The sequence below is a fragment of the Trachemys scripta genome, chromosome 7 (genome assembly GCF_013100865.1).
Source record: "Trachemys scripta elegans isolate TJP31775 chromosome 7, CAS_Tse_1.0, whole genome shotgun sequence".
Taxonomy (NCBI): domain Eukaryota; kingdom Metazoa; phylum Chordata; order Testudines; family Emydidae; genus Trachemys; species Trachemys scripta.
The window spans coordinates 107963826-108024773 of NC_048304.1; the positions used below are offsets into that span (position 1 = coordinate 107963826).

Genomic DNA, 60948 nt, shown 5'->3' on the forward strand with positions numbered 1-60948 from the left:
GAGAGGCTTAGCCTCCCCAAGCCTCTTATACCCACCGCCCCTGAAGGTCGACTAAGGTATCCAGGCTGGATGGGGATTCTACCCGTGCAAGTTCGTCATTGGGACTGAGCTGGAAACAATCACACTGGGTAGCCTCATTCCACTCGGCATCCACTACCAAGCATCAGAACGCCGCTGCATATTTAGCAGCTGGCTGGTGTCCCTGCTGCAAAACTGACTGCTGACAGCTCCTGCATTTCCCATCAGAGGTGGCTGCATTTCAGTAGTCGGTGAACTTTATATCTAGTTTGAAGTAAGCATTTATAATTTAGAGAATACTTCTGGATGAAAGGCGCTATATCAGTGTAACATCAGCATCAACAACCCTTACGTCACCTCCTCCCAATCCAATTTTATTTTTCTTTCACCTGAACATGTGAGTGAGCAAGTTTCACTGGCACAAGGAAAGCAAGCACGAGGAGAGCAAGGAGCACAAGAAAAATCCAAAGATTCACGCAGTATCCAAGCCACTCTTAGCAATAGTCAAAGATATTTGCTGGGCAGAGATTGGTCTGGATTTCAGCTGAGGGGCTGTGACTTGCAGTGATGGGCAGTTGATGGTTAGTCTGGCATGATCATGGACACAGCAAGGCTCTGTGACAGTTTTTAAATCCTGTAGAACTGTGCTCCTTAGAAAAGACCATTGTAAATCAACCAACAGTGATGTGTGACACTGTAGAATTTCAAAGTTGCTTGACTAACTATTCAGAGATTAGCCTTGGAATTTTAATTCTCACCTCAGCGCAAGCCCTCTCATGGGAATATTCCCTCATTCACTCAGGGAACAGATACACTAACACATGAGTTAGCTGACCAATCAGAACTAAGCAACAAGTATAAAGTACACTCAATTCCAATATTAAGCATTAAATATTGACAAAAAAGTGTTCACAATGGAGCAAAATAATTCCTGGGCTTTAACTGCTACTTTGCATAGCTTGCAGACAGAATAAACATGCGTAACAGTACAGTTGCAGTAACTAGCATACATACTGGAGAACAAGTAGACATGATTTTATTCCTGACCAGCTGTTTGCCAGTGGTTGTCACTCATACTAAGATGGTGGCGAGTGTGAATCTCTGGATCCCATTCTCTCTTGTCCACCCGACAGGAGCCACATACCGTCCTTTCCATGATAGATGCTGGCTCAGAGAGATAAGGCCCAAGTACATTTCCATGACATTAGGAACAACGTGGACACTGTCACTCAACAACTCCTGCTTTTACTATATTACTTTTCCAGTTTCCTCTCGCACTTGCCTTTTAGCTCATTTGTCAATAGTCCCTATGCCAACACTATTGACAGCTGTTAGACTGTCTAGATGAATAAATATCATAACTCTCTTCTACACACTGGGAGTGAATCTACCATTGCATTGGATGATCTCAGCTCACCCCCTAGTGACCAGTAGGAGTTCATTATAAATAGCTATGCTCAATGCAGTACTGCAGACACGGAGCCAATCCAGAGGGCTATTGAGATCACCCAACTTTCACTGGACTTTAGAAACAGAGGGCACTAAGCCACTGACAGGATGGGACCCACAGCTAGTACTTAGATGGAGAATAAATCACAGTAGTACCAAAAAGCTGATGTAATTAGATCTGTAAACTGTTGCTTCTTATTATAGCAATAGTACCTAGCTCTCATATAGCACTTTTCTTCCCTAGATTGCAAAGTACTTCACAAAGGAGGTAAGCATGATTAACTCCATTTTAAGGAGGGGAAAACGGAGGTATTGGGAGGTGAAGTGACTTGCACAAAGTCACCCAGTGGCAAACTGGGAATAGAATTCCCAAGTCCCAGTCTAGTGCTCTATCCATTCAGCCACACTGCCTTCCATTAAAGGTAACCATAACCTGCCAATTTGTTTTTTAAAATACAGAAGCTTTAGACTGATGGGCTAAGTGCTCCACTGTCAGGATAAGAAAGGGGCATGTAAACACATTGTTAAACTTCTTCTCCTTTATTAGCACTGTGTTGTGCAGACTCCAGTTCAGTCTGACACAAAAGCACATGCTGTGTGACTAGTTCACACCCAGTTTATTTGAGGATGGGAAGCTTCTTGAGGATACAAAAGAAGAAGAGAATGAATTTGGAACTGGATTTGGATCAGAACGCCTCCACACTTTTCAAGGCTTTGATTGATTTTAGAAAATCCAAGCAATAATGTTAAAAAAACCCATAGAAAAAGGATTTAATACACCTATCAGAAAAAAATACAAGCCCAGACTCACTACTACACTAGTCCTACATTATGTTCGATTACAGTGGAATTACACGAGCATAAAACTAAAGTAACACAGTGTTGAATCTGAATCACAGCATTCAAAGAGTGGGACGAGGGTGAGGAATGTTGTGTGCATCCCAGGGAAAAAACAGGGAGTTTTGAATAAACACGAATGGCGAGATAAGGATCTAGCTTATCTTACCAATAGTAAGTTTTCTAGCAAATTCAGAACAATCGGCTGATTGCAACTGGTCTGATAAGCCATAGATATTGTTTCTAATACCAATTTGGACAAGCATGCAAACTCTTCCAGTGCAAGTACATGTATGCTTATATGCAACAACTGGTTTATGTGAATACTCACAGGACTGAAATTTTCTGAGAACAATTGTGCTATTAAAACTCAATTGCATAAATTTTGGGAAAGCAAACTAGAGAATTGTGAACTGATTTAAATATTTGAGCAATTATTCTCAGAAATTTTTTGAAACTCAACTCCTCATCAAATTCAATCATTTTAGCTTCTCGCTCTTTAATACCATCCCTAACCCTTTCATAAGAATTGCCCATCTCCTCAGAGTCTTCATTCTATACAATATTCCACTGTCTTTGTACATGCCTTGCACAATGGGGCCCACACCCATAACAGAGTCTTCTATGTGTACTTCTCCAAAAGGTATTCTGAAGCTATCCATAAACGTCACCTCAAAAACTTTTCCTAATATGTGAAGACAGACTTATGAGCTTCTTTCCTAACATGTCTCTTTTCAATTACTGGAATGATATATTTGTTGATTTTAAACAGCCACTGGATGTCACAAGGGGAGCTAAGAGAATGAGAAATGATTGCTTATTTGTACCACAGTAACACACAAACATAGGCAGAAACTGAACTGTGGCTATTCTGACTCTAACTTCGTGGCCTCTTTAACAAGAGCACTAAATTTATTTTCAGGGACATATGTTTCTATAATGGAAAAGGATAAAGGCAAGAAAAGGGCCAACAAACCCAGTTTGGAAGAATGCAGAGCATAAACATGACAATACATCAGCATCTGTGGACAGAGGGGGTTTCTCCAGACATTGAAAATCATCACATTTTGAAATTTCTGCTCAAAAATTATACTTTTCAGAGCTGTGTATACTGGCAGATGGTGTGCAACTTTCAAAACACTACTATGTCCTCACATAGGGTAGGACAAATATGGCCCTGCACGCTTGCATGCCAAAGGCTCCCACAATAAACTTACCACCTCCAAAATGATTGCTCACTGACTGGTAGCAATCTGGCATTGCAAGTTTCCACAGTGCAATAGGCTTGAAATCAAAGACGGTCAGACACCAAAATGAGAGCCGCACTGACAATGGAGAAGCGAGTGGTGATCCTGAGTCCCTTTCTTCTCCTTATCTGACTCATGTGTTCCGCAGCTGTGGAGGGGAATCCCCTCAAGGGCACAATGGCTGCAGCTGCAGATGAAACACACAGAGATGCCACTGTCAATATAGTCACAATGGAAAGTGAAAGAGAAGATTCAGCACTCCCTTCCCTTACTTCACTGAAGTTTTAAACACAACATGCTTATTGACACTTCACAGTGCTTGTGCACCGTGCCACTCTCAGCTAGGGTGACCAGACAGCAAGTATGAAAAATCAGGACAGGGGGTGGGAGGGTAATAGGAGCCTATATAAGAAAAAGACCCAAAAGTCGGGACTGTCCCTATAAAATCAGGACATCTGATCACCCTACTCTCAGCACTAGCCACAATGGGTGTGGCCTGCCAGGGGTGAGGGAAACGAGGAGGGAATTGCTCAGTTAATGAAACTATGAGTATAAGTAGGGCTCTACCAAATTCACGGCCATGAAAAATGCATCATGGCCCGTGAAATCTGGTCTCCCCACATGAAATCTGTTTTTTTGTGCGCTGTTAACCTATACTATATAGATTTCACCAGGGAGACTAGCATTTCTCAAATTGGAGTTGCGGGGGGGGTCACAACGTTATCTTAGGAGGGTTGCGGTATTGCCACCCTTACTTCTGCCCTGCCTTCAGAGCTGGGCGGCTGGAGAGTGGTGGCTGCTGACTGAGGGCCCAGCTCTTCAGGCAGCGCAGAAGTAAGGGTGGCCATACCATACCATGCCATCTTTACTTCTGCGCTGGTGCTGGCAGTGGTTCTGCTTTCAGAGCTGGACTCCCGGCCAGCAGCCGCCACTCTCCAGCTGCCCAGCTCTAAAGGCAGTGCCGCTGCCAGCAGCAATGCAGAAGGGTAGCAGTACTGCAAACCCTCGTTTCCCCCCCCCCCCCAATTTCTTTTTGGGTCAGGACCCCTACAATTACAACACTGTGAAATTTCAGATTTAAATAGTTGAAATCATGAAATTTATGATTTTTTTTTTTAAATCCTGTGACCATGAAATTGACCAAAATGGACTGAATTTGATAGGGCCCAAGTATAGGGCAATCGCACTGAATACTGGTCACATTTTCCCCAGGCAGTGGTGATTTTACTGGATATAAGAAGAAAGTCAAGGAAAGTGTGGACCCCTTACTGAATGAGGGAGGCAACCTAGTGACAGAGGATGTGGAAAAAGCTAATCTACTCAATGCTTTTTTTGCCTCTGTCTTCACGAACAAGGTCAGCTCCCAGACTACTGCACTGGGCAGCACAGCATGGGGAGGAGGTGACCAGCCCTCTGTGGAGAAAGAAGTGGTTCAGGACTATTTAGAAAAGCTGGACGAGCACAAGTCCATGGGGCCGGATGCACTGCATCCAAGGGTGCTAAAGGAGTTGGCAGATGTGATTGAAGAGCCATTGGCCATTATCTTTGAAAACTCATAGCAATCTGGGGAGGTCCCAGATGACTGGGAAAAGGCTAATGTAGTGCCCATCTTTAAAAAAAGGAAGGAGGAGGATTGGGGGAACTACAGGCCAGTCAGCCTCACCTCAGTCCCTGGAAAAATCATGGAGCAGGTCCTCAAGGAATCAATTCTGAAGCACTTAGAGGAGAGGAAAGTGATCAGGAACAGTCAGCAAGGATTCACCAAGGGCAAGTCACGCCTGACTAACCTAATTGCCGTCTATGATGAGATAACGGGCTCTGTGGATGAGGGGAAAGCAGGGGACGTATTATTCCTTGACTTTAGCAAAGCTTTTGATACGGTCTCCCACAGTATTCTTGCCGCCAAGTTAAAGAAGTATGGGCTGGATGAATGGACTATAAGGTGGATAGAAAGCTGGCTAGATTGTCGGGTTCAACGGATAGCGATCAATAGCTCCATGTCCAGTTGGCAGCCGGTATCAAGCGGAGTGCCCCAAGGGTCGGTCCTGGGTCCGGTTTTGTTCAATGTCTTCATTAATGATCTGGAGGACGGCGTGGACTGCACCCTCATCAAGTTTGCAGATGACACTAACTGGGAGGAGTGGTAGATGCGCTGGAGGGTAGGGACAGGATACAGAAGGACCTAGACAAATTAGAGGATTGGGCCAAAAGAAATCTGATGAGGTTCAACAAGGACAAGTGCAGAGTCCTGCACTTAGGACGGAAGAATCCCATGCACTGCTACAGACTAGGGACCAAGTGGCTAGGCAACAGTGCTGCAGAAAAGGACCTAGGGGTTACAGTGGATGAGAAGCTGGATATGAGTCAACAGTGTGCCCTTGTTGCCAAGAAGGCTAATGGCATTTTGGGCTGTATAATTAGGGGCATTGCCAGCAGATCGAGGGACGTGATCGTTCTCCTCTATTCAACATTGGTGAGGCCTCATCTGGAGTACTGTGTTCAGTTTTGGGCCCCACACTACAAGGAGGATGTGGAAAAATTGGAAAGAGTCCAGTGGAGGGCAACAAAAATGATTAGGGGTCTGGAGCATATGACTTATGAGGAGAGGCTGAGGGAACTGGGATTATTTAGTCTGTAGAAGAGAAGAACGAGGGGGGAATTGATAGCTGTTTTCAACAACCTGAAAGGGGGTTCCAAAGAGGATGGATCTAGACTGTTCTCAGTGGTACCATATGGTCTCAAGTTGCAGTTGGGGAGGTTTAGGTTGGATATTAGGAAAAACTTTTTCACTAGGAGGGTGGTGAAGCACTGGAATGGGTTACCTAGGGAGGTGGTGGAATCTCCTTCCTTGGAGGTTTTTAAGGTCAGGCTTGACAAAGCCCTGGCTGGGATGATTTAGTTGGTGATTGGTCCTGCTTTGAGCAGGGGGTTGGACTAGAGGATCTCCTGAGGTCCCTTCCAACCTGATATCCTATGATTCTATGATATCACTCCTGAGGGCAACAAAGGCAGACAGCACAGCTGCTGCTGGAATCCCGAAGCTGCCTGAGCCCCTATGCTGCTGGGCTAATTATTGCAATTGTGGCTGCTGAAGTTATCACCGATGGCATGGGAAAGAGTCTTACCGCAGAGGAAGAAATAAGGCTGTCCTCCCTAGAAACCTTCGGGAGAGGATGGCAGAGTAGCTCCATAGAAGTTTCATTGAGATCTCTCAGGAGGATTCAAGGGACATCCCCGTGTACATAAACAAACTGCTCTGTATGCACCTGCCCACCCTTTGCCACCACCCCTGCCTAATTCTACAGGGGAAAGCAGATAACTCCGCCTCTCTTTGTTGTACTGCCACCTCTTCTAGTACACCTCTACCTCGATATAACGCTGTCCTCGGGAGCCAAAAAATCTTACCGCGTTGTAGGTGAAACCGTGTTATATCGAACTTGCTTTGATCCACCGGAGTGCGCAGCCCCACCCCCCTGGAGCACTGCTTTACTGCGTTATATCCGAATTCGTGTTATAGCAGGTCGCGTTATATCGGGGTAAAGGTGTACAATTAAATTAATGAAAAGTCAATAGCTGTGTCCTGTGAAGTTGGGGGCACCATCAGTACACCATTGTAATGGGAAATATAATTATACACTTACCTGAGGTCCCTTCCCCTATATCCAGCTTGCCTACCATGACTGACTGGACTATGGAGAAGTCTCAAACAGGTCCTAGATCATGGCATAGCTCAATCCCCCAGTCACCTGTCTCCCATCCTCCTCCTCTTCCTTCTCCACCTCCTTGCTCTTCATGCCAGGGGCCTGTGACTCAGGTTCCTCTGAGGTATCCATGGTGATCTGAAGCATGGTACTGGGGTCTCTGACAAGTATGGCATGCAGCTTTTTGTAAAAGCAGCAGGTCTGCAGCTCAGCACAAGATTGACCATTGGCGTCCCTGCCCTTTTGCTATACCTGAGGCAGTTCCTCCACTTCCACCTGGCACTGCTACTAGTCCCACTCGTACCCCTTCTCCTGCATCCCCTGTGCAATCTGGTCGTAGGTGCCATGCTTTTATGGCTGGTCCACAGCTATGCCTGCACAGCTTCTTCTCCCCATGGGTCCAGGAGATCCTATATCTCCTGCCTACTCCAAGCTGGAGTGTGTCTGGAGCATGTAGCCGGTGTGGTCAGATGGGCAGTGAGACACAGCAATGGAATGCTAGGTTTGCTCGCCAAGCTGGACTTTTAGGAATTTTTGAAATCAGGCATTTAAAAATTTGCTAGGCTTTAAAGGGGGCCTGGGCACCTTCCAGTCTCCATGACCCCCAGGCAGTAGACTTCACAATGATCACTAAAGCGGTCAGCGTTGAACATTGTGTGACAGCTGCTGCAGGACTGTTAAATTCGACATAAGGGCTTGGCTACACTTGCAAGTTAGAGCACATTAAAGCAACCCCAGGCGCCCTAACTCCTGACCCGTCCACACTGGCAAGTCACTTAGAGCGCCTAGACTCTGCAGCTGGAGTGCTCCTGGTAATTCACCTCCACGAGAAGCATAACGCTTGTTGCACCTCGGCTGAAAGGCCCCAGCGTCAGTGTGAATGAGGGGTTGCATTACTGCGCTTTGATCGGCCTCCGGAAACGTCCCATAATCCCTTTAAGTCAAGTGGCCACTCTTGTCCTTGTTTTGGAATTGGCTGTAGAAGTGCAGATATGCCTTTTCAAAGCTCCGTTTCTGACAGCTGACATGCTTATCTGTTCCAGGACAAAGCAAGCCATTAGTGTGGAATGTTGCTTGCTGTGAGTGTGTGAGAGGGAGGCAGGGGTGAGGGGGGTCTGAACTTACAAGACAGCATGCTGACACACTCTCAGCACCCCAAAAATCCACTTTCTCTCCCTCCACATACACACAACACACTCCCTGTCACACTCCACCCCACCCCCCTCATTTGAAAAGCACGTTGCAGCCACTTGCATGCTGGGATAGCTACCACAATGCACTGCTCTCTGTGGCATTGCAAGAGCTGCTAATGTGGCCATGCTAGTGCGCTTCCAACTGAGAGTGTAAACACATGGCAGTGTTTTCCCTGTTGCGGTCTCCGAAGGCTGGTTTAACTCCCAGCGCTCTATATCTGCAAGTGTAGCCAGGCCCTAAGTAACAGTGTCTACACATGCACAACATCACCCTCAGTACATCAACCATGGCTCAACGCTGCTTGGGGAGGTGGTGTTATGAAGTCACTGAAACAGGGAGTTTACATCAGTGGGAGGCAAATTTAAGTGTAGACAGCTGCACAACTAGTCTGCCGCAAGGCAGCTTACATAGACCTAACTTTGTAGCATAGGCCAGGCCTCAGGTACTTTATTTAAGTACATTCAACAGCATTTCTAGCTGACTTGTTATTTAAACGATTATATGAAATGTAGCAAGCTATCATCACCCCATCATCACCAAATATAATCAAATACAGTAAACCACAATCATGATTAATTTATGGAGGAATCCCGCCCTTCCCCCCAAGAACTATGCAAACATATCTTCAAGCCAAACATTTTATAAAATAGCCATAATTGAGTCAAAAAGTTTGATTGCAATAACACTTTCTCCTTTTGGACTTCTTAAACAAAGAACCATTCAGCTATCACAATCATGAACAGGATTAAATGAATAAAATGTGCTTTTGAAGATGAAAAAGGATTTCTAGATGATAGATAGACCAACCAACTTGCCACTAGGTGGAGCTATAGGATGAAGCTACATTTTATACAGTATAGAGATCTGGTCAGAATCCATTAATTTCTATGGTGTGGGATGAAGGCCTATTGAAATGAGGTGCATTTTCCCCTTCTAGGAGCCGTGTGCAAAGGGGACCTCCCTTCCCATGCACAGATACCCCTCATCTCATAGCAATAACTGAAAATGGGAGACAAAGATGTGTTGAACATCAGGAGGGAGAATTATCTAGCAAGAAACCAAAACATCCCATGTCAAGTGATCTGCATATTAAAAGAGTTACATGGGAAAGTTGCCACCAGTAACATAATGGGGTTAACTTTGAAGTTTTGAAAAATCCCTACCAGCTCTGTAAATTATTCAGTGATGTGTGTGGTATCAATTGTTACATATGGAGTCCCCTGACTCTGAGACCTACAGTTGCCAACTCTTTTGGCATTATTCAGTTTCACCATTTTAGGGTGTTTTTTAAAAATATATTTACTAATGCCATAACAATAATCCCCTCTGCTCCTCAGAAATGACTACCATCTTACTATTTTTTTCCTCAGTGAGACTGAAGCCACAGGCTGCCCTCACAGTCAAGATGGCTACATTTACAGATGGAAGTGAGGTTGTTTCCAGTAAAAATGGCCACCATCTCCCATTGTTCTTAGGAGGATAGAAACAAGTCTGCCCTCACTTAAGATACTTACCTCTTCACCATACGTGGCTCCAGTCAAGAGTGTGTGGAGGGCCAGAAAACAAGTCGGAAAAGGGGAGGCATAATAGGTATACTTGGAGACATAGGGAGAAATATTGCAGGGACAGGAGCTCTACATATTTTGGGGAGTTGGGAGAGAGAGAAGACTGGGGGATAAAAGAACATCTAGAGACTATATGGAAACCGGGAAGGAGATAGGGCAGAATACTAAGGGGTGGGGCTGGAAGAGGGGAAGGGAGGCAAGAAAGTGATCTGATAGATGAGAATGGATTTAAGGTTCCCCACCCTAAATGCTAGGAGATGGTAAGTGGAGTCCTTCTCTGAGAAACCAGAGGTTTGGGGGCAGCCTGCCTTCTTGATTATAATTTTTCAGCCTGAAATGATCACACAAACTGGGATAGGCTGCTTCTCCTCAAAGGAAAAAATACATATCAGGAGACCGACCAAAACCCATTATTTTTAATCTCCTGATTTGTAATCCACAAAATCATGATTTTGTGGTTCTGAATCAGGATTTTTGAATTTGTATTAGGGTTGGCAATACAAAGCCCATTAAAACCAATGTATACACAAGTGAGGAAGTGACAGTGGTTGGGGCAATTACACTCCACAAACTACAATGCTTAGTAGTTTCACGGTACACATGTAAATCTCAGCGATTGTATGGAGGATTCAAGCTTTGCTTTGGAGAAAAGGGCATGGTTGGGGTGGGGGAGGAAGGCAGGCAGGCCGCCCCAAAAAAACAAAAAACAAAAAAAAAACCCACGACAGCCAGAACAGTAAAGCAAAAAAAAAAACAAAACAAAAAAAAAAAAAAAAACAACCTGGGGCGTGGCCGGGGCGGGGGGGCGGGGGGGAAGGGGGGGGTATGGGGGGGAGAGAGTGAAGGGGGGCGGCCAGGGCTTCAGCGGGGCGCTGCCACGTGGCCCCTTCCGCCGTGCCCCCTGCCGGGAGGGAAGGACACAGGCTGCCCTGCCAGGCTTGCTGCAGGGTGCTCCCATCCTCCCCACCGCTGCCCCCTACAGGGCGGCCGGAGCGGAACAACAACAAAAAAGCAGCCGTGCCGCCCTAGGATTGGGCGGAATGCCGCCTCCTACAAGCTGCCGCCCAAAGCACCAGCTTGCTCCACTGGTGCCTGGAGCCGGCCCTGAAGGCAGGATAAGCTAAATAGCTTTAATCGTTGCTGGCCCCCTATGATCTCACTCCACTTTTCATAGGATATATACTGCCTGCAAATCTCTCAGCTATTATTTTAATGGAAATTCAGCGCATGGAGCAATGTCAATATAATTATCCAGTATCCGTGGAAATAGAGTAAAATGCAAACCAGCAGGAGTTACTGCCATCTGAAATTCCTTCCACCTTTGAGCTCCAGGGTGCTGCAAAGCTACAGCATGTGCTTGGCATAGTTAATGATTAAGGCAGATGCCTACCAAATTATTCATTTGTGATCCACCCGAGTGACTGACAAGTTGGAGAGAGATCTAATTGGGTGTTGGGTCATGTTAAGGAGCAGGCTTGACACAGACACAAAAATGAGCTCTGCCCCTGTGTTATCATTCTATCATGTAAGAAGATCCAATGTAATAAGTGCTGATGCAGTTTTGGGATATAAGGATTCATGCAGCAACAGGATATTCCTTACAGTTGTTTTGTCAGGTGCTGGCTGAAACGGAAAAGAAATACACCCACTCAGAGAAGGAACATATGTCAGAGTTGCAGGTTTCAGAGTTTCTCTTGTTATAGTTGCAAAGACTGGCATTTTTCGATTTGTTTGAATATCATAAATTGCCAGACTATATAGATAATTCACTTTTTGAACATCATTGCCTCTCAATACAGCTCTTTGAGTTCACTAAGGCAGAATATGTTTAGGAACACTGGTCATTGGATAACTATATGGTTAGACCACGAATTTAATGTTCTTCATACATAACTTGACCACAAAAATCACAATCCACTGTTTGAATCCATTGTTTGCCGGTGAATAGCACATGGTCATCTGTGGTTGGACCAAGTAATACTTTGATGGTCAACCAATTCCTAACCAATGTCCAAATTTGAACTATAAGTGTACAAATATGTAATTATTTGCAGTGTGGTAGAGCCCAGCTGCCCCACAACTGGGGCCCCCATTGTGCTAGGCATTGTACACATACAGTGAAAAGATGGTTGGTGCCTACCATAAAGAGCTTATAAACCATTTATATGATGAGAGACAAGAGATGGGTACAGGAACGGATGGAGGGAACACCAGGTTAGAAATAATGATATAGCTATTATACAACAGTTTAAGTATCTACATGGGGACCAACTATTTGATAATGGGCTCTTCAATCTATAGAGATAGGCATAACCCAATCCAATGGCTGGAAGTTGAAGTTAGACAAATTCAGACTGGAAATAAGTAAAACTTTTAACAGCAACCGTAATTAACCATGGAACAACTTTTCAAGAGTCATGGGGAATTCTCCATCACTGACCATTTTTAAAATCGAGACTGGATGTTTTTCTAAAAGATATTATTCCTGGGGGAATTCTGCACCACTGAGCATGCACAGAATTTATGTTCCCAGCAGATTTCTTTGCTTTCATGCAGAAAAATGATTTTCTGATCTGGAAGTTGAGGGAAGCCACAACGGTGATCATGTGACCCTCCCCAGCAGTATGTTTTGGGTGCCTAGGGCAGCCGGCAGAGAGGTAAATCTCTGTGAGGTAGGGAGCAGGACTGGGGAAGACCTGGCTGGTGGCTTCTACCCTGTGCCAGGATCAGCTGCTAGTCCCGGCTGGGCTGGGGAGGACGGGACTTCCTCTTCCCCTGTGCAGCATCCAGGGCCATGTCAGACCCACCCCCAGATTTCTCCTCTGGCTGTAGGAAGCTCTGCAAACACCCACCTCCCCGTGCTTCCTGCACCTGTCGCTCCTCAGCTGCAGGGGGAGGGATCACTGTACAGGGAGCTGCTCCCCCATCCGCCCAACCCCCGTGCATCCAGACCCTCATGCCAAGCTCCACCTCTCCCTGCACCCAGAACCCCCCCGCCCTTGGTGAGCCCCACTTTTCCTGCTGCTGTACCTCCCTGACGAGCCACCCCACCCAGATCCCCATCCTACCAAGCCCCAACTAGCTGCCCCTGGAATCCCACCCCACTCCTCCAGCATCTGGACCCCCCCCAGCCCCCCCTCACCGAGCTCTATCCCCCCACACCCAGACCTCCCCATGCTGAGCCTCCACTACTTCACTTGGACCCTCCCTGCAGAGTCCCATTACTGTTGCACCCAGAACCCCCCAACAAGCCTGTGTGCATCCACATTCCTCCCGCACCCAGATCCCACAGTGAACTGCCTGCACCCAGAATGCCCCGCACAGAACCCTCTCAACCCACACCTGGATCCCCCCACACTAAGCCCCTCCACAGATGGATCCTGCGTTGCTGAGCCTGTCTGCTCACACCTAGTGCTCCTGGCATGGAGGCGCAGGGCCCTTGGGTGTTTCTGGGGTAGGCCCGGTCCTTGGCTGTGTCAGGCTTGGGCACAGCCTCACCACTGAGTCCATGTCCGGGGTAGGGGGTGAAGGGGGAGAAATGGACGGTGATCTTTCATATATCTGTGCAGCCAGTGGCCTGTGCTCCCCAATGTCATGCCGGAGCCTCCACATTTATTTGACAAATACACTTGCAGAATTTTAAAATATTGTGCGCAGAATTTTTATTTTTTGGTGCAGAATACCCTCAGGAGTAAGATATGGTGTAGGGATTAGTTTAGAAAAATTCTACAGCCTGTGTCCACACATGGAACATTATGATCAACAAGGATGGATGATTCAAGGTCAAAACCTATTGCCTAAATAGGGGTGAACCCAGTTTAAATCATGTTTTGCATCTAGTCATGTGTCAGGGGCTACAGAGAAACTTCTTTAAAGTGAGGATGGCAAACTACTGCAGGGGCAAAATGATCACTTTATTGACTGTCAAAGAAAGAACAGTCTTCTACAGTTCTTGCAGGTCCGTGGTTCATTTTCCTAGCTTTCTCAAGATCCATCCACAGACTGTAATGAACTCCCTCAAGTACTATGGACCATTGCAAACCTTGCCACCTTTCACTCCACACCTCTTATTCACAACCACAAGCAGCAGAAATTGCATACTTGAAAAAGCAATATTATGAAAATTTTCCGTGCATTATAGCAGTCTTTTATTCAAATTTAGCATCTGGAACAATAAGAGATAGCAAAATGAGAACACATAGCTATACTTGGACCATCACTGGTCCATGACTCACAGTTTAGGAACCTCTGCTGAAGGAGAAGTGTTTCAGACACTGTTTATATTATAATTTAATTTCAAGAGGAGAAAAATATGGTAAAAAAAGAATTATACATGGAAGCCTGCCCTCCTAGGATAGCTGAAATGCTATAGCTAAAGACTAAGCTAAGAAACTAGAGTGCAAACGCTAGGCTTTCTTTCCTTCAGATGTTTACCTTAGACTTCGGTGACAGTTTATAGGAAACTAAGAATACGTTGAAAAGTAAAAGGGTTTTGGCTCAATGACAGAGGAAATAAGTCCATCGAGAAATAGTTTCAGGTAGCTATTTGGTACATTTCAAAAGTAAAACATCCAACAACTTACATGAGGCAAAATGAACGACACCAGAAAAAAATACTGTAGAATTATTTTAATAACACTAGGAAAAGACTGAAGTAGTAAAAATTCTGCATGGATTCTGAAAAGGTGTTTTTTGTTTTGTTTTTTGTTTACAAGCCAACATTTTTCCAGCTGTGTTTTTTATCCCCAAATTCTATCACAATGGCATTTTCCAGTTAAAGGAACAGCTATCCTATTTATACCTGAATACCACAACACACATTGTGTGCATGAATTTTGTTTTGTTGGAGTCTTAGTTGAAAGAGTGACACAGAGAAAAAAATGTTGACTGTTTAAGCAGTAACAGTTGTGTTAGCCAGTAAAGAATACATTGCATACATAAAATACAGAAGGAAAAAAATTATCATCTGGAATATCTGTGGCATTACATTGATGTTGTTGGCCAATACTATTCTTTTGAACAAGCAGAATGTTGGTCAAAAGTCTAATGTTTCCTGTACCAGCACAGTCATAATGTAAGCAGTCCACTGTTGCTAAAAGAAAACATGAAATCCAGCTCATGTTTCTGATTAAGGGTCGATTTCTTCAGGAACCACGGTTATCATAATATCTTCATTGCCCCTGCGTACAACCATATTCAGAGTATTGTCCTTTTTAATAATGTCACTGACATCACTGGCTGAGATTATTCCCTGTCCATTGATGCTTATAATCACATCGTTTTCTTTCAGGCCACCACTAAAATACAAAAAAGGGATACGTTATCGCAACTGCTATTTTATCCTCCTCATAATGCTATTGAAAAAGAGAACTGAATGCTCACAATTCACCAGGACTGACATTCAAAGGACTGGATTCTAATCTGAGATGCATAGAAACAACAACCGGTTTGATGAGTTATGTGGTGACGTGTATCAGATAGTTAAGACAAAGGAGTTTTATTTCAGCACGGAAATCTTCAAACCTTTCACTCAATTATACAATTTAAGAGCAATTCCATCGGAGCAACACTGTGTACAGTGGCAGGTACACATGGCAGATATTTCAATCCGCATCTCAGCCCACTCCAGTAGGGGACCTGTACCATTTAATAGAACTGTATATTTAGTATCCCACACTGTTCTCTATACATAGCTTTGTTGGTTCAATTACAGCCCCACTATGATTCAAAACTAAAATGGAAAATAATGTAGATCTATTACACATGGCCTCAGTAGGATGCAGTTTTATTCCACCCATTATTTTTGTTGCAATAGCACCAATTATGGACTAGGACCTCTTCATCCCAGGTACTATACAAACACAAAACAAAAAAAATGGTCCTTGCCCCAAGAGCTTACAATGTAAAAAGACAACGGGTAGATACAGATAGACGGGGACTAGATAAGTCAGACTGAGGCTCTTTCTACTTCAGATCCTCCACAGTCTGGGCTGAGTCCCTTTCGTATTTTATTCACAAGAGCTGGCTAAGACTGCAGCTGGGACTGAGGAACAGGAGTGGGGAAGGGAAATATTGTACATACCATATTGGCTTGCCCTGTCATGCACAAAACTCTGGCTCCAAGTGATGGAAATACTAACCCAAGGAACCAGATCAGACATGATTCAACCTCTGAGCATAATCTTTACACAACCACAAAATAATAATACGCCTCTTCCAGTCACAGAGAAATGTCTTACCCCAGTGCTTCTCTCAAGCTACATGCCTTGGCTAAGATTTCTGGTGCCCTACTCAGAACACCTTAAATGGGCTTTATTTTCAGAGGCCAGGTGGCTCAGCACTTTCTGAAAACAGACTCCTTTATGGTTCTCAAGTTGGGCAACCAAAAAAATCACGAGTCAGATTGGAATATTTTGGTCCTTGTGTGTAGGTGCAACAGGACCCTTCTCTCAATTAAAAAGACTGATAGAATTTTGTGGCAGCAAGAGCTGTTTTGAGATGATATCACACACAATACAAAATGTCGGTGAAAAACCCAGCCCAAATCAAAGTATGTACAAATTTCATCAATAAAGTTGTCTGTAGGGGGTTAGGGTGGGCAATACCCATCAATAATGATCAACACGTTAATATCAATGTGATTCTGAACTCCTAAGTGCTATACTACATTACTTGTCTTCTACCTCTCTTCTTTCCCTTCTGTCTCTTTGCTAACTGTTCTCACTCCCACACTAAAGAACATCTTTTTTTGCATGCTCTCAAGATGCAGGCTCACTTTCTCATCCCAAATACAGCCAAGTGTCATCCACTCAGGTCAAGAAGACAAGTGCAAACCCCACACTACAGTACAATGAACTAGATTATTCCTGCAATAGTTTAAGGGAGACTCAGGTTGCAGGCACATATCAGTGCTTTGCCTGAGCGTTATCTTTCAAAAATGTTAGTTACAAAACAAAAAGCACCTGTAACAGATGTTAGAAACCTAGCTATGATTGGTTAAGGCTAAGGCACCCAAACTCCGCTCCAGAGAGATGCCAGCCAGCCCTTTTCCCTTCTTTGAACACAGATTATTAAAAATGTGTGCCATGAAATGTTAATTTTCTAATGTGTTTTGCACATACATGCCTCTTACCCTAAATGTGCTGCACATTTAACCTTTGCTCTTTTCCTATAAGATCGCTAATTTCATGTTCCTGATAAACTCTCTCCTCACCCACCTGAATTAAATAGTTTATTTATTTATGTATTTTAAGTTAACCAAGTGAATCATGAGAATTAAATGCCCATGTAAAGTGCTAGATGGACACAGCCTCTGACCATGAAACACAATCACACAGGCAGCAGAAGCACAAGTTTCCCCAAACTGCCCTACCAATGTGTATCCCAATCGTGACCTGGAGAGATCATCTCTAGAAGTGAAAGGATGATTTAGCCAGCACGTCCACTCCATGCTTAACCTCTCTGCTGAGATCTGTGACAAGGGCTCCCCTGTGATAGTCTTTTTTGTGATATAGAGGGCTGCCCACAAGGGACTGGACTCAAACCACCAACTCCTTTCATGTAAATAGCCATATTGTCAGATGGCAATAGTTTGGTTGATTTTAGCATAGTCAAACTTGTCGTAGGGGGTAAAAGCATCTCATTACCAATTTGTTACACTGATGGTTGCTGTTAGAAAAAAAAAAAAAAGACAAGACAAGAAAAAAAGAATAAAAAAGTCCTTTCACTTACGCTTCAGCTGGCGTATCTGGAATTACTTCAATAATGTAGGCCCCAGAAACAACATCAGGAAAGTCTTTATGGTGTTCCTTCAGCTCTTTAGCTTTGCTGAAAAAAGTGACTCCAATTTAAAATTATTTTGACAGAAAGTCATTTCACTTATAAAGGAAGTTAAAGTACAAGGATTGAAAAACCTCAATCACTTAACCTTTATTTGCTATGGTATTTTATACATACTGAGGTCACATGGTACAATTCAGTTCAGATTCTTAAAGACTTGAAAAGATTTTAAAACTTTACACTTACTTTACAGGATGCAGATTTCTAAATACTAATAAGTATCTTCTACTGGCAATAAATAGACGAAAACAGAAGAAACAAAAAAAAGCAGGCCATTATTTGTAGATCTTCGGTGCTCCTTGTGAAGCGTATTACATTACAATAACCCATTTCAATGTGACAGAAGCAAAATTTGTGGGAATGGACACATTTAAATAAAATTATAGGCGGAGGAAAGAATTTATCTTTACTCACCTAGGAGACAGTGACATCATTCGAATGCCAATATATTTCTTTTTAGTTACTGCTTTTCCTGTTAGAAAGAGAAAAGAAAATCTTGACTTATTGTTCTTATGAGAAGTCCTGGTGGTCTTAAACACAGAGATAACCAAATATTTTGATGTTGGTTCTCTATTGTGTGACATGTGCCCATTTTTTAAATAGTACAGTACAATACCTTTAGCTTGTCTGTCATGTGATTCAGTTAAGAACTTTTTAATTTTATCGGATGGAATTGCAAATGAGATTCCAGCTGTAACTTTTAAAGTGTTAATTCCAATCACTTCACCATCCTGGAAAAATAAAAAAAAATATGTTAGTAAACATGAAACACCATGACGAAGAAACAATGCATGGGAAGATTTTCTGCAAGCAGTCACAAAGAAAATTAATAAGGTATATGCAAAATATTTTGAAGCTAATTTATTAGCCACTAAACTTGGCTTAAAAATATAAAGTTAAAAAACCTTGAAAAAAGGAGTCTAAGTTTAAAACTCAAAGATTTTGCCATAATTAGAAAAGTCTGTGGACAACATTCTGATATAACTTTCACTGCTGTAAATTTAGAGTAACTACATTAACATTCAATAGAACTATTCCAGATTTACACCAGCATAGTCAAGATCAGAATCTGGGAATGCTCTTACTCGCAATAAATAACACCTTATTACACAATTGGTCCCATTATTTTCAATTTGCTTATTTCAGTGACACCCTATATTCAGCATGAGTAACTTTAATCAGATACTGGGCCTTTAAATGGAAATACTAAAATGTCACACTCTCGTTGCTGAACTTGTACAGTGTGGTAGACCAAAAGTAACTTTGATATTCTGTCAGTCTTGTTGTATATTTTGCAAGGCAAAATTGTCCTTTCTGACACAGACTAAGTAGCTTCTCCATAGTGAGGACCTCCAATCACACATTGTCTGACTATGCTGGAAGGATGACAGAATTAGGCCACAACTTTATTCTTAAATGTTTGGAAATACCCAGAAGACAAAATTGTACTTGAGTTTGCTGGCAGTTGTTGGGCTGGGTCAAGTCAGGATCTAACTGTAAAAAAGACCATTGACCCCTTCCTGCCCTGATCCAGAGTGGCGATTTTCTTCTCTATCACAGTGATGAACACACCATGAAGGGAGAAAACATACGGATACCACTGAACTTAACTTCGATTTGCAAAGAGCTTACATACTTTATGAAAAGTGCAATTACTTCTTAAACATAAAATGTATGTTTAATATTAGCTTTTGCATAGCATCAGCAAACATACTGGGCATTACACTCATTTTAAACTATGCAAATGGCAAACACTTGGAATACTGAACTCCAAGTATATCATGTGACTGGCCAATAAAAACACAGATGAGCGATTAGTAAGCACCCTGCCACGTTTGTACAGCCAGCCAATTATCATCAGAACTGAATCACTTTCTTTGGCAAATTTCTTTCAGAACAATGAATTTTGTTATTTATACTCTTTTTCCATCTTGTGCACATATTTATATGTGTTTTATTTCATTATGTGTTTATGTTCTATATAAAAAACAATAAAAAGAAAGTTAAAACATTTCTTTTAAAAAAAATGGTCAGGTTAATAAAAACACACAAACTTAAAGAATTTTGTTTTAAAAGAAACCCTTACCAGGTTTACTAAAGGTCCTCCAGAGTTTCCATACTGAAAATAAAATGGACAGATTATATTTTAGTAACTGTTTCCATAAAGTTACTACAAGCACAAATTTAAGTATTTTAAAAGAAATATTGAAATATTTCTAGTTATTTTCCACTTTCTATAAAATAGTTGCACAATGGCACCCTTTCAGAATCGCAAAAAATATCCCCCTTAACTGTAACCCTTTATAGTTCAACTTTTTCAAAACTGGGTTTTTAATTCTTTTGCCAATGAAGTTTAAGAAGAAAACAGCAACACAGAAGACTAACAGTTTACGTAGTATTGTTAACTATCAAACCTAACTCCCAGGGCCATGACAACAGCTCTTGAGGCCAAGCGCAAGAACATAGACGTCAACATATTGCTTTGCCATGGTCCCACAAACACAAGCTTGGATATTTTTTTTAAAATGTCTCGGTGACAGCGTGATGAATTTATAAATGCTATTTAGCATCCAGGGAACACTCTACAAGTTCAAACAATTCCAAGTTAGGTCAGATATTTTATGATTAATTACTTGATATTGTCTTTTAAAAAATAAACAATACTGTAGCCATGGCAGTTGTCCATGTTCATACTGATAAAAATCCTTTTAAACAATAAAATCCAGCAAAACCCACTTTTCTTTGGGAAAATGGTTGACAAACTTGTAGCTGCAGCTAGAGTCAGAAGTCTACATTGAATGGAACAAGGGCTATTCAGCTGTGTAGAAGTGACCTACATTGATAATTGCATCCGTCTGAATGTAGTCCATATCAGAGTTCCGAAGCCCTAATTCCTTTCCTCCACGCTGGGTAGTACTAACAATCCCCGTAGTCACTGTGTTTTGGAGTGAAAATGGACTTCCAATTGCAACCACGAATTCTCCAGGCCTCAAGTCTGCAGATCGACCAAGCAGCAGAACTGGCAATTTACCCTATGCATAAATTATGGTCAGAATCACCGTAAGATATTCTTTTGCAAATAAAATCTATACCACTGAAACACACACAAACTGATTTAACAGAAAAAATGAAGAAACATGCTCTGCTATCACCAGGGATTCTGTGTGACTATGTAAATGATACCTCCATGAGCTTTTAAATCTAAGGGGTGTGCTCTTCAGATAACATTTCTTTTTTCCACATAGTATAGCCATTAAATCAAAAGCAATTACAAAATAAATGAATATTTATGCACTGCTCTTCAAGGCAAAAATCTGAACACACCAGGTTTGGACTTGTGTCTGACAGCTTCTTGAAATAAATTAGCAAAACAGCTGTAGATGTAAAATAAAATAAAATAAAATACATGCATTGCTTAATAATACTGAAAAATAAAATACAAAGTAGAGTTAAGGTACATAACCAAACGTACAGGTGGATAAAAGTAATCTCCTCATCAGAATAGAAATTAAGTCAGATACAGCTACTCCGTCCTATAGATTTTGGGAAATCTGGAACATAATTAACCCTATCCCCTTCCTGACATGCCGAGCTCTTCTTCTGAAGGGACACTGTTAATAATGGTTTTACAGTATTATTATTTGTATTATGGTAGCATCTAGAAGTCTCAGTCATGCACCAGCATCTCTTTGTGATAGAAGCTGTACAAACACAGAACAAAAATAAAGGTCTCTGTCCAAAGATCTTACAATCTAAGATACCCCCAACATGCTTCCTAACTTCTAGGCTGGTAACCCTATGCCAGTAAACCTATCACTTTCGCTAACCGAGATTGCACTGAGCCAGAGAACACCCACTCTAACATCCATGAGATCTAGACATTTCCATGAGGATTCCACTTCTGAAGAATTCATTTCATTCTTCATTGCTTTCAGTGAACCAAATCCAGGCCCAAGCAGTGTCCATGGTAAACTATCAGCAGCAAATTGGCATGGCTGGTAATACACCCCACCCTGTAGGGGGAGACAGTGGCTCTATCCACTCAACTGACACATACGGGAATTGGGCTGTGGAGAATGAAGGCAGTGAAGACATGTGCAGTGCTTTTCCAGTATATTGGATCAAGAGGTAAGACTGGGTTCCTCCCAAGCTGACTAACATCTGGGGAGAGACTGAATTGGCTGGCTATCCTATGGAGGGAACACAGATGGGCCCTGTCAGGATGACTATTCCCATATGGCAACTGGAGAAGATTGGCCCCTTAGCCACCCTCACATTTATTTATATAAAAGGAAATATATCGGTCCCTTCTTGTTTCCACCCCTTCTTTCCCTCCAGCAGGAGCCATATTTGGGAGACTGTTACTGAAATTCTAAGGTAGCAGTAACTTGCGGATTACTTTAGGTTCTCAAGAGACCCCTGTATTAGAGTTAATTTTGAAACGGTCACTCAACTTTCATATTCTTTATTCAACAGCATCCATCTACAAAGAAGGCATGCTGGGTGGGATTTTTATCCCCCAAGTTATACCTATTATAAAAATACTTTTAATCAAACTGATATTAAGAAAGGGCTAGGATGAGTAACTATTTAAATCTCCATTTTGTTGCTCTCCATAATTTTACTAGCTCTTTGGTTCTTGGAAGACGTTTAACGTTTTGTAAGCATGGCTCTGGTCCTTTGAACACTTATGTGTGTGCTTAATTTTATCATCCGACAGGTCCCATTGAGATCAATGAATTACTCACCGTAGGGTTGCCACCAACCCCAGTTTTATCTCTCTTCCCCCCCACCCCCAAGGGTAGCTGCATGTCCTCCTGAAAATTCTCAGGTTTTGGTAGCTGCACCCCGCTGCCTCCCAGCCCTGAGTGGCTGTAGCAGGGGGACCCACAAGATAGCAGTGCCTGCAGAGGGAGCTCTGGCTCCAGAGTGTCTGGGAACCGCAGGGACAGAATGGCTTGGGAGTAGCAAGTGGACAGAGGGAGCTCGGGGCTGGCAGCACCTAGTCACTGCTGCACAGTACTGGCTATGGGGGTCATAGCCAGGTGGGAGTGGGGTGGATCCAGCCAGTGCCACATCCAGCTTGGTGAGATCAGTGCCCAGGGAAGCTCCAGGAGCAAGACTCCATGAGGGCTGATGCCATCTCCTGGGGATAGCATGAGGCAGCAGTACCCGGGGTGTCAGACAAATGTCCTGGACTTCTGCACCTCAGAGGTGGCAGCCCTAGGTGGAGTCTGGGGGGCAGGCAAATAGGTAGATGTCCTGGTTTTTTGTACTTAAGAGGGCAGACGCCCCTTTTTTTTGTACCTACAGGCAGCAGCCCTAACTCAAGCACATAAAGCTGAGCACATACGTAAATGTTCACAGGCCAAGGGCCTAGGTTTCTGAAATCTAGTTTAAACTACACTGATTTTGTTACAAGAGCATGATGCAGGAGTTATACTGTTGATTGGTAGGATGAGGGGACAGGGAAACCAGATAAATAAAATAGGAGAAGTCTCACATACGCAGACCTGAAAAGAGGAGAACCTGCTTGCTAGGCGTAAATTTAAAATAGGCTTCCTCCTTCCTCAGTACATTTTAAGATTCACTTCCTTGTTCTCAAGCAGCAGCCATGAAACACACAAGCCTAAATTTTCAAAACAGGCCCGTGATTCTGGATGTTTTATTTTGGGAAGCTCAGTTTGAGACACCTTAAAGGGCCTGATATTCAGGGCTCAGCATTTATTGAAAAACAGCCCCCTTCCAGGTATCTTTGTGTTGAGCACCCAAAACACAAGGCACCCAAAAAATCACTAGTCACTTTTGGAAATTTGGCTACAGCTAGTTTCTGGAGTCAGACCATTAATAGTTTTCATTAATCAATAATTTCATCATCATTTCTTAGTATGGGACTGAGGAAAAAAATCCCTAGCATAAGACAACAAAATATACAAATCTCTCAAGAATATTTTGCTTGGAATTTTTCAGTTAGGGTTTTATTTCATAAAGTATATTCTGAAAAATATTAAGTATTTGTAACAAGAAAATAAAAACACTTCCATTACTACAGTGATCAGGTCCATATATGCTACAATGAAAACAGCAGTCACAACTTTCGCAGTTGAAGCTTGACTCACTATATCCTTTTATCTAACTGCATTTCAGTTCTACCAACAAAGTTTTATTGAGAGGAGCATATTGCTTTAATACAACTGAGTGCCAAACCCATAAAACAGGATAAGATACTTCATCTTCTGCAGTTTCAAGACAGCAAGAAAATAATTAACCAACTGCAGACTAAAGAGACTCATCTGGGTAGGCAACCAAAGAGGCAACACAGCAAGGGAGGAAGTTTGCTTTCTAATCATGTTTTGAGGAAACACTTTTAGGAAGTTAAAATACAGTATAATTAAAACAAGCACTATCTATAGGCCAAATAAGGGCCATGAATACAGATTAATCTGGTATTCACAGAGAACCTCACCAATACAATGCAACGTGCAGGGGGCAGCCATAATTTGACTGGCTGCACTGAGAAGCACAAAGTGTGTGTAATGTCAGCTGTGCTAGCAGTCCCAGAGGGGTACTGTCTGGATGGTGAAAGGATCAGAGTCCTACCTCCTCTTTTTGCTATTGGTGGTGGAAATGCCATTGCTGAGCACGCTCCCCTAAATGGCTTATGACCTTTACAGCATAAGGTCAAGATGCTGTTGCTCTGGTAGCGTCACACCTCCCTCTCTGCCTAGTTCCTCCTTTGTATAAGCATAAATTTGCCCTATGTTTGGATTTCAGCCTACTTCAGATTTAACCATGAACTTTTAGTGGTCTGTTGTAAGGTACTTTTAGAGCAGAGGGCTATTTAAAAACAGATAAAAAAAAGAAACTGACCAAAATAAAATCTGAATAGACAATATTTTCTTCAGTTAATAATGTTAAAAAACAAACCAACAACAAAGATTTATGTTGATACTTCAGAGATTTATAAAATATTCCTGTATAAACATTTTTGTAGCCAAAGTTAAATTTGGCAGTAGAAAGAAAATACATTATAAGGAATCACTGACTAGTGCAATTATTTTTAATTGTGCTGAGTTTTCAAGCCTGGGCCCATATTAGTTAAACTTCAGTTCAAAGTCTAACACTGTACAGATTGGCTGTGAATCATCTGTGTGATTCAACGGGCCTTCTGGAACGAGTTAGACTAACCTTTCATTGGCTTAGAACAAAAAAACAAACTCAAAAAATTGTTTCCCTCTGCACACATTATGAAACATGGTTTTGAAAAGCATGTGTTCCCTATATAGGGGGGTGTTTGTAGAAGAGACTGCTGTGTACTTGAAGAGAAAGCATTTTGAGCTAATGGTCTGTAACTACAAATTTGATTCATTATTATTATTTGTCAAAATTACTGAAGTTCCATCTGCTTCCATAGTTAATTTTTACCCTTAATGAGGCTCTGTGGATGTAGGGGGCCATCCATGCAGAGCTCATTGCAAGGACCCAAGACTGCAATGAATCCTAGGTAAAGCTTTCAAAAGGCCCTAAATGGCTTAGGAGCCCAAGACTTTCAGATCACTGAAAATCAGTGATACTTTTCAGAATGTTACTCCTTATCTTTAATTTCTCGGTATAGTGTCACGGACATCTGCAGTATTATGCAAATGTTAATTTATTAAAACAATGAGATAGTAATTGTTAAATGTCAGTACATGTAAATGCACGCATTATAGTCAATCGATTTTGTATGCTACCTGTGGTATGTCATCTTTACGTTCCTGGGGATTTAAAAAAATAAATTAAAAAAAAAAAAAATCTTAAAAAAAATAGCAGCCACAGTTACAACTAGCAGTATTTCACTTCTTGAAAACAAACACAAATTTAATCCAAGTGGTAAAAATTATCCGCTGGAACTAGGGAAAAATGTGATTAAAATTACTAGATCTAGTTAGAAATGAATAATAAGATGTGTACAGCACACCTGGTCCACATAAAGTATTTTGTTCCAGCCTGCAAGAGTCTTATAAAATACAAGGAAACTTATAATTCAGTAGCTGAAACAAAACTATAAAAGGTGCCCTCCACCAGCTCCAGTTAACAAGCATTTCTCATGATGGCTGGAGTATGAAAACAACACTTAGTAATTAAAGCTTAAGCACTTGTGTCTACGGGCCTCATAAAACAATTAATAAATTGATTCATTTTTCATTTTACCTAACACCGGCTGGTTGTAGATCGGCTTACTGTAACAAAACACTCTATCGGAGGTAATCACTTCAAATTAACTACAGATATGCCATGATGATTAATAAAATCCTGGGCTAACTCATCTGCCTTGCAACATAATGCAGTGAATAAAGCACACAGCTGAAAGGCAAACACTGCAGTTCTAATTCCACCTCTGCCAGTGACTCACTGTGTGACCTCGAGCAACACTGTGTTAACACAACAATATAAACATGCGAGTATACTGTCTGCAAACTAACGTATGGCTAACCACGTAAACCCATAATGCACGATTACACTTTCTCATAGGATAAACCATCAGTTAACAATAATATCTTAGCACTTTTCATCCCACTACTTTGCACATTTTACAGGCTATGGGTTCAACCCTACAAACTCGTGACGCACAGAACTCCCACTGAGTATAATGTGAGTTCCACACTGGCTTTACAGGACTGAGTTTATATCCCACTACTTTCATTCACCAATGAATCCTTTCACCCACCACTGAAATGCAACTCTCTCTCTTCAGTGGATTTCAGCAGCTGTTCAGCTATGCACAGTAACACTACCCAATGGCAACTTTATCATAAGGATGACAAACTCTGTACCCTACTGACAGCCAGATCGTCAGCTGGTGTAAATTGACAATGGAGCCACACCAACTGAAGTCAATGGAGTTTTGCCAAATTATACCAGCTAAGGATCACACCCTGAAATTAAGGGAAGGAAATCTAGACAAGCAGACTGTAATAACCATAATCAGAATTTGGTTAGTACACTGGGGTTAAAAACATAAGAGATAACAGTTCAATCAGAAACATATTTCAGTTGGAACTTAAACCTTAAGACATGTTAATGCATCTGTGTGGGGAAAAGCGTGTTGACTTCCATCTCTTTTTGTTCTATAATCTGCTAAATTTACGGAAGGAATGTGATGAATCTGCACACAGTGGTTTTGGAGCTCCATAAATCACTGAAGACGGGACAACATTCTGATTTATGCTGAAATGTGACATATAGTCCCTTAATTTGTTTTTAAGTGGAAAAGAAGTAGATGCTCGTATATTTGCATCTACAAATTCAGCTGTCATTTCAACTTTTGCAAATTATATAACTCTGAAAGTCTTGGGAACTGCCTTTCTATTATAAATATGGAATTCAATTAAACTTGCAGACTAAATTACACCAAAATACATACAGGCCTTACCATATTAAAACAAGAAATGTCCTTTACAATCTATTAATTCCTTCACAAAATGCCAAAGAAAACAAAATGCTTCCAAGTTTGGATAGTTTCACAGCTTGTAGCATTTTCACATATTTTAAAAAAAATTCCATCAGATAAAAATCTGATGAGCTTGCACAAAGGAGAAAAATAATATTTCATGATGTCATTGGGATTTTATGTCATCTAACAAAATATAAACGTTAACCCTAAAACATATAATGGAAACAATACTGAAACAGGAGAATAACTGCATCCAGTATACTAATCCTCTGTGCTAGGATAACTGCAGGCTCAGCATCCAAACAAATGATTATGTTGATAATAAAACAAGAAAAAGGTGAAAAGGAAAGTTCAAGTCTTAAGATCGGGAAGGAGAAAAAGGAAGTGAAGAAAGGTGGAAAGTAGTAAGGCAAGGGGGAACTTGATAAGGCAGAAATTAAATATGGGGGGGGAGAGAAACACTCTGATTTGAAGAAATTTGTACTTGTATTTCACTTATTTCCTTTTAAAGAAAGGTGTTACAAGAACTGTGAAACATACAGTCCATTGGAATTACTTATTGGTCTCTCTAAGAGACAGCTTAATATACTTTATGTTCTTTTTTTGAACCTGTAATTGGAAGCATCTTGCTTTGCTGTTTTAGCAAACAGTGGGTCTTAGAAAGAAAGTAGCCCATGCTACATGGTTCTATTTTCCTACAAATCTTTCACTTTGCATTCAATATATTTAAAACAAAAACCAAAACCACACACCTAATTTCTACTGACAAAGGAACTGACAAAAGACAGGTCCCCAGATTCATCCCCAGTGAACATACTCCTGGATTCTCATACAAATATTGCAGGAAAACGGTCTTCCTCTGTTTGATAAAGCCTAGCATGTGGTGGGTATTATTGCAATCTAAAAACAATAAATCACCAGCACTGCCACCTGAAAGCACTTCATGGATTGCCTTTGTTCCTCCCCCCCCCCCCGACATCTTTCATTTGTGTGTGTCATTTAAGATCTCCCAGAATTACCATTAGGGTTTTCTAGTGGTAGACTCCTGCAAAGAAGCTTTATAGTATTCAGTTATGTATTTCAAAGTAAAATAAGCATTGATTCCACATGTGTTTTTAAAAGTCGCTTACATCGGAAGCTCAACTAGTTTGTTTTCAAAGATGCTGGCTATTAAAATATTTATGCATAAACAGAAAAAAAGTTGCTTTTCTGCTTCCTCCACACACTGCTTCCTCCTTGTGCACACAGAGAAAGCCAAATCCCCTCTTTCCACTGACACCAACTGTGGTGCTCCAAGTGAAATCTCACTGAAAGGCAAGCAAAAAGGAGAGAGAGAAATGGGGCAAAAGTTCTTATTTATTTTAAAGTGCCTAATGAGTAGGTTTGAAGGAAGTTTATGAAAGAAAATACAGATGTAAGACCTTTAATGTAATCTACCCATTTCCTGCGGCCAATGCAGCAGTGCTCCCTAGTTTATGAGCCATATCTTGCCAACAAAGTAAAGCCCAAATGACTGGGATGATGCTGAGGAACGAGAACAGTGAGCCCATGTAGCCATGTCATAGCTGCAATTACAGAGGATGGTGTAAGTGGCCCAGTGTTGAGTTCCTACGTGGGAGGGTTGGCTCCCAGAGTGTACATCCACTGCCCACCCACATTGCTCCCTTGTGTAGTGAACTGAGAAACCTGCCACCGAGTTCACTTCTAGGGCATGCAGTCTTCAGGAGCTCGCCTGTTTTGACACGGAGCAGCAAAAGTGATTTTCTTTCCACTGCTTTTGGCCTTCATGCCCGCATTGACTGAGCACAGGATTAGGCCGACAATCCCAAGTGCTTTGCCCAGTTTGGTTTTGCTGGGGAAGACAATCTAACCAACCTTGTCAGTAGAAAACTCGACTTCTTATGCAACCTTACTTTTCCTGTGCTATGCTAGTCCCAGTTACTACCCATTAGACCACCCTAAAAACTTCTCCTTCCTTGGCATTTACAACTTCCAAATATTTGAAGGCAGCCATATGCAATCATTTAACCAAACCGTAAATATTTGTCTGAAAACGTGCCACATAAGTCAGCCGTCTAGCTCATAAATCATTTTGTTGCTGTTCTCTGAATGCCCTCCAATTTGGCAACAATTTTGAGATGTTGCATTCGAGCTGCAGTCTCACCAGTGCCACAGAAAATACACTATTGCTTCTCCAGTCTGAGACAGGGTTTCTGCCTAGGCAGCGCTGCTGCCCCCCTCCCGGTCCCACCCCTTTTTCCCCCCCCGTATCACATCACAAGGTCATATCAAGTAAGCTGGCTGCTACCACTCTTAGACCTTTTTCAGCATTACTGCTTTCCAGATCTCGCTCTTCCGTTGAGTATATGTGTTTGGAATTATTTTCCCAAATATTATATACTGTATATACTCATTCATTAGCCCATTCGTTTATAAGATGACCCCCCAAAATGGATAGGTAAAAATAGAAAAAAACTGTATGACACTTTCATAAGCCAACCCTATATTTCAGGGGTTGGAAAACTTTGGCTCCCGGCCCGTTAGGGTAAGGCGCTGATGGGCCGGGGTGCTTTGTTTACTTGGAGCGCCTGCAGGTATGGAGCCCCATAGCTCCCTGTGGCTGTGGTTCACTGTTCCCACTTCCTGCAGAGCCCATTGGCTGGGAACGGCGAACCGCAGCCACAGGGAGCTAAGGAGCTCCATGCCTGCAGATGCTCCAAGTAAACAAAACGACAATGTATTAGATATTCAATTCAATGATTCCATAGAGTTTAAAATCATCAAATACTGGTGTTGACCCGTTTATAAGCCGACCCCCGCTCTTCAATGTGTCACTTTTTTACCAAAAATATTTGGCTTATGAATGAGTATATACAGTATTGTTTTGGGGCTTTTCTGGGGTTGGCTCGGATTTAAGTTCCTTTCTTTAATGCTTTAGTAATTTAACTGTATTTGACCATGGATATTCTTATTAATGAAAGGTTAGTTTTTTTCTAGACCATAGCATAATTAATGGCCAGAAGAAGAAAACCCCCAAAGAGATTTCTGTTCCTCATTGACTTCAAGTTCTTTTCAGTAGAAAAATGGGTCAGTCAGTGGAAACCAGTTCCATTCTACTGGTGCCTACAGCTTAATATCCTATTTAATTTCCCATCCCACTCAAAAAAGCCATATTACTTCAAGCAGTCTGTCTTCAGGCAGAAGTGCATCATTTAAAGGAAAACAGCATGCACACTGCTGCAAGAACTTAACTATTTGGGGAATACCAACTGGTAACGTAGACTCATACTTCAGATCTATCTGTTTCTGACCCATTTTTGTGCCTTTCAGAGCCTGCCTTAACATGCTAGGGCAGAACACAATTTATTCTTCATCTTTGATGTTGTCTTCAAATGATCTATCTAAAAGGTAGGAATGTTACCTCCGGCTTAAAAATTAAATTGTTGGATGGGTGTTTTCATGTCACATCAGTTAATCTTTAACCAAGAAATCAGTTAAAATCTGAATACATTAGACTAAGTAACTTTGAGATTTTTAAACTGCTTTTACGGATCTAAAGGTTGTGCGACATTTAAATGCAAAAGGATACATAAACACTAGAATTGTGTACAGAAATGAAAGTGTTTAGTGAATATTAAGACTGAAAGTAAATTTTGAGTTGACTGCATTTGTGACCTTTTCATTTTCACATTCTATGATCATTCAAGTTTCTTAGCATGAACACTCATGAAGAATGAATTTTTAAGCTTGATATTCACTAAATACAAATGTACTATTATTTGGACTACAAATAGTAGCACCCAGTGGCCTCAGTCGGGATTGTGTTCCCACTTCTACTATGTGTTTGTACAACTCATAGCACAGAAAGTTCTTGCCCTAACCAGCCTATAAATTAGAATATATACATTAGATTGCAAATTGTCAGTGTTACTATCTGTGCTGTACGCTGTTAGCTACACAAGTCATCTAACCACCAAACAGACAATACCATGTGCCTTATATTATAATCAAATATAAAATTCAAAATGCACAATGTACAGATGAATTACATAAGTCACATGGTATTGTTTCTGTTCCCTCATTGGACAGTGTAACATACCATGAAAATGGAATGGCAAATTGAAAATTACCAGCTGATCAACAATTATTTGCTGGAGAAAGCTGCAAAAAATAAACCGAAATGAACTGTTTGTGGACATTGTGCAAACTTTTTTTAAAAAATGAAACTGATGAAATAATCTACTAGCTATGAATTGTAACTAAGGTGTAATAAAAAACACGAATGACTGTCAGGATATGCAAACACGTTAACTTCCGCTGTATATAACTAGAATTATTGTGCTTTATATTTTAGGAGCATACTGTACATAATGCATATCTTTTTTCTCTTTCCAAAAACAATGTATAAACCCCAAAGAAACCCAGGCACTTAGCTAGCACATATGCTCATCTGCCATTTCCTTATTTATCTACTCCAAGGGACCATAAACTCATGTTCTTTTGTAGCAGTAGTACAGGCAGTGAGACTGCCTCCCACTCTTCTTGTTTCCAGCTGCTTCTACAGCCTCTAGGCTCTTCCTTCCTAGGCAGCCTACCACCCTAGGGAGTTGTAGAAGCAGCTGGAAATAAGAACAGCCAGCCAGCTAGATCTCCATGGACCACCACCAAACTGTTCTGCAGAGCAAGTCTTTACAATGTTTTAGCGTGTGTGGCTCTGCAGAGCTGAGCATTTTTCTTTTCTAAAACTACTCTAATCTCACTCCGTGCAAGTTCTAATGAAATCCAGGAGTCCTATCAATTGTGTGTGGGTGGTCGTGTCAGTGGAAAGATCCTGATGTAGAAAACTCAGTCTGCCCCCACCTTACACCTTGTCACTGCTCTCCATTGTCTTCTCTTTCCTTTCTTCTTCCTCTTCTACACTGTGCTGACTTTCACCTACCTCATCATCTTCTCTACACCTTTTTCTCACCATCCTCTTTTCCTTCTCTTACTCCTACCCTGCCACCTTTCCCACCATTTTATAGCTTATGTCCTGCCTTTCCATTACATTATCATTCTATTCTCTCACACTTCCTCTTTTCTCACTTCCTGTTTCTTGCTATCTTCTCCTCCTCCCATCCCACTCGACTGGACAGTGTCTGTTCTCACCCATGGTATCCCCTTGGCTCCTTCCCATTGCCCTGTCACTCTTTTCAAAGAACAGGTTTGCATTTGCTTATCTTAATCCATTAATGTACAAAGAAGAATTTAAGATTTCTCAGAGTAAGTTGGTTGATACGCAAATGAAGATGAAACCAAACGTACCTGCCAAGGATGGAGTGAAAATGTATTTGTGTTACATAGTCATTTGTTCCAGTGAGAGTCAGAAAGACACAGGAAAGAATGTTTGGGATACAGTAAAGATTTTGCAGGCATGCTGCTGGTAAGAGCAAAAGGAACCTTTAAATGTTATAGGTAGGGAAAGCATGTTGTATCTTTTCATAGGATGAATTAGACAAGAGTTCCAAGTTGACTGATGTCTGATTTTGTAATTAACTCTGAACTGAAATCCTCTGACCTTGATGGGGAATAGATTAGAACTAAACACACTGGAGGAGCTACACATTTTTTTAGTGTTTCAGATGATGCCTACTTGCCTGCTGTATTTATGTTAATATTCTTCCTAAATATGGTTTGCTTTCTTACACTGGATGTATGAAGTTCATTTAAATAGGAAGCCCAAATAAGTAAACAGTATGATAAGCATCTCAAGCAACCTGAATCCAGCAACATTTAAATTATACAATTAAATTCAAACAAAATGTATCATTTTTGCAGAGAAGAGGAATAGTGTTTATAATTAAGCCTTTGCTTTATTCACAAGTCCACATTCAATGGAAGAGTGACTCAGTATTCTTCCCAAAGAATGCTTCTGATCTGGGTATTTTTTAAGCAAAATTTTATAAAACATGGTACCAAGTATAAATATTGTCCATTTTAACATTTGGTGTTAATACAGCACGTTCCATCTGAGGATGTCAACATGTTTTATAAACACTAATTGACAATTTCACAATATCTTCAAGAGGTACGTACTGCTATATCCCTGTACCAGCCATAAGACAAAACTTCCTCTCATGGCTCTAATGATTACACTAGCCTGGGTATATGTTAACCATTTAGTAAACTATACTTTTCTTTTTGGGAGACCCATGGATGCTGCAAATACCCTGGCTTTTATAATGTACAGATTTTTTGTACAGAAAAATGTAACTACCAATATTCATTGCGACATAGCTTTTAAAAATCTATTCATCTTGTCAGATCACACAGATACATTATGGTCCATGCCATTATGCTGTATTTTCTGTAAACATTACAATTAACAATAGCTTTTAGAAATAATATAATTTAGCAAGAGAAATTTACAATGCCTTGACTCACCTGAGTGTCTATTTTAATTAGTGCAATATCTGCTTTTTCATCAACATCTTTAATTTTGGCTTCGTATGTTGCACCATTCTTCAGCTCCACTTTTACCCTATGTTTATTGGTAACTACATGGGCATTTGTTACTATTAGTCCATCTTCTGAGACAATGAAGCCTGAACCACTAGCAACAGGAACCTCCCTCTTTGTAAAAGGAAGCCTAGAAAATATGGGAAATAAACATTTAAGTTTGAAGAAAATTCAGGTTGTTCAGAGATGACAAATCATTTGGGATTATTGTTTCGTTCCAACAAGTATTTGGCACTTTTAAAAATATTTTAGAAAATGTAGTATCATTTATTAAGTATATCCATTAACATTTAATTGGACATGCATTAATCTAATAACTTCAAAATTTGTGCCAAAATTTTTAAAAAGTGAAACATACTATGTTGCTTAAGTGTGACACATATTTATTATCTTGAATAAATATTATCTTGAAAACAGTGTCATTATTTTATATCCATATATCCGTATATTAACTGATTCTGGCAAGTTTAATCCTTGTGAGCTACAGAAATATAAATCAAAACTGTGTATCTTGTTTACTTGCGAAACAATTCAATATGAACCACTGCCGGGGCTATCTTCTCCACCACATCTGCAATAAAGTTGTATTTGTGCCGTAGGCTGTTAGGATCTTCCTGGCCTGAGAATGGACATAGAAAACACATGTTAGTCTTCAAATGGCAGAAGAAGAATCGTTGCAAAACACTTGCCTTAAAAAACACTAGGTAGAGATTACTTTTTAAGAGGAACCATACAGCCTTGTAATTTTGAGTCTGATCCCCGCCCTAAACCATTCCCCTATCTTTCGGGAAAAGTTTTACTGGCAACATAGCCGGTTCATAGGCCAAAGGGGTCTATGGAAAATTCTGAATGGATATGGAACCTCTTTCTATATCCAATGTACTTGCTCTAGAGGGGGAGAGAGCTGTTGGACAGAGTACTAGGCTGGAAGTCAGGAGACTTGGTCTAGTCCCACTTCTGCCACTGACCTTCTGGGTCTCTGTAGGCAAGTCAGTTCATATTTATGTGCCTCCATTTCCCCTCTCACCCTTCTCTGTTCTATTCAGCGCAACAGAGACCAATCTCAGTTGAGGCTGCTGTAATACAAATAATATTAACTGAGATTTGAGATTACCTAATTTAGCCTCTACCCTCTGGACCCCTTCATACAGGACTCGGCTGTAACCGCACTGCCTGTAGAGCTGGGAGTATAACTGACTTTTTGGTTCACTGACAGTTCCAAAAATTAAAAAAATTAAAAATAAAATGGTTTGGGTTGAACTGAATCTGAAAACTACAAAAAAAAAAAAAAAACCTCCAGTGAATTGAAAAATCCATGTTGGGTTGAATGAAACAGGTCATTTGATCTGAAACATTTTCTATCTGGTATTTTTAAAGTGCTCGATTCACAAAATGGCCAGAGGAAGTGGCTGGGGTGATGCCCCCTCCTTGTAACTTTTAGTACACAGCATTCACCTGGGATGTTAGGGACCCAATTCCCCCATCTGCCTGATGTGGAGAAAGGATTTCAACTCGGGTCTCCCACATTGCAGAAGGGCACCCCAGTCACTGAGGTATGGGATTTTCTGGTATGGCAATCTATCAATCGCTCCTGCTGAAGTGGGTCTATTTTTAATAATTAGTCATTGGAGCAGGACATGAACTTGGGTCTCCCACATCTTAGGTGTGTGCCCTAACCACCAGGTTAGAGTCATTATCACTTTCTCTCTGGCCCAGTGACTAAAGTATTTCATATAAAGTGGAATGGCTTCAACAGGAGAGACAGAAAGATCCATCCCAGAATACCCTATCACCCAGCGTTTACAGCACTTTCCTTTTAGGTGTAAAAGCTGGGTTCAAATCTCTGCTCTGAATCAGGCAGAGGACAGATTTGAACACAGGTCTCCCACGAGACTGCCGTAAGCACTGGTAATTTGGGGAGCCGTGTGCAGCACCATCACACTTACTCCTGCTGGCTGTCCTTTGTGTGGGATAGGCATGCTCAAAGCACACTTATAAGATCAGGAGCTAGAGGTGAGATAGGCAGGGGACCTCCTAATTTGTGAATCTTCCCAAGGCTTGGTACAAGTTAGGTGCCGAGCTGCTGAGGCTATCAGGACTGTGCGCATTCCCCCAACAGAAACATAGGTGCCTGGGGGACAGTAGGCACCTACAGGGTTAGACAAGAGCTGAGTAATACTTTTATGAATGCCACTGGCATCTAAACGCTAGACTTCCGAGCCTAACCGCCACTTTGTGCCTAAGTTCCCCTTGTGAATGTAGCCTCTAGCAAGATTTTCAAAAGAACCTAGGGGGGTCTAACTTCCATTGGTTCCAATGGGAGTTGGTACCAAGGCACTTTTGACAGTCCTAGTAGGTGCCTCTCTGCATCTTTAGAGGCCCTTTGTGCCCCATGTGGTAAGAGCTTAGCCACCACTGTTTTAATCTCAGGTTTCAGAACGGTAGCTCTGTTAGTCTGCATCAGCAAAAAGAACGAGGAGTCCTTGTGGCACCTTAGAAGCTAACAAATTTATTTGAGCATAAGCTTTCGTGAGTTAAAACCCACTTCATCGGATGCATGCAGTTAAAAATACAGTAGGAAGATATAGATACACAGAGGACATGATGGTAACACCCATTTTATCATGTCCTCTGTGTATCTATATCTTCCTACTGTATTTTCCACTGCATGCATCCGATGAAGTGGGTTTTAACTCACGAAAGCTTATGCTCAAATAAATTTGTTAGCTTCTAAGGTGCCACAAGGACTCCTCTTTCCTTGTGTTTTAACCTCCGTCTCTTAATCACATCTTGTTACAGTTATAGGACACAGCCTTGTTTCTTGGTACGGGAGTGTTGGGAACAACACATGTGTTCTCTGCATGTGCCTACAGGCAAATACAATTGCTTTGTTTTCATCAATGTGATTGTTTTGATCTCATACACTGATCTCACATTATAAAAGCACAAAAACGAAATTGTAAAACAGAAAAAGTAAGAGACTCTTATAATCCTATAATGTAGTATTTCCCCTTCCCCTTTGTCCTTACTGTAAGTGTTTAAAGTATTTTTACCATGTCTGTTTTACATAAGTCATCAATAATATTTCTGCACTGAAAAAAGAGCGTTCCCTGTAAATGCAGTGCAAGGTTCCATAAACAATTTTTTGGTTGTTCTGACCAATTTCCCCAAAACTGTTTAAAGGTCAGAAATACATCACACAGTCTGAAGTAGTGACTGTGGTGGGACTACTGAAATGCCTTAGGCTCTGCCTGTGTGACAGGGATCCCCTCCTTCTTACAGGAACCACACAAAGCTTAATTATTTGGGTTTTGTCCATATGTGTGAGATTTTTGCCCTAATAGAATTAAGCATGTTAATTTCAAACTTTTTTTTACGCACATAAATTTATAAATATATAAGATTTCAGTGTAGCAGCCGTGTTAGTCTGTATTCGCAAAAAGAACAGGAGTACTTGTGGCACCTTACAGACTAACAAATTTATTTGAACATAAGCTTTCGTGGGCTACATCTGAAGAAGCGGGCTGTAGCCCACGAAAGTTTATGCTCAAATAAATTTGTTAGTCTGTAAGGTGCCACAAGTACTCCTGTTTTTTTTTAAAATATGTAAGTTTCCAGTCAAATTTCCTTCATGTTGTAATCCTTTGATCTGTCAAATAGATGAGAATAAAATGTGGTTTTATAATACTATAGGTATCTGTGATAGCATATCAGACTCTAGGACCCTGGTGAGAGATGCAGGACTATTATGATGACTCACCCCAGCACCATACTTGGAGGGGTGTCATTAGTTACAATTCAGAAGAACAAAAAGTAGATGATTTCTAAGGCAAGAGAGCGAAGCATTGCAGAGACAAAATAAAACCTAGAAGCACTCAGTTCAAGGGGGGAATCTCAGGCTCAGGTTGTTCTTAAAGAATAAAGGAAAGCCCCGGAAAGCCTGGTGAGTTTTAGGTTATGTCTTATACTGCAACCGGAGGTGTGATGGCAGCTCAGGTGGGAATGCCCATGCTAGCTTTAATCTAACTAACATGGCTAACATAGCAGTGAAGCTACAGCAGCATTGGACTCTGGCACAGATTAGCAACACGAATAGGCACCCAAGATTCCAGGCGGGCTTTTACAGACAAGACACTATACCAGCTAGTCTGCGCTGCATCCCTCATCCTTAATTTCTCATATGTTCCTCGCTTCTCCACATCATCATAATATTTGAAACTTCCAAAGTGCTTTATATAACAATTTGTTCACTGGACATTTGCAAACAGCAGTAATTACGTACTGAACTATAGTGACAATTCTCAGTTTGGACATAAGAATCTGTATTACAAAGAGAAGGTTGGCTAAGATACCAGAGTTATCACCACCTAATCTCTTCCTCAAAGTGCAGCAGGCTCTTGATCTTCAGTTTAGGCCGTCATCAGAACAGGACATAAAGGATGGCTGACTAATGTCTCATCAAAATGAGTTATGTATAGCTTATTGGATAAATTCATTGTCCACTGAACCACAGCACCATCATCTGTAAAGCTCTGCTGACCAGTTGTATTACCAAGTTATTCACCCAGCTTCCAAAATAAGAATTATAGTTTGGAAGTATTCATTCAAACTATACAGAAGCTTGACAGATTGTCAGCTTGGATGAGTATTTTGTTTGGCTAAAAAAAAAGCCATGACACTGCCACTCAAATCAGTTCACTTTTTGTACACCACTTATACAATAACTGGCTATTAATAACAATGTTGTAGGCACTTAGGGCTATATATCCTGTCACTGAGACATATTTAAAACTCCCATTGTTAGAAATGGGAACTGCACAGACAATACGTAGCATTACTGAATTGTTTTCAATCTTTTTTCATTATAACAAATGCATACATGGTAAGGATATTAAAAATCAAATCTGATGAGCCGTCTTGACTTTACATTTGAATCTACAATTTCAAGGAATTTTAGAGCTAAGACTGTCACGGTCTAAAATTTGGCCGATTGTGCAGTCTATAGTTAAACTGCACACGTAACCGAAAGGCCAAAATTAAATTCATATTGTGTCTGAAAACATTAGGTAATAAAGACTGAGTCATGGCATGGTGACCTAAATACTTCAGACCCCTCCTTTTCCCTTCTTATGTATTAGAAATTCTTGTGTTGTATAATATGGTTTTGCAACGATGGTTTAAAAATGGAATGGAAGACGTATCTGTTTTGTTTTGTTTTTAAATACGTAAACAAAAATCAGAGTGCTATCCAGTGAAAGATTTCATTGATGAATGCTGATCGATTCTTAACAATGTGACTTGGTACCCAGTTAGAAAAACAGTTTGAACAGTGAAAGTAACAGTAATATTAGAAGAGAGACAATTGAGCTATTTTTGCTTACACTGAAAGAAAAATTACAAATATATCAGAAAAAGTGGACCATTAAAAGGGGTATATTCTCCCCTTTATATATCGAATGCTAATGGTCTTTTGGTGAGTATATCACATATTTGCAGGAGTTACTGTATGATCCAACAAGTCTTCACCAGCTCTATTTTCTATGTTCCTACTGTGACATTGTCTGATTAAAATATGACCACATAGATCATCATTGTACCTACCACTGCTATATAATTACAACAAATCTTGTACAAAATATGTCAAGTAAGGTGTCTATGGAAAGGTTATGATTTGCTGAATATGATTATGCTATTTGTATGCATGTATCATTTTTGTATTTGAAGTTATAAGCATTGGGTCTATACCTGTATTTCAAATATGTTGGCTCCTGTGGTAACGCCCACAAGGTATTTAGCCTATTTAGCCTGCACAACTTGAAGGGACTATTCAAGTTAAATGGCTCATCAAGGAACACTTAACTCATAATGGATCAAGGGAGATGCCTATCTACCCTTAATGGACTTTCCTGTGATGGCCTCTACAGGACCAGCTCCAGGCACCAGCTTGTCAAGCAGGTGCTTGGGGCGGCCACTCCGGAGAGGGGCGGCACGTCCAGCTATTCGGCGGCAATTCGGCAGACAGTCCTTCACTCCGGCTTGGAGTGAAGGACCTTCTGCCACAGATCGCGATCGCTGCCTTTTTTTTTTTTTTTTGGGGCTGCTTGGGGCGGCCAGTACCCTGGAGCTGGCCATGGGCCTCTACTATGACTAAGTATGCACGGACATGTGACTCCAAACACCATCTTGCTTGCTGTAATTTTTCACAGTAAGAACAGTGGGTTTCTCTTCAACTGGCAGAAGCTATAAAAGGCCCTAGAAACATCTCCATTTGGCCTCTTTCCTGCTCAAACCTCTGGACTATGAACTTATACTAATGGGAGCATTCTAACCAAAGGACTGAGGATCTTCCAATGATTTGGAAGCAACCAGAGACTTAACCAGCCAGCAGTTTATTCTATCACTGCTACAAGCCTGATTCAAAACTTTGCAATTATTTACACCAAAGAGCACTCTGCACCAAAAAATTAAAAATTATGGGCACAATATTCTGCATGTTTTATTTGTCAATAAATAAATGCAGAGGCTCTGGCATGGCAGTGGGGAGCACAGAACACTGGCTGCATGGAGGTGGGAGACCACTCTGGAGCCGAGACATGGACTGACCCGATCCTGACACAGCACAAGGCCTGGGCCTGCCCAAGAAACAATCCTCTGCACCAGGCACACCAGATGTGGGGCAGGCAGGCTCAACCAGGCAAGATACAAGCGTGAAGGGGATCAGTGTGAGGGTCAGAGGGTTCTGTGTAGGACAATCTGGGTGCAGGCAGCTCAGTGGGGGGATCTAGGTGTGAAGGAATCTGGACGTGCAGAGGCTCGTTGGGAGGGTCCAGGGGCAGGGGCAATGGGACTCTGCAGGGGCTTCCAGGTGAAGGTGGTTGAGTCTCAGCGGAGGGGTCTGGGTGTGGGGGGTCTCAGCAGCAAGTCTGGGTGCTGAGGAGTGAGGCTTGGTGGGGTGAGGGTCTGGGTGCAGCTAGTTGGGGGTCAGTGGCATGAGTGTCTGGATGTGGGAGCTCAGGGTGGTGCGGGGGGGGCTCATCACAGTGGGGGCTTGAGTGCAGGGAGCTCAGTGGGGGGTGGTCTGGGGTGCGGGTCCAGAGGCAGGGGGTCTGGGTGCAGGGGGGCTCCAGATGCAGGGTTTGAGGTTCAGTGGGGTGGGGTTCGGGTATGGAGGGCTAGGGGGGTTCTGGACGTACTGGGTGAGGCTTGACAGAGGTGTCTGGGTATGGGATGTCCAGATGCACAGGGGTTGGAAGGATGGAGGAGCAGCTCCCCATACAATGACCCCTCCCCTCCGCAGCTGAGCAGTGATGGGGGCAGAAAGCAGGTCAGGCTGCTGAGCTTCCTGCAGCTGAGGGAGGTTTCTGGGGGTGGGTCTGACACAGCCCTAGCCACTCCTTGCAGGGGAAGAGAAAGTCCCATCCTCTCCTGCTTCCAGCCCAGCCAGGACTAGCAGCTGATCCTGGCTCAGATGTCCCCAGCCCCGTGGCGATTTACCTCTCTGCTGGCTGCCTGAATCTATGTATATGCACTGCTAGAGAGAGGTGTATGACTGCTCTTGCAGCTTCTCTTTGCTTCCCTGTCAAAGTCATTTTTTTGCAGTGAAGCAAAGAAATCTGTGGGGGACATTAATTCTGCGCACATGCAGTGGCGCAGAATTCCCCCAGGAGTAAATATTGTATTTATTTGATTCCTTTAACCAATTTTAACTCTCACCTTTCTTTCTTTTTATAAATAAAGGTTTAGATATTAGATACTAAAGAATCAGCAACAGCATGATTATTGGGCAAGATCTGAGTTGTATATGGACTTGGATATGTGGCTGGTCCTTTGGGATCAGAAGAATCCTTTTGTTTGATGAAATTGGTTTTAAATAACCACTCATCTTTACAGGGCTGGCTCCAGGCACCAGCCCACCAAGCATCTGCTTGGGGTGGCGCCTGGAAGGGGACGGTGCGGCAGGGCGCTCCGGCCCGAGAGCGGGGCTGTGACTGGGCTCGCCGCGCACCCCGCGGCATTCCCACCACCAGGAAGAGCGGAGCCGCAGCGGGCTCGCCGCCCTCCCCCCGGTGCTCTGGACAGTCAAGGAGAGCAGAGAGCCCCGGCCAGGCTCTCCGCCCTCCTCCCAGCGCTCTGGCTGCCGGGGGCTCTCCACTCTCCCCCCGGCGCTCTGGCCGACGGGGAGAGCGGAGAGCCCCGGCCGGGCTCTCAGCCCTCCTCCTGGCTCAGCGCCCTCCCCTACCGCACTGGGGGGGGGGGGCAGCGGCGGCAGGTGGATTTTTTTGCCAGGGGGGAGGGCGGCAAAAAAGCCAGAGCTGGCCCTGCATCTTGAAGTCTAGTGCAGTGATAGGCAACCTTTGGTACGCAGCCCATCAGGGAAATCCGCTGGTGGGCCGGAACGGTTTGTTTACCTGCAGACACTGCAGGTTCGGCCGATCACAGCTCCGACTGGCTGCAGTTCACCATTCCACGCCAATGGGGGCTGCAAGAAGCGGTGCGGGCCGAGGGACATGCTGGCTGCCGCTTCCCACAGCCCCCATTGGCCTGGAACGGCGAACTGCTGCGGCCAGTGGGAGCTACAATTGGCCAAAACTGTGGACGCTGCAGGTAAACAAACCATCCCGGCCTGCCAGTGGATTTCCCTGATGGGCCATATGCCAAAGGTTGCCGATCCCTGGTCTAGTGTCTTGGTATTCAATCCAGGACTGGAATGCCTAAAGAGATTGTTTTTCTGACTTCTTGTTAGCCAGTGTGGTGAAACAGAAGTTTACTTTTGTTGCAGGTCTGGTATCTCTTATGGGAGAATAACCACCAATTTTGCAGTGCGACTGCCATATTTTTTAAGGGTTTGTCCTGAATTTAGCACTCTCAATTGTGACCCACAGAGGCAGGGTGACCCCAACCCCAAAGTTTGCTTTTCCTTAAAATGCTGCTTGAACAGCTATTTGTTGTGTATGTAAATATATATTTACTCTTTCCTATAACAGTGGCAGTGACCACTAAGTACATTTGTTGTTGTATCTTTTGTACCAACAATAAACAGGCTAAACCAAGAGGAAAACAAATCAATAGAAGACATCCACATAGCAGCCTAAATTATCACGTAATCTGAACTCACACAATTGTATATGAACAATAGTTGCTCGTGATTGTATGATTACAAGGTAATTGCTGCAACAGCTAGAGCTGACTGGAAAACGGGTGAAAAAAGTCACAACTTTGAGCAATTTCGTTTGTTTCATTGTTCTCCAAATTTTCCAACCAGTTCTAGTGACGGCAAGGAATTCGCAGGAACAGTGAGTGCAAAGAGTGATTTACAGGGTTCTACACGTTCATTTTGCAAACACAAGTATTTCCTGATTTCAAATAATGAAAGGTACTCTCTTTAACTGCAGCATTTTAAAACACTGTATTTTACTATGCCATGACTAGCAAAGCAAAAAAGACAGACAGACTGGGTTACCATTTTGACCAAAAAGAACATCTCTGAGTTTGGAGGAAGAGACGTTGTATCAGTATCTTATCTAGTTACTCTCACCACTTTCTACCTACTAATATAGAAAGCATCATACAGAAGCCCGTAGAGTGTAGGTTCTTACTATTTTTAACTCCTCCTTGTGTCTCATGCTGATATGCATAATCAGACACCTTTTTAGGGATCCCACTATTAGATAAGGCTTGTAATTCGCTCCCTCTTGATTTCCATTTCTGTGGATCTCTCCCCATTTTTAAACTTTAATTAAAATCTAGATTTCTAACCTACATTTGGTCTGGACACTATTGGCTCCATATATATAACTTTTGTGCTTACTTTTTCTTATTTCTTTGTCACACCCTTATTGTTTTTTCCTTCCCACTTGGTATTTCCTTGATGATGTCTTAGGGCTTTGTCTACACTACACAGCTTTTAGCGACATGGCCGTGTCGCTAAAAGTCAGGCAGCGTAAACGCTGTTTGTCGGCACTTTTGCTGAAAAAATACTTCCACTCCCTACGAGCAGGGTTCGCACTGTCGACAGGAGAGCGCTCCTGCAGACAACGAGCCGGTTAAACTGCTGCTTGCCGAAGCAAAACTTTTGTCTTGCTTTAAGCCAGGGCCGGCTCCAGGCACCAGCCGAGCAAGCTGGTGCTTGGGGCGGCAGCTTGTAGGAGGCAGCATTCCACCCAATCCTAGGGCAGCATGGCCACTTTATTTTTTGGTTCCGCTCCGGCCGCTCTATAGGGGGCAGCGGTGTGGAGGACGGGAGTGCCCAGCAGCAAGCCTGGCAGGGCAGCCCGCGTCCTTCCCTCCCAGCTGACCGGAGCGGTGCGCAGCCCTCCCAGCAGGGGGCACGGCAGGAGGGGCCACGTGGCAGCGCCCCACTGAAGCCCTGGCCAATACCCTTCTCTCTCTCCCCCCGCTCCCTCCCCCGGCCCCCGCTAGCCGGGGCACATCTGCAGCGCAGGGAGTCCCCCTGCACCCTGGCTCTGGCTGCGCCGCGTTTTTTATTTTGTTTTTTTGGGGTTTTTTTGCTTGGGGCGGCCGGAAAGCCAGAGCTGGCCCTGCTTTAAGCACCTGGGAATGACAAAAGTTTTACCATGTAATTGGCAGTGAAGATAAAGCCTTACACTGAGAGATGAGCCTGAACAAAACTTTGGCTTTGAAAACTTCTGAACTTGGGGAAGTTTGTTTCATTACAGATTAAACCCATCTCTATTTATAACACACTGTGTTTATTGGGTTTTGTAATTCTTGTATTGAACTATTACATAATGCCTAATGCCCATGGGGATGGCTAGGGGTGATTTATTAATGAAGTTACACAGATGATCATCAAGTTAGCGATGATTAATTGGTAGATGATGACTGATTGACTAAAACACTAATAGGTTACAACATGAAAATTTCCTGAGGCAACTAATTTTCAAAGAATAATTGGAAAATATCATGGCTCTCTGCACCTGAGCATAAAGAAAATCTCTATTAGCTGTCAGCATGGGGGCCATTTTCAGTGGACCTGCCATTAGAGGGCAATGCACTCCCACATACTTTACATGAAGTATACCTGTGGCTCTTAACCGTTCCAGTCTACTGCACCCCTTTCAGGAGTTTGATTTGTCTTGGGTACCCCCCAAGTTTCACCTCACTTGCTTACAAAAATCACAAAGTTTCAAAAAAGTGTCACAGCACACTATTACTGAAACATTGCTTACTTTCTCATTTTAACCATATAATTATAAAATAAATCAGTTGGAATATAGATATTGTACTTACATTTCAGCATACAGAGCAATATAAACAAGTCATTGTCTGTATGAAATTTTAGTTTGTACTGACTTTACTAGTGCTTTTTATGTTGCCTGTTGTAAAACTAGGCAAATATCTAGATGAGTTGATGTACTCCCTGGAAGACCTCTGCATATCCCAAGGGTACGCATACCCTGGGATGAGAACCATTGCTGTATACTACAACTGTGAAAGTCAAGTATTTGAAATCATTGTCCACAGTAACTCTCCAATGACAACCTATCTTTTATAAAAAGATAAGCCAAAGAGCATATCTGGATCTAGATTTATGTTAGATTTAGGTTGAGGCTGAACTAGGGTTCAAAGATATAGTGTTTAGTAGAGCCAATATCTTGCAAGCTGTTTTAAGATTTTGGCCCAAACTAGAAGGGAGCTTTGGAGATCATTTACTCTTATGAGATTTCCATCTCGCGTGTTGGAATTCTTATGACATGAGCTGCTCGTGTGAGCTTCTCATCATCTTGGGCCGAAACTCAGGAGGACCCCCTCCCTCCCAATTCAGACTCCCTCCCACCCCATCCAGTTCTGAATCCTACCTGGCACCAGAACTGCAGGGGTTGGGTTCCATCCAATACCCTGTGGGCAGGTGGCAAGTTGATGTCTGTGACCACTATTATTGATCAGCCTCCTATATCTAGGAGTTGCACACCACCACAGCTAATATATGCTAAAACAGCCTATTACCGCCCCATCTTCCCTCTCCACTTTTTACTTGTTTATTTCACCCACATTACATAAAGTGTAAGCAGTTTGGCGCGGCGACAGTCATTTACAGTGTGTTTATACAGTAACTCCACAAACCTTATCAGGTAAAGGTCTCTATGGACCACAAACATTCATACCCTACCTTCAAAAGCTTGATAGATTTAGACTGAAGGTTTAACCCATCACTGATCTTTGCATTTCCTAGCACAGAGTAACAGAGTGCTGGAACAGCAAGTGACCAGTATGGATTCTAAGCAGAGACTTCAGAAAAGAAACAACGCAGTCAGTCAACACTAGCAATAAAGGGGATGGGAACATTTGGGTGAACAATTTAATTTCATCCAAACCTCTGGACACTTCAAGAAAGGGAAAGACAATGAAAGATTCTCACACTTTATAGTCTGGTGGTTAGGGCACTAGACTGGAATGTAAGAAATCCCAAGTTCAAGGCCTTGCTCTGCCTGATTCAGGGCATAGTTTTCATCGCAGAACACTCTGAATCAGGTCAGTTAGTGTGTGGCAAAACGGGGTGAGACTCTACAGAACACTAACTGGCCATGTGGTCAGTACATCATGTACTAAAAGTTCTGCAGTGTGCTTTGAAGTAGTGCTGTTTCAAACAGGAGGGTTAACCAGAGAGCCCTGTACCCAAAAAACCTTTCCAAACCAAAAAGCTTAGGTTTCAATCTGAAAAAAGACATTAGACACAATTCCATTTTTGTGAAAACCTTGAAAAGGTTTTGTTTCAATATGGAACCAAAACAAACTTTGAAACCTCAAACTGCTGCAAAACAGAATGGTCATCCTCTGGACAGCTCTGATTATCAGTACTCTTATTAAAACAAAAATGAAAGCTAGTATACATGCATATACATGCTAATTGTTTGAAGCATCCTCTTTGAAATATATGTGTCTAAGTGTAGTTTTGAACTTGAAAAAGATTTCCTCTACCACCAACACTCTGGTGCTTTCAATGAAATAATAGGCTTGGGGTTTTTTGTTTTTGTTTAGGACTCTTTGTGAAGCAGTAGCATCCTCAATGAAAAGGTTTGGTTTCAAGAGTGTTTTTCCTTCATTCATCAGAACCATTGTTAACGCTCAGCAGCAGATCCCGTGGTATGCTAAAACCAGGCTGGTGCCTGGTAGCCCTTCAGAGAGTAAGGCTCAGATCCAAGGATTAATCTGTTTTTCCTTGTTAACTCTACAGTTATCAAAATTCTTTCCAGGAGGTCCTTGCACAATATAAAGAATAAAAGCTTATACCACAGCATCCTGCTATAGTGTCTACTGATAAGCTACAAACAGTATCAGTTTTGCACAAGCAAATCGACTATTGCTTCATTTACCTGCTACTTGTTTAACATTACATACACACTGTGGTTATAGGCCCCAATTCAGCAAAGTAATTAAACACATGCTTAACTTAGACACATGCTTAAACCCAACTGAAGTCACAATACTCCCAGCATAAATGAAGTCAATAGGACCAGAGCACACAATTATGTGCTTTGTTTAAATAAGGATGATTGCTGATTCGGGGCCACAGAACCTTAAAATGTTATCCGTCCTGTAGGTGATTTCCAACTCTGTGGGGAAAATTCCATTGAAGAATGAGTTGCATTCTAAAATGTCTATTCATCCAGAACAGCTGTATTTTAAAGCTCTGTAACTGTAGTTTTTTGTTTGTTTTGAAAGTGCAGCGTATTTATTTAGCTGACAGTGAAAGGTACTTACTGCTCCATTGGAAAGTAAAAAAAATCGTATTTGAAATTTTTCTCCCCATCTCTTCCATTTTATCTTTAAAATTACATCAAACTGTAAACCATAATATTCCACGTACTATTGAAGGATAAATTGTGTAATCCACTATAAAGGAAAATGCAAGGACGGTATTAAGAAAACAAGGAGCAGCAATTTACATGTTGTAAAGACAACCCACTTATCTAGCATAAACAAAGATCACAGGAAGGGGTTTTGAGATGGTCGTCTGTCAATGCTGCCAGCATTATTATGCTAACAAACTAGAGAGAACAACCTAAAGAGATTTCACTGACAATTGCTTAGGAGGAAATAGCTATATCCATCACATAATATCCCTAACAAAGAATATACTTGCATAACAGAGTGTACCATGAAGATGTTTCAAGTGTCCTATTCAAGTGAATAATAAATTGAGCAAAATCTAGTATTCACTTAATCAAACATTTCCTGAAGCTAGAAACTCTATAGGATTAGTGGAGGTTTTAAAGTAAAGCTTCTTGTTTGGTGTCAACACAATCTTCAGCAGAGTGTATGCACTGTATTCTCATCTTCATAATATTTACATGAGGATCAATTCTTTCTTGGCTAGCTCTCAGTAATCTGTCACATGGCCTGATCAGGCCCCTATGAATGTCAGCCTCAAAACTCTTTTTTATCCACAAGGGAAGCAACACTGGTGTCTAACTGTAGTCTGTTTCATTGTTTCATGGTTAAACACAGGAATCTATACCAAAGGCTATAAAACTAAATAGCTCCCACAACTTCTGACTGGAGGCAGAATTAGGGTGACCTGATAAAATCGGGACTGCCCCGATATTTAGGCGTTTGTTACGCGTCCCGACTGATGTTTGGTCGGGACGCAATTTGTCCCGATATTTCGCACTCCTGTTTTTTTTAGTTCCCTATCTGGTCACCCTAGGCAGAAGGACTGAAAGGATGAGTTGAGAGTTGGGCAGGCAGGAAGTTCTAACATGAATTCTACCACAGGCTTGCTGTGGGGTGCTGGATAGTTCACTTTACCACTCTGTACTTCAGTTCTTCCTCTCCCCCAAACTATAACATGGACAGTAAAGTTTACCCACCTCAAAGGGGTCTAAAAAGGAGTAGTGCTTTGAAGACAAATTATTAGGGAACAAGCATAGGTACTGGACATTTACTAATAATCATGTTATGTAAACAACATAACATAGGCAATGCTCTTGCATATTTATAAAACTGGAGTCAAAATGTGCAAACGTCTTTAGAGAAATTAATTATCCACCACAGAAATCTTAGAAGAATTTGTTATTTCAGTTCCATGAATTACTCTAGGTTCTTAGTGAGGATGAAATAGACCTCTGTGGACACATGCCTACTACTGACACCCACCCCATGCAAATATTGTATCTCCTTATCACTGAATAGAAGTGATAAATGTCCACCCTGGGATAAAGTGCCTATGGCTTTCTTATTGAGTATTATACTGTATTATTTGGCTAGGATTTTAATGATTTATTTTAAGCAGGAGATCTTCCCACCACTAATATGAAAGCTACCGTTAGTGGTGTATGAATCAGGGAAACATCCTTATGATTATGACTCTTACTGAAAATTAACATCAGGATTGCTAGATAAACATTTTTTTTGCTGAAAGAAGTGTGTCTCTTGGTTATGGCTGGGATTCAGGACTTCTCAGCTATGCTACTGACTCACTGTGAAATCATGGAAGTGTCATTTATCCTCTCAATATTACAAGTTTATCTTTAAAATGAAGTATGCTCAGGCTTAACTAATGCTTGGAGAACCTTAGATGAAGCTGCTATATAAATGCTCAAAGCCTACAGAAGTTCTTCTTTAAACTGTGCAGCATTAGTGTGCCATCAAAACAATCTAAAAGTTACATCAGTGGAAACATCCACGTCAAACCCATTGATTTTCAAATCAATGAGGGAGACACATTGGGATGATTAAATGGAAAGAAACCGCAGAGCACAGTGACAAACAACTAAAATAAATCAGAAGTGAAAGACCCTTATTGTAAATGTAAGTGGTGAGGGGGAGAGCTGAACTTCCATAGTGGAAAAAACAATAGAAATGGAGCTTAACTGTCCAACGGTTGTCCCACTCCCTGGCCTTATGTACCCCCAGAAAGTTCTGTTCAGATGCAACATCTGGACCAGAGCTAGGAAAAAGCTAAACAGGCAGAAGAAAGATATTCAGGACAAGGGTGAAGCATATTGAACTGGAAAACATCACTGAGGAAAACCTGCCTGAAATAGAAATATTAAGACATGTACTTTTGGTAGATGTGGAAAAGGATCTGCAATAGATCCTGCAGACAGAAGCAATGAGCACTTCAGCCAACAGGATTCAAAGCAGACGTGTCATTTTCTTTTCTGCAGAATTCTGAAAACACGATGGATGAGTCAGCAATCATTCCGCCTTCTCCTTTTTCCACTCTGCTCAGTTTATAGCATTTAAAGCTTCCAATTCGGGTCAACATCCTATTCTCCTTCCTAGTTCCATACTCCTCGTAAGAGAATGAATACAAAACCCATTTAAATGGGCAAGTTTACCTATTCCAAATGTAAACAAAAGTGTTATCCAGAACATTTCTCTTAACTCAGGGGGAAGGGATAGCTCAGTGGTTTGAGCATTGGCCTGCTAAACCCAGGGTTGAGAGTTCAAACCACTTAGGGATCTGGGGCAAAAATCAGTACTTGGTCCTGCTAGTGAAGGCAGGGGGCTGGACTCGATGACCTTTCAAGGTCCCTTCCAGTTCAAGGAGATATCCTATTCAAAAAAAAATTATCTCCATTAAAAAACTAAGGTCACATTCTGAAGGCATGAGACTTTTGCTTTTAACATTTAACAGATGTCCCTATTTTGGGGAGACTGATTTTTTTTTTTTTCATTTTCTAGGAATATTTGGTTATCAAGGGCAAGAAAGTCGGGGAAAAAACACAAACTCAACTTTTGCATAGTTTCCCTTAATGGCAGAAGTTAAAGACGCTCATATAAATTACTATGCTAAAAAGCTTGATATCCCAGAAGCAGATAGGACCGTAGTCTTATCTGAAGATTTTATAGCTATTGTGTAACAGCCACAAGGTATTTTTATTACTATAATCTATTCTTATATAGCACTTTTCATCCATAGATCTATGCTACTTTACTTCCTTCAGGGCCCACATTCATTCTTTCCCCATGTTATTTTCAAACTAAATAGTCTCTTTGCCTACCGCTAATTACTAAACCCCAGGAAATCAGGAAGTGATAGGTGTGTTTATTGCAATAAAAAGGTCAGGGATAGGCATCAAATTGAAAGAAGTAAGGTGTACAGAAAAGCTTGCATACCTCGACCTATTTTGCAGAAATTTCAAAAATGTATGTTCTACTCTGGAAAATGATTTACTCATTTCTTTAAAAAACACAAATATCCAAGTAAGCAAGGCATTAAGCGTGGATGCCTTAAAAATTAAAGTGTATTTACTAATTCCAACCACCATGTAAACCATTCCTAAACTTGGTATCATCCGTGTTCCTGGTAACACCTTACAAATAGCTCATTGTGGAGAAGTTATGCAAGTCCGTAGAACTGGATTTCAAACTCTGGTGATGCAAAGAATATATTTTCAGGGATCACACCTGAACTTTGAAAAGATGAAAATAAAGCATAAAGTGAGACCAATTAAGTATATTATAAGCAGTCTGTCAAAAAAAAAAAAAAAAGTACTAAACTTGTGCTTAACCTTACCACCAATAGTCCCACGAATAGGTATAAATACTTTTCTTAATGGGACTACTATACCCATTCGTGGGACTATTGGTGGTAAGGTTAAGCATGTTTTAGAGCAGTGGTCACCAACCAGTCGATCGCAATCTCCAGCAGCACAGTGTGGCTGCCACTAAGGCAGACTCTCTGCCTAACCCAGCCCCACACCGCTCCCAGAAGCAACCAGCGCAGCCCCAGGGATGGGGGGCAGGGGTCTCCCTCTGTGCTCTGCTCCTGCAAGCATCAACCCCGCAGCTCCCGTTGGCCAGGAGAGCTGTGGGGGCAGTGCTTGCAGAGAGGGGCAGCACACGGAGCCACGTACCCCCTCGCGCCCCCCGCCCAGGGCCGCAGGGATGTGTTGGCCCCTTCCAGGAGCGGTGTGGGTCCAGGGTAGGCAAAGAGCCTGCCTTAGCCTCACTGTGCCCACTGCTGACTGGGAGCTGCCGGAGGTAAGTGCTGCCCGGTGGGAGGCTGCACCCCAACCCCCATCCCTGAGCCCCCTCCCGGAGCCAGCACACTGAACCCCCTCCTGCACCCCAAACCCCAGCCCTGACCCCCCTCCCAGAGCCAGCACCCTGTACCCCCTCCTTCACCCCAACACTCTGCTCCAGCCCTGACCCCCTCCCAGAGCCAGCATACCATACCCCCTCCTGCATCCCAACACTGCCCCAGCCTGGACCCCCCTCCCAGAGCCAGCACCCCAACACTCTGCTCCAGCCTGGAACCCCCTCCTTGCCCCCAAACTCCCTCCTGGAGCTTGCACCCCTCACCCTCTCCTGCACTCCAACCCCCTGCCCCAGGCTCAGCTCAGAGCCCCCTCACACACTGCGAACCCCTCGGCCCTAGCCCAGAGCCCGCACCCTCTCCCAAACCCCAATCCTCCTGCCCCATCCCAGTGAAAGTGAGTGACGGTGGGGGAGAGTGAGTGATGGAGGGAGAGGGGGATGGAGTGAGCAGGTCGGGACTTCGGGGAAGGGGTGGGGCCTCAGGGAAGGGTATATCCTGGGTTGTCCTTAGATGCAAAAAGTGATCCTGGGCATATAAATGTTGGAGACAACTGTTTTAGAGGACTGAGGTGTACATTCAGAGGTCTGACTTTCCTATTTCATTTTCCTTCTAAAGACAAGGTGGGTGAAGTAATATCTTTTATTGGGTCAACTTCGTTGGTGAGACACACAAGCTTTCGAGCTTTCACATAGCTCTTCTTCTCCAGAGCTCCGTGGCTAGAACACGACTGCGTATTTTATTTATAGGTATTTATTCAATTATTTTTCCTTTACAAATAACTTCCCCCAGAAATGGAGCACTTCCATGGCAGAGCATTCATAAGGCGTTACACAACCCAAGCAGTTTAAGAGTGTCAGTTGACCTTCAGCCTTGTGCCTTTTACCACCAGCCAAGGTGTGCTAGAATAATCCAGAAATGCAAAGCCTAGCATGTCTGACTGCCTAATTCATCTTCACTGTTTGTGAGACTGTAGCTATCGGGCACAAAAATCTTCTCACTTCATGGATTCCAAAAGCTACAGCAGTAATGAACTGTGCTATTTATTACAATGTAGATTTTGTTTTTTTCATCTGTAGATTATATGATCAGCTGGTGTAAATTAAGGCAATTCACTGTAGTGCTTCTCCAGTACAGGGAAGTCAGATTTTTTAAAGAAGTGAAAGTCCTTCTCCTAAATTAAGACACATGAGCAAAGTCAGGAAACACATGCACCTGCAACCCCATAAAGAACCCTCTTTTCTTTTCCCACATTCTGAAGTCAAATCACTACAATAGTGCAATGCATTCACTTTCTGACTGGACCCAATTGTATACCCCTTGTGTACTTGTATTACACCCAGGCAGGCCAGGGATCCCAGAGGCTCCATCAGTTTGAGGAGAGGGGGGAGGAAAGAGTGGCCCAAACTTTATTTCAACAGAATTTCAAAGAGATTTTGCATGCCATTCACAGATTCTATTTCCAGCATTACCCTCCAAGCACACACAAGCTCTTATTTGCAAAAATTATTTTCCAAGGTCTCCAATTTCTTGGACAGCACAACATTTTCCATGAACAGTGAGACTATAACATGCCCCACCACATTCAAATGCCACTTTTTAAAGTTCTTGCTGCTTACTCTTGGTTTTTATATATTCCTGTAAGGTGCTCTTAAATTTCAAATCAAGGGGGATAAAAGGATTAAGTCCAACCCTCCAAAGCTTCATTTGCTGATAAGGACCTGAAGGAAAGCCTACAGCAACTCCAAAACTGCTGCTGACTCCCAAGAAGGAAGGATTAGTACGGGAAGGGGGGGAAAAGGTGAGCTACTTCAGACAATCCACTTCACTTAATCTGAAAACTTGGCTTCAGAGACATTTCAATACCCAGAGTTTGGGAATGCCTTCTGTTCTTCAGGAAATATTTTGTTGTTGTATTTCCACTACACAAAACAACTCCCTACTGAGGTAAGAAAGACCTAGACAAGAGGGAGAGAGAGAAGAAAAATCAAATTCAGGCCACCTAGATAGAGTAAGATGTAGCCACAATGAGAGGAGAGGAGAAGAAAGCTATGTCAATTATTCTCTTGGCTCTAAAGCTCTATTTTGTGCACACATTGTATTCAAACCCCCAGCCTAACATAGATAATTTTTGTGGATTTAGTGTGTACTAAGTAACCTATAGAGTTCTCTTAAAATCTCTCCAGAATGCTAAACATGACATATCTATTATTATCTTCAGGAAAACAGCTGAAAGCTCAGTTCACCACAAACAATATCAGCTTTCCCCCTTGATAAATATCTGGCTGAGTTCTTGACCTTCCCAGATTTCTCAGCTGAGTTTCTCTTCCTGCTCTGACTATTCATTTCTGCAATGCTTTCCACTGCCAAAACCATTCAGCCACTTCAGTCCTATAAGCTCAAGAATGTAAGTAGTTCCATTTACTGTTCTTTCCCATCGTTTGAAAACGACAGAGAAATGAGAACTATGCAGCAAAGTACCCAGAATTAATGACAAATGGTTATTGACCTTCATTTAAATCGTTCTGCCAGATAATTATAGTGTGTTATTTGGACAAGATGTATGGCTATCGTGCATTTCAAAATATCAAATCAGTCAGATTTAGCGCTGAATAAACTTCTTCCATTTCTGAAGCTATGAAAGGAAGATGTGCTGACTGGAGGTTATAAAATTCAGTAAACCATAAAGCTGGGCTGTGCAGGACACAGAGCTTTCCTCAGGGTCTGGTCTGAGACAAACTCCCAGAAAAACTAAGGAACATCCCAAACCTCACTCCCTTCTGCTCTCAGTGTAAGGCACACGTCTTCAATCTGCCTTCTCTAATATAAACATAGGGCAGCATATACATTTTTAAACGACACAAAACAAAACCCTACCAAAACATAACCTTGCACTGCACACACAATCCTCCCCCTGGTGAGGGAATGAGAGAATGGAGGAACCACCTGTGACACTGTTAGTCACACTGCCTAATGCACTATTGAAAGGCACTCACATCCTACAGTGATGAGGGCAGTATAAGAACCTACATAGAATAGAAGGCGGAATCCTAATTAGGGTGACCAGATAGCAAGTGTGAAAAATCGGGGGAGGGGGAGATAAGAGGAGCCTATATAAGACAAAGCCTCATATATCGGGACTGTCCCTATAAACTTGGGATATCTGGTCACCCTAGTCCTAATGTTCCAGAACAAGGGCTGTTAGAAAAGGGTTAATATTTTTTACAACATTCACAAGAAAGTTTCTATCCTTCCTACTAGACGCAAATGTTAAAAACAATCCTAATTTGTCCAAACTTTATGCTGTACCCTCATAAGAATGTCAAGCAAGGATACAAAATTGTGTGAGATGCTGTCAGCCTTGTGCCTTGTCCCTACGAGTGCCTGTAACTGTATAATGGGAGAAACAACAGCAAAAAGAAAAATGATATTGTGTGTATGAAATAGAATATCAGAACCCAGAGAAAGGCTAGTACAGATGCAAGTTATGCAGCATTGTGTCCCAAGACTCCTGGGACAAGTAAAAGAATATTTATAACAGCCAGGGAACCAAAAGATAGGATGTACAAAATTAAGTACATTTCATTTTTTCCTGATGCTGGTCCATGTACAGAGACCAAGAGGTGAGCAGGTTTTCTGATCTGAGGACCTTTCGTGGAGAACAAGACAGAGCTAGTAATTTCATATCCCACAAAACTAAAGATGGGATAGAATTTCCTACATGCTTTCCTGGGAAATAACTGGTGGAGAAGTTGTTCTGTATGGTCAGCAGGTGCATATCTTCAGATGACTTAAAGAAAAAGGGGATTTTGAACATAGTACTTGACTGTTTGCACTATGGATTATTTTATATCAGTTGTTAAAATGACCCAATATTATGTAAAAAGTTTTTGTATTTTCTGAATTTGAAGGAAACTTTTACACACCTACTGCTGTGTTTCCTTATGCAATTCAAGATATACTCAGTACATTTATTCTGCAAATAAAAGACATGAACCCGATGAAGTGGGGCTTAGCCCACGCAAGCTTATGCTCAAATAAATTTGTTAGTCTTTAAGATGCCACAAGTACTCCTGTTCTTTTTCCGGATACAGACTAACACGGCTGCTACTCTGAAATAAAAGACTGTTATCGGATTTCTCCCTCCCCTAATTTTATAGTTCGGAAACCCAACTTCATTGGGTATGAATAAAAAAAACCTCCTTGTTAGAAATGGGATTGAAAAAAACCAAACACAAAGCCACAGCTAAAGTTTTACAAGTATTGCAGTAGGCAATGCTGGCTTTATCAGACATCGCTAGAAGCCTCCCTCCCTTCTCGCCTGCCTACTCCCTGTTTTGGGATTTTTTACATTTGAAACATTTTTTGCTTGCAACAACATTTGCTCTGTACCAGGGATGAGATGTCACACAACTGGTCTGCTTTTCCAGCACCTCCCTTTTGTTCTCACTGATACAGACATCAAACAAAGCACTAATCCGAGGTGCTACAGGAGCAGAACGATGATCATTTCTGGATATTTGATTTTTTTTTTTAATTTACCTAAAAAGTTAATTTTTAGATTTTCTACTGAAAATGTAAGACTATGAATTGAATGAGTCAATTCAGGGTTATGCAGATAAAGCATAAGCAACAGCAGAGTTGTATTTCTCTAGTGCTCAAACACAGCCCAAATTCTGTGACCATTCTGCAAAAAGATCATGAGACAACAATATTGTTTTCATGAATTGAGATCTAAAATCAAAGGCTTATATTCTGAGGAAATGAAAGCTTTGAGTGTTTGCTGATGTTAACTGGTTGAGATAGTTCTATTAGAATACGGTATAGCTTTTAAATTTAGAAGTACAAAACTCAGATCTCACTTTTCCACGTGTGTATCAAATATGATGTTCCTGGACCAATAAAGTAAGATTTGTATAACCACTGCATTTATATCACTCACTTCTGAAACCTGTATCACTCACAACCCGTATCACTCACTTCTGAAACTCAACACCTTATTCCACAGAAGTTTTTCACTCAGAGCTGGAATAGACATGCACTGAGCCACATAGATATTCTTTTACTGGACAGGAAAGAGTAAAACATTCAAACAGTTGCAGATGTTTCTGTGGAGAAAGATGATGAAAAGTTTCTGCAAGCTTTTTATCAGAATGATTGACCTCAAGGGGAACAGCATCTGAATCACTAAACATGACTAATATTTTAGAAACTGAGCCATATATTTTATCCTATTTATCCAAAAGTGATGGGTAGTTTGGAAGGGATATAAATCCTTATGATCCAGGGTTTAACAATCACTAACTGTAAGTGATTAAGATGAAACCTTCCAGAGGAATGGGGGGGACAGATTATCCCACTTCTGCCTAAGGATGGGTTTGGAGGAGATGCTGCATATTCCTTTGAAGTGTATGGTACTGGCCACTGTTAGAGACTTGAAACTAGACTACATGGACTATAGGTCTGAATCAGTATGGTAATTCCACGTACAAGAGTATAATACAGTTCTGTAACTTCATTATGTGTTTCTTACTGTTATTTATATGTAAGACCCTACCAAATTCACAGCCATGAAAAACATGTCACAGACCATGAAATCTGGTCTTCCACGTGAAATCTGTATAACGTAAGATAAAAGCACACACAAAAAAAAAACAACAACAGATTTCACGGGGGAGATCAGATTTCCTGAACTGGGGGATCTTGACCCAAAAGGAAGTTGCAGAGGGGTCACAAAGTCATGGTATTGCCACCCTTACCTTTGCACTGCCTTCAGAACTGGGCAGCTGGAGAGTGGCAGCTGTTAGCCGGGCGCCCAGCTCTGAAGGCAATGCCCCATCAGAAGCAGTGCAGAAGTAAGGGTGGCAATACCATACCATGCCACCCTTACTTCTGTGCTGCTGCCTTCAGAGATGGGCCCTCAGTGAGCAGCCGCCACTCTCCTGAAGGCAGCAGCACAGAAGTAAGAGTGGCATGGTATGGTATTGCCACCCTTACTTCTGCGCTGCTGTTGGCGGGGCTCTGCCTTCAGAGCTGGGGTCTTGGCCAGCAGCCGCCACTCTCCAGCTGCCCCGCTCTGAAGGCAGCGCCGTCACCAGCAGAAGCGCAGAAGTAAGAGTAGCAGAACCGCAACCCCCTCTACAATAATCTTGTGACCCCCCACACCTCCCCTCCACCAACTTCTTTTTGGGTCAGGACCCCTACAATTACAGCACCGTGAAATTTCAAGTTTAAATAGCTGAAATCATGAAATTTATTATTTTTTAAATCCTATGACCGTGAAATTGACCAAAATGGACTGTGAATTTGGTAGGGCCCATTTATATGAGAACATAATGCTATTGCCGTTTTTATCCTGATATTATATGTGAGAAGAGTTCACTTCAGTATACATGATCAGTGAACTGCTCAAATTTACACAACTCTACCTTGGAATACATTTAACTATACCTAACAAAACTAATTTAAAACCCATCATATTTTTGTTATGGGGAAAATAATCTCATTAAAACGACAAATACATATTCACTTCCCCTAATTTGTCAGATTCAATCAGCATAGCCATAAATACTTATAAACAATACCAAGGAGAAAACATTATGCCTCTTCATTATTATGTGCACTGTTACTTGTATTGCGCTGATCCTGTGTTCCTTTTGAAGAGAATTTAGAAAGTCTACCTAGTATGCTTTTAGGTTTATATTTTTCCCGCTCCCACCTAAATGTATTATTACTAAACAGAACAAGATAAAACATCTGATGAGATGGCTGGCAGCAGCTCACTGCTTGCTCTGTTGTCACGGACATATTGCATTCATTTAGTATTACCTGGTTTTACAACAGAAGCTGCCAACTTAGTATTTTTGATTACATTTTCCATGACATCTCTTCATGAAAGAGTACCCAGTTATAAACCCCCTCACCAGTATTTCTCAGAACCTACATCAGGCAATACGATTTCATTCAGATAAAATTTATTTTATCCAGTTTTAAAGGATGTGGGGTTAATTTTATTTTATTTTAAGTGGAACATAAAAACTATTTTCCCTGTTACTTTGCATACTAAAAATATTGCATTCTTGCCCTAGTTTCTGAACAAACTTGAAAGCCAAATATCAGTCAAGGACAACCCTTTCCTCTGGTCCTCTTCTAATAGTGCATATATAATAAAATTAACTTATTTTACCACCAAGGTGGCTGCATTTCAGTGGTACAATCCTCCTGTAGAAATTATATACTAATTTATAAAGCACTTAGAGACCCTTCAGGATGAAAGTTATTACTCAATATTGACAGATCCCTGCAGCATGATGACGACCATGACAATAGATAATCTAGTCTTGTCTCAGAGATTTCCCAACTCCTCCATACTAATTGAGTGGGTGGATAAAACCTTTTCACTCCCACTCACCCAGGTATGTAAACTACAACTGGAACAGGAAGCCCCTTCAAGAGCAGAAGATCTCTTCCCCTCACCAAAAATTGTAAAGAATGTTATTTACAATTGTTTTAAATTCTCAGCTGCTGAGAATTATAGTTTATTTGCCAATTTTCGTTTTGCTGCAAACCCTACAGAAGTGCATACGTGAAAAAAAAGTCTGTATGGTGTGTTGAGCAGCCACCAGTTATAAAACCAGGTTTGAAGTCTCCATTAGGACCAGTCCACTGTATCAGGCTGAATGGCCACTGAAAGGTTTGAAATTCAGACTCCCGGAAACCACAGACTACAAAAGACCCCTGGATTAACACCGTGTGCCTTTCGGGTGAGAGCTTCAAACTCGAGTTCTCCAAGGCCATTCACGAGCGAAGGGGCTTGCTCTGGAATCCTTGACCAAGTCTTGAGACTTGAACATTCAGAGTCTCGTTTATCTCCTTTACATGCACCAACGTATTGGGCACCTACCCAGTCATCAGTGATCTCGACGACGGTATCAGAGGTGACACTGCTAGCCGTTGTTAACGGGGGTACTAACAAGATGATAAAGCTTAAACGAGCAGGAACCTGGTTCCTTCAGTGGCTGGCCGAGTCTTAAGCAAGCTTTGGGCGCTGCCCAGACAGAGGTGCCCAACACAGCAACCAAACCACCGATCCTTATAGGGCAACGAGGTTCGTGTGCTGTCAGCGGAGCAGATTTCAGGCCTGGGGCTCACTACAGAGCTCGGGATCAGAGCGGCCATCAGCCCGGGTAATACGGATAATGCCCATTGGCTTAGCTTTGTTTAACGCCCAAGGGAATCCCAGCCCTCGCTCCCCCCCGTGCCGGTTCTTACCCTGGCCGCAGGCGCCCCGCTGGATGGCGATGACCGGCGGCTGCTGCAGGCGCTCGGAGCGCCGGCTGGCCGCCCGCAGCTGGCACAGGTTGCCGTAGGTCCTGGCGTCGCTGCCGCACACGGGCTCGCTGCTGGTGCAGACGCAGAGCCCGGCTTTGGCTCGCCTCCTCACCGTGGCCGTCGCCACCACCCCCGCGCCGGGCGGGAGCCGGCACTGGAGCCCCTCTCCGCAGGGCGGCTCCCCGGCGGGCCCGCCGCAGGGCTCGCCCTCCTGGGCCGCGCACACCAGGCAGCAGCCGCAGGCGTCCAGCGCCTCTCCGCCCGCGCAGTCGGCGGGCGCGGCGGGGCAGCGCGCCCGGTCGCAGCGCTCGGGGCAGCCGGCAGCCCGCTCAGCCGCGCCCCCGGGGAGCAGTAGCAGCAGCAGGCAGCAGCCGCCCGCCCAGCTCACCCACAGCAGCATCCTGGCCAGGGGACACCGAGAGCCGCCCGGAGCAGAAGCGGATGCAGCCCCCAAGATGCTCAGTGGCGTGCGGAGACCAGCAGCGCCGGGCTGCCAAGCCACTGAAACCCGAGCCCCGCTCTGCAGCAGCAGCGGCAGGGAGAGCTGGGGAGCGGTACAAAGGGCAGAGGGGTCCCCCCCCAGGCGAGCGCTGCACGGGGGAGACTGGGCAGAGCTCACCGCCAGCCGGAGCTGCACCAAGCACAAGCCAGGACTTAGCTGCTGGGCTGGAGCGCGAGCCGGGCTGGGGCGAGAGAGGGTCACTGGAGGGGAGGGGCCCGGCTGGGGCTGCCTTATAAACAGGCTAGCCTGGAAAGAAGCTGCGTGCGTGGAAAGCGGCCCATTGGTTTGCACTGCCTGGGAGGGGATGGGGAGTTGGGAAGGGCA

The 60948-nt window shown here is 42.4% G+C and overlaps 1 protein-coding gene across 1 annotated transcript; it reads right to left on the minus strand.

The window, feature by feature from the left end:
* Positions 1-14625: 14625 nt before the first annotated feature.
* Positions 14626-60522, minus strand: HTRA1 (HtrA serine peptidase 1). Its single transcript, XM_034776997.1, has 9 exons — positions 60063-60522; positions 34304-34403; positions 33710-33914; positions 20688-20882; positions 19937-19969; positions 18467-18581; positions 18265-18322; positions 17743-17838; positions 14626-15308 (listed from the first exon to the last, which is right to left on the minus strand). The coding sequence occupies exons 1-9, from the start codon at positions 60520-60522 to the stop codon at positions 15140-15142; spliced, it is 1431 nt and encodes a 476-aa protein (XP_034632888.1). The 3' UTR covers positions 14626-15139.
* Positions 60523-60948: the final 426 nt, after the last annotated feature.

Bases quoted from the DNA above. Each gene is read 5' to 3' on its own strand.
- HTRA1 (XM_034776997.1), bottom strand. From the start codon at position 60,522: ATGCTGCTGTGGGTGAGCTGGGCGGGCGGCTGCTGCCTGCTGCTGCTA. The intron at 19,970-20,687 runs GTAGGTCACTTC...TTTTATTTTCAG, and splicing joins AGACGGATGCAATTATCAAT to TATGGAAACTCTGGAGGACC. The intron at 18,323-18,466 runs GTATTGTACTGT...TCTTTCTAACAG, and splicing joins ACATGACAGACAAGCTAAAG to GAAAAGCAGTAACTAAAAAG.